General features: G+C 45.3%; 1 protein-coding gene across 1 annotated transcript; it reads right to left on the bottom strand.

Annotated features, from left to right (window-relative positions):
- Positions 1-25859: 25859 nt before the first annotated feature.
- On the bottom strand, positions 25860-60075 carry LOC139562520 (axoneme-associated protein mst101(2)-like). The gene is made up of 6 exons (XM_071380271.1): positions 59827-60075; positions 29862-30141; positions 28385-28824; positions 27474-28061; positions 26897-27361; positions 25860-26255 (listed from the first exon to the last, which is right to left on the bottom strand). The coding sequence occupies exons 1-6, from the start codon at positions 60073-60075 to the stop codon at positions 25860-25862; spliced, it is 2418 nt and encodes an 805-aa protein (XP_071236372.1).
- Between the last annotated feature and the right edge of the window lie 12014 nt (positions 60076-72089).

The following is a 72089-nucleotide window of genomic DNA, read 5'->3' as shown; positions in this document are numbered from 1 at the left end:
AGGGATCAGCCCAGAACTACACGGCAGGACCTGGTCAATGACCTGAAGAGAGCTGGGACCACAGTCTCAAAGAAAACCATTAGTAACACACTACGCCGTCATGGATTAAAATCCTGCAGCGCACGCAAGGTCCCCCTGCTTAAGCCAGTGCATGTCCAGGCCCGTCTGAAGTTTGCCAATGACCATCTGGATGATCCAGAGGAGGAATGGGAGAAGGTCATGTGGTCTGATGAGACAAAAATATAGCTTTTTGGTCTAAACTCCACTCGCCGTGTTTGGAGGAAGAAGAAGGATGAGTACAACCCCAAGAATACCATCCCAACCGTGAAGCATGGAGGTGGAAACATCATTCTTTGGGGATGCTTTTCTGCAAAGGGGACAGGACGACTGCACCGTATTGAGGGGAGGATGGATGGGGCCATGTATCGCGAGATCTTGGCCAACAACCTCCTTCCCTCAGTAAGAGCATTGAAGATGGGTCGTGGCTGGGTCTTCCAGCATGACAACGACACGAAGCACACAGCCATGGCAACTAAGGAGTGGCTCCGTAAGAAGCATCTCAAGGTCCTGGAGTGGCCTAGCCAGTCTCCAGACCTGAACCCAATAGAAAATCTTTGGAGGGAGCTGAAAGTCCGTATTGCCCAGCGACAGCCCCGAAACCTGAAGGATCTGGAGAAGATCTGTAGGGAGGAGTGGGCCAAAATCCCTGCTGCAGTGTGTGCAAACCTAGTCAAGAACTACAGGAAACGTATGATCTCTGTAATTGCAAACAAAGGTTTCTGTACCAAATATTAAGTTCTGCTTTTCTGATGTATCAAATACTTATGTCATGCAATAAAATGCAAATTAATTACTTAAAAATCATACAATGTGATTTTCTGGATTTTTGTTTTAGATTCCATCTCTCATAGTTGAAGTGTACCTATGATAAAAATTACAGACCTCTACATGCTTTGTAAGTAGGAAAACCTGCAAAATCGGCAGTGTATCAAATACTTGTTCTCCCCACTGTATATGTGACCAATGTCATTACAACTGAGCATTTTTTGCATTTTGGGAACCTATCTCTTGTAATGTATCCACGCTGTTCCCACATCCTAAAATGTATGTTCTGGGAACCTTTAAAGAACTGGCTGTTCTGTCATCATTCTTGCAACATCAAAGGATTTATTTTTGCACCCTGATACAAACATTATCTGAATGTCAGAACAACTGGACAGTTTTAGTGTTTTAGGAACCTGTCTCTTGTCATATCCCCACAATGTTCCCACAACCTCATGAAACATTCTGTGAACCTTAAGAACAGACTAGATGTGTTCTAGGAACATTCTTGTAACATCAGGTGAATGTTTTTTGCACCCTAAAATAAGCATTGTATAATCATCCGCACAACTGGACAGTTTTTGTGTTTTGGGAACATATCTTTTGTGATGTCCCCAGAGTGTTGTCACCAGACTGTTCCCACAACCACAATGAAACATTCTGGGAACCACTAAAAAAGAGACTACATTTTTCTGGGAATGCTCTTGCAACATCAGGTTAATCTTTTATACAAACAGCACAACTGGAGTGTTCCCACAATCTAATGAAACATTCTGGAAACCTTTAAAGAACAGACAACAGACATTCTTTAAATGTTTTTGGGATGTTATCATCCTGAAATTAGACATAACCCAGCCATCGGTTTGCTGGGAATCCTCTCCTCCAGTGTTAACAATGGAAAAAGTGAATCATTTATTTTCATCTTCCAGATCTGTCCATCATGGATGGGGGTGAGAGGTTAGGGGTCAGGGGTCAGTGGGTGTCAGGCTTAAGGCAAAGGCCTTGGCTCAGGAATGTGGGAGGTAAGGGTGAGGTTTTGTTTTGTTTGTGGAGCCACTGGGAGGTAGATTGAGTGGCAGGGTAGCTCTCAACAATTAATCACGCTCGTAAAATAAGATGGCAATCCAAAACAACTGACCCTCATTGTTTGTAAATGCATTTAATTGACATCCCTTGATAACACCTGCTCCAGCCTGTTGTATGAAGAATTTGACGATAGCAGAATTCTTAGTAAGGGTGTTAGTTATAGCTACCATAAAAGTGCCATGGATGAAATATCAGTCCAAGAACAAGAATATCAACGAACAGATTATCTTACATCAGCATGTATGTGTACTCAGATCCCAGCACCATGTACTGTAAGCAGAGAAGAAAACACAGCTTAACGTCTTCTTTTCCTGATTTTATGCTTTTGCTTATTGGGTTCTATTTGACAGTCTCTCATTCCAGTGTAGGTTAAACACACTGATCCCTTACCTAAAGTATCAGTGAAAATTGCACTTGGTAAGCACCAGTTGATGTGGGACGCTAGGGCTATCCGTATCCCGGGGAGGGTCCGGTTACGGGCTGCATGACTGGGACGGCCATCCTGACAGGCCCACCTGTCCACCCCCTGTGTGTGTGTGTGTGTGTGTGTGTGTGTGTGACAGTCCCCACCTTCCCGGGTCCCAGCCATTGCCCCCACCTGACCCCCCATCGGCCCCCAATGCATCACCAGCTGGTCCTAAGGATGATTAACAACCAACGTAAACTTACTCAGCGGGATCACAGACACATTAGTGCATTCACTCACACGTAGGAGTGTTACATGACGCTAAGAGGTATTACAGAGAGATGAAGGCCGGGGCCCCGCCGGGGGCCCACACAGCTGACACCAAGGTAGTAACGACATGCAACCATAAACGTTAAGAGCCAAGTTGCAGTTATCACTTTTAAAAAATAGCATTTCTACGTGTCAGTGGGCAGTGGGTTTCTGGAAATCAATGAAGCAGATTTATTGCAGTGTAGCTGCTACGGACGGTTCTGTATGGAGGAGATTATACCCCCCAAACCTCTCAAACATGTATCCCATATCTTCAATGCTGTGCTCCTCTCTTCTCACCCCCACCCTGTCTCGCTCCCCTCACATAAAAAGAAAATGACATCATAAAGAGGAGACGTGGGACGGGTTGGTATCAGACTCCTCTGCCCTAATCCACTGGAGATTTTTTATACCTTTGATTTTTATTTTTCAAGACCAGAGTCGTATTCATCTTTTGGTATGCGGGTCTAATAAGCAAGCACCGGGAAGGTCTTTAAAAAGCTGCAACCCCTCCACCTTTTTAGAAGTTACAAGGTCTTTGACTTGAACGTTATCAATGTTAAAGAGTGCATACATACCAGGCGTACTCAGTGCACCCCTGGCACTCTGGAAGAGCTTGTTTGCTGTAGTAAAATAACTACAGAGACAGTAATGTTTCACCAATATGAAGTATACATTATCAGTTGACACCAGGCTGTACAGATACTGTATATGTTTATACCGTATGCTATAATGTTTAGCATTGAGGTGATCAGAGTCTATTTATTGTGGTGTTGAAAACACAAACCATGATATTGACGCGCCCGAAGTCAGTATGCTTTCCTACCCACTGTTCCCCGGGCGCCGAAGACGTGGATGTCGATTAAGGCAGCCTCCCGCCCCTGTCTGATTTAGAGGGGTTGGGTTAAATGCAGAAGACACATTTCAGTTGTATACATTCAGTTGGACAACTGACTAGGTATCCCCCTTTCCCTTTCCCTTATTGGTTGTGTAGTGCATTGGCACAGAAACATGTTGGTGGAAAATTCATTGCATATATTTTATAGAGTTATAAATGTGGCATCAAAATGTTGAAATGTTTTCCTAGCTGATCATTGTCTGCAGCCGGCTCTGATCGTAGTGTAATGAAACAGGTAGGGAGAGCTCCTCTGTGGTGGTCAGCGATCCCTCAACCTTCTGGCCCGTAACCCTGCGTAGCATCAACTGTGCCACAAAAGTGTGCTGAAGAGGCAAAGTTGATATCCACGTTTATAAACGCAGGGTCGTGACAGTTATTGTTATTTTTGGTCGTAAACATTATTTTGAGTTCATTCTATGAGGAGGGAGGGTGTTCAATTTATTTGACAGTACAAGGGGAGGGTCATGTGAAGATATTTTTAACTTTGGGGAGGGGGTTGCATTTCTTCAGAGTAACACCTTGAGTTGGACCAGCACCCCCCCCCCCCATTAAATTTCAATCTGTCCCTTAGAATGTTTCTGTCCAAGTTCACCTCTGAAACAAATGTTATTTCATTTAATCTTTATTTTGACAGTGAGTGATGCTGAGACCAAGGTCTCTTTTACAAATGAGATTGAGCTCAACCATAAACAAAACTTCCATTGCCACTAACATCATTTTTATTAAGAACAGCCAGGCCCAACAAATGGCTTTTAAGGAGGCTGGTATCCAACCAGCCTAATGCAGCATAGCATATGGCTCAGAGCCCTTCTGTATTCAGTAGTGGTTCCAGTTAGCACATTATTTCCTGCTAATGACTGGCAGAGAGCATTATGGGTAATGTATGGAGCCATGCCTCCAAATTACCAATAAAATGAAACGGTTCACAAGGATTCAGAATGCGCATTATCACCATGGAATGTCTGTTAATTCTCATACGTAATTCTACATCTAAAGGAGGGAGAGGGTAATGACTAAATATAAATCCATCTTGAATAGAGTCGTTGGTTTGGCGCGAGAAGATTGGCAGTGAACGCTAAGCTAGGCAGGGTTGTTAGTATTCTGGCGACAACTCTAAAAGGTATAGCCTTGGAGATGTTGTATTCTAATCCTTCACTATAAAGCACTGCAGGGTATACGGTAGCTTTGACTCCAATTCATTCTGAAACCCATTCATATTAGTATTTTATGTAAGTGGCTGTGATTTCTAATTGCATTCATCACAGAAACCCCCACTTAAGTTCTCTTAGTAGTTATTATCGCACTAACTGGGGCTACATCATTAAATCTTAATGATGTGGAGCTCAGAAAATATGTTGTCCTTTATTTTCCCCATAGAGAATCAATGTATTACATTAGCAGTATAAATTGAGTCATACTTTAACTAGGCGTGTTTACGCCTTCGATATTCTCCCTCAGTAAGATTTATTCTCCCTCATTGCAGCTCTCTCTCTCTCTCTCTCTCTCTCTCTCTCTCTCTCTCTCTCTCTCTCTCTCTCTCTCTCTCTCTCTCTCTCTCTCTCTCTCTCTCTCTCTCTCTCAGGCCTCTTGAGAGAGGATGCTGTACTTCATTCTAATGAAAGAGCTGGGGCTGGGTTATGGTTTAGATTATACATTTGTGCAAGAGAGAGAGCGAGAGAAACTGGAGATCTGGCGAGAACAGGATCATTTGCTGTACCACGGGGACTCCTTGGATAGACCAGTCGGTTCCCTTGGTTCCCTTTATGACATTATCAATGTAGGATAGTGACAAAATAGCCAAAATATAGTCAAGTCCACCAGACTTAAAGGTTAATTACGCTATGTAAGGTAATCACACCTTTTTATACAATAGCTAAAGCGGTGGTTATGAATCAGGTTATATTAACGTTAGTACAGCTTATAGCCTCATATGGTTATGAGGTATGGAATCAGGGTCTGGAATCCCGCTGGAACTGAGTTCATGTTCAAGATGATTGTAAAACTTTGAAGACTTTTGGAAACCTGGCCTGGTGGAGATGGGGCCTTTTACTTTCTTTGGAATGGTTGGTTGTCCTCACTGCTGAATGCATCGCCTCACTATTTGCTGACAAGATCTCAAAATGTCCTTCAACACTTCACGTCAGCCTCAGGGTGAAGAGAAAGTCTTCTTTGGGATAAACAGAGATGACACCTCATCCTCAAGGTGAAGAGTAAATCCTCTATGGGATAAACAGAGAACACCTCATCCTCAAGGTGAAGAGTAAATCCTCTATGGGATAAACAGAGATAACACCTCATCCTCAAGGTGAAGAGTAAATCCTCTATGGGATAAACAGAGAACACCTCATCCTCAAGGTGAAGAGTAAATCCTCTATGGGATAAACAGAGAATACCTCATCCTCAAGGTGAAGAGTAAATCCTCTATGGGATAAACAGAGATAACACCTCATCCTCAAGGTGAAGAGTAAGTCTATGAGATGAACAGCGATTACACCTCAGCCTCACGGTGAAGAGTAAATCTATGAGATGAACAGAGATTACACCTCAGCCTCAAGGTGAAGAGTAAATCTATGAGATGAACATAGATTACACCTCAGCCTCAAGGTGAAGAGTAAGTCTATGAGATAAGCAGAGATTACTCCTCAGCCTCAAAGTGAAGAGTAAGTCCTCTATGGGATGAACAGAGATTACACCTCAGCCTCAAAGTGAAGAGTAAGTCCTCTATGGGATGAACAGAGATTACACCTCAGCCTCAAAGTGAAGAGTAAGTCCTCTATGGGATGAACAGAGATTACACCTCAGCCTCAAGGTGAAGAGTAAGTCCTCTATGGGATAAACAGAGATAACACCTCAGCCTCAAGGTGAAGAGTAAGTCCTCTATGGGATAAACATAGATGCCATCATTACGATCCACACACGTCATCTATTACACCTCACTTCTCTGTGACTTCAATTACATTAACAAGCTAAACGTCAGTGTGAGGGGACAGTTAGGGATAGAACGATGGGTCCCAGGGAGAGAAAGGATCAACGAAACGTCGGTGTGAGTGGCCATTTAGGGATAAAATGATGGGTCCCAGTGAGAGAAAGGAACGGCGCAGACTGATGACACACTGAGGAAATACAGAAGAAATGTACCCTCATTTCAGTCAGGTAAATATGTGTCAGAGAGAAGAGAGGAGAGGTTAAGATTATTTGTCTTCTAGCTTCTAATGATTCCCAGGTTTCCAGGATAAATCCTGGCTGATACCTAATTGTGTGATTCTTCTTGCCTGCATCAACTTCAGGCCGACAGGTTATTTCAGCTAGTTATCGGGAAAACATTTATCCACTTGGAATTATGAGAGTGCTAGCGCGAGGGCCCCAGGAGAAACACAAACAGCAATGAATCTTGTAGAGTTACGGTAAGGCCTCTCCTCATTAGATGGTCAATTGACTGGGGGAGAGAGAAGGGCCCAATCCCAGGCTCTTATGGAGTGTTAAGGAGACAAACTGACGTTTACATCTCTAGCTTCTCCCTGACTGTATGGCTGGAGAAAAAATTTATCTGTAGAGCTTTGGTTTGAAGAGGAGCGAGAGAAACGTAAAGAAACATTTCCTGCATTGCATTGTCCACACTTTATATCACATTCCCAAATCAGAGGAAGAAAATATGCAGGGAAAATAGGTAATGCAGGTCTGTCAGCTTTAGCATTGGTTGATAAGTAGTTATTTGTTTATGGATGTTAAGGTGACATGTTTGGCCTGTTAAGTCTTCTCCCCGTCACTCAGTGGGTACCAGAGCTCCATAACAACATCCGAACAAACAGGATGTAAACAAGGAGAAGTCACCCAATTTAGTCTGACGATTGTACTTAAGCAGAGACAGGAGCGCACGCACGCACGCACGCACGCACGCACACACACACACACACACACACACACACACACACACACACACACACACACACACACACACACACACACACACACACACACACACACACACACACACACACACACACACACACACACACACACACACACACACACACACACACACACACACACACACACACACACACACATCCTCCCACCGAGGTGCTCTTTTCTCTCAGCAGCTGGTGTCAGGAGAGACGACACTTCGACGCCTTAACAATGTCACAAAGAAACTCCCTCTTCCAAACTACCCGACCCAAATTGGCTGTGTAGCCTCGGCCCAATTAGATCTGAAATATGGTAACTGCATCGGCTATTAAAGCAGTGTGGAAATGGTGCAGGGAGAACTCTTGAAGGTTAGGTGAAGGGGGGTACACTTCAGGAGTGATATGTGGACTCTTGCTTACACAGCAGAAAACAGTGCCATGACGAGGGGACAGTGGTGGGAGGGAAGATGGAAGGGAGGGAGAGATGATAAACAAACTATCTTGCTTAGATATTCCTCTCCTGAGGACGAACAGTATATTACACAGGCAGGCAGGAAGCAACAACAGGGAGCAGTGTTGTAGCCTGACTGTGTGTCACTGCACTGCACTCATTCAAATCAATGTACCTCTTTTCAGTAAGTGGATCAACAATGATAATTTTGATCAACTGGTCGTCTTTGTAACATCTTCATTCATTGCCAGAAGACAGGTGCTAACTCATGGTGTACAGTACAGGAAAGGGCTTGATTGCTGTTTTCCTTTTTTAGACTACCATCTTTAAAATACCAGGAAATCAATTACTAATATGGGTATTTTTCCCCTGCAGTAGCCTCAATGAATGATGGATTTTTTTTCTCAGTTGCTGATCAAAACCTCAGCACATTTCTGTAGTTGTGCAGGCAGAGAATAACCTCCCGGCGCTGCCTTCCTATCACTGTATACCCCGAAATGGCACACTATTCCCTACATAATGCACTACTTTTGATCAGAGCCCTATAGGGCCTGGTCAAAGGTAGTGCACAATATAGGGAATAGGGTGCCATTTGTGTCACACACTGGCTTACACCCTACACAGGGCTCTGAGCCTCTGACACCCTACACAGGGCTCTGAGCCTCTGACACCCTACACAGGGCTCTGAGCCTCTGACACCCTACACAGGGCTCTGAGCCTCTGACACCGAGGTAACTAATGGTCTCTGCGGACCCCAAGGATTCTGATTTGATATAAGCATTCAAACCTGTCCGCCGTGAGATATGGCATCTGTCACCCTCCGCTACGATTGATTCCCCCTCGCCCAGAAAAATGTAGCCCCCCCCCACCCCGAGTAATGACAATCGTCTTTAAGGAGTAATGTCCTCGGTGCTCGCCCGCTTTTTGATTGATAGATTCCCATTGATAGATTCCCATTCTTCCAACGGGAATGCCGTATAGCCACAATATAATTGACAAGAAAGGAATTTAGGAGGTTGGGTGGGGAAGGGAATGGAGGCAGGTGAGGAGAAGGGAGGAGAGGGAGGAGAGGGAGGAAAGAGGAACAGGGACTAAATTCAGTGTGATCAGCAAGGTTTCAAACACTCATTGGCGAAGTGAAGTCCTTATCTATCAGTCATCATGTTTTATAGGCCATTAGGATCTCCAGAGAAGGGCCACGCCGAGACCGCAGCTTTTTGTCGAAATTAAAATGTCAGAGAGGAAGAAATGTAACAAAACAGGGAATCTGCTATTAATTACCTGGCCATACAAATGAATTACCTGGCCATACAAATGAATTACCTGGCCATACCACAGCAGCAGCACAACAGCTCTGTCTCTGACCACTGCAAACTGGAATAGAATACATTCATCTCCCCAAATTAAATTTCCAATCTAAAAAGGGATACAGTCTGTATAGAGAGGATGACTGGACCCATGTTGTTTACTGGATGCTTTGGGGAAACTGTGCTTTTTGCAGGTTTAGCTCACTACAGAACAGTCAAACTACACACACCTCTCAGGACCGGACTGAAAAATCCTGTCATGAACATGTTCTGCTGTGATTTGGTTGAGTTGATAAGAAATGTATCAGTTATGCCTAATTTATTTAAATATAGATTTTTTTCTAGCTACATGTCTGGTCTGGAGTCCCTCCACAACTGAGGCTCTATTTACATGTGTGTTTGGGGTTCAACCATCAACTGTATACGGTTCAACCATCAACTGTATACGGTTCAACCATCAACTGTATATGGTTCAACCATCAACTGTATACGGTTCAACATTGCTAGCTAACTGTTTCTGAACAAAGGAATTTGTTTTCTCGGCTATGGTTTGTTTTGTGGTCTTGGTTGTTCCATGTCGAAGAATTGCAGCATAGCTGCAGTGTTTGTACTGTCTGAAATCTGTCGTCTTACATTAGGTCTATCAGCACGACTATAATGACTACAGTATGGGGACCATTTGTTTTCGAGGTTGAAATGACAGTACAGTAAACACCCAACTCATGTGTGATTACACGCCCACAAAATCATTCTCAATAGCTCTTGTGTTGTTTGCAGAGTTGTATATAATACCACGGATCACAGCTGAGTTGGAGGCCAGCATCTCTCCTCATTCTGGATGGTGAATATGTACCAGACGTCAGGCTGATCTAATCGCTGCTTGTGATTTTCTGAATAATACCTGCCCTTAGGATGTGTCAATAGGAATCCGATTATGTAAATGTCATTAATTTGAGACACGATCCAGTATAATGTGACTTTCATTGAGTCCTCCATCAGAAAGTCTCAGGCAGGCAGAAACCTGCTCTGGTGTGTCTCTCACAGCTGGGTCTGGCCAAGAAACAGATATTTTACCACACAATACAAAACAATCAATTACAAATACGGACAACTTCAAGTAAGGTCAGTTCACGTTACTCCTGTGGCTAGTTATGTGTGGGTAAAACTCACAGCCGTAGTTAATTGCAGTGTGAAAAAGAGGAGGCATTTCTCAATTAAGTGCCAAATCAAAGCTAGCATTATTAACCTGTTTTAATTAGCAGCCATGCTAATTCATCTCTACCACGCTGTAATTACTGATTGTACCATTTACCAGCCAGCTAGACAGCACCGCTACACTTAATAATCAGCCCTGGCTGGGGCTGGCTGAGGCAACCCTATGTTATTTTAACCCACATCTGTAGGTGTAATAATCATTAATATGTGTTAGATTACGTTGCATGAGGAAAATTATCTTTAGAGTTGGTATGTGATAGGTTTTTAAACGTTGTGATATTACAGGGTATTATGGGTAGGATTTTTAGATGTTAATCTCTGATTAACATTTCCCCCCAAAGACATTAGAGATTACACTTAAATTAGCTATTGGATTTTTCTTCTTAAAACATACTGTCTTCAATGCTACATGTCAGTGGCAGGGACATCCTCCAGAAACATAGTGTTGAACACGTTTTAGACTGCTGATATGTACTTCAAAGGGATAAAGGAAAGGTGACAAGGAAAGTGTTGGGATAAAGCAGGGAGGGAAGGAAGATGACGAGAAGAGGATATCATAAAAAGTATTGGGATGTGGAAAGAACATTATTGGAGTCTCGTGATCATCTCTTCACAGTTCACAGAAACATAAAGTCTCTCAGCCCAGCCCAGTCCAGTCCAGGGAGATCTGGAACCTGATGGGAGGAAAACGGTGGAGGGAGGAGGAGGAGCGCGGAGGATGAGGAGTGGTTTTAATTTGACGAATGCAGCGGTGCTATATTTCACCCTCTGCTGTTGTCTCCTATTATCTTGGTAAACATCCCAGGTACTAATGTGATATATTGGGGAGCAGACGGCAGTGTTCTATCCTGCTCTCTGCCGGGTGATTGATGAATGACGGCCAGATGAAACTGGGACAGAGATTTATGTCCCGCCGGCATATAGAATATGTATGATTATCAGCCGCACCACGCTGAAAGAGCTGATCTGTCTGAGTGATAGGTTGCAGGGAGAGAGATATACTAAATGACTCCATTCTCCCGAGAAGGTATGGGGAGGGTCTCTTTCTCTAGAGTCTCCCCCTCTCTCTGTATTTCTCTGTTTTTTGCTTTCCATTTCCCCTTTTCTCTCAATCTATTTTCTAAATAATCTCTCTCTCTTTCTCTCTCTCTCCTGTTCTATCTCAGTCATCATTAGAATGAAACATCTGGTGTAGTTACTTCTTGGAGATGAGTCACAGTTATAGTTGAACTTCCGGTTACTTCTTGGAGATGAGTCACAGTTACAGTTGAACTTCCGGTTACTTCTTGGAGATGAGTCACAGTTATAGTTGAACTTCCGGTTACTTCTTGGAGATGAGTCACAGTTATAGTTGAACTTCCGGTTACTTCTTGGAGATGAGTCACAGTTACAGTTGAACTTCCGGTTACTTCTTGGAGATGAGTCACAGTTATAGTTGAACTTCCGGTTACTTCTTGGAGATGAGTCACAGTTATAGTTGAACTTCCGGTTACTTCTTGGAGATGAGTCACAGTTATAGTTGAACTTCCGGTTACTTCTTGGAGATGAGTCACAGTTATAGTTGAACTTCCAGTTACTTCTTGGAGATGAGTCACAGTTATAGTTGAACTTCCAGTTACTTCTTGGAGATGAGTCACAGTTATAGCTGAACTTCCAGTTACTTCTTGGAGATGAGTCACAGTTACAGTTGAACTTCCGGTTACTTCTTGGAGATGAGTCACAGTTACAGTTGAACTTCCGGTTACTTCTTGGAGATGAGTCACAGTTATAGTTGAACTTCCAGTTACTTCTTGGAGATGAGTCACAGTTATAGTTGAACTTCCGGTTACTTCTTGGAGATGAGTCACAGTTACAGTTGAACTTCCGGTTACTTCTTGGAGATGAGTCACAGTTATAGTTGAACTTCCAGTTACTTCTTGGAGATGAGTCACAGTTACAGTTGAACTTCCAGTTACTTCTTGGAGATGAGTCACAGTTATAGTTGAACTTCCGGTTACTTCTTGGAGATGAGTCACAGTTATAGTTGAACTTCCGGTTACTTCTTGGAGATGAGTCACAGTTATAGTTGAACTTCCAGTTACTTCTTGGAGATGAGTCACAGTTATAGTTGAACTTCCGGTTACTTCTTGGAGATGAGTCACAGTTATAGTTGAACTTCCAGTTACTTCTTGGAGATGAGTCACAGTTACAGTTGAACTTCCAGTTCATTACTTATTCTACAGGGCTCACGTAGGCCTAATGGCTTTCCTTCCACTACTTTTATATGAAAATATATTAATAATAATGTATTTTATGACTCCTGTGTAGCATTTTTCATATAACAGCAAAAAGTCAAAGTGCCTGCCGGCACATAACGTGACCATGACTTCTCCAATAGTGGGTATGTAGACACGTAGTCCATCTCTGTCTACACTCATCAACATGTGAAAAGCTTGTCCAGTGCCTCAACACTCAGGTTTGTCTTTGGTACAGTACACTAATTCTGCCATGTGTCTGATTGAGTTATAATACCCATTGGCATTTCTGAGCACTCTGTGCAGTCAGCTCCTAATTGATCGATGTTGTGTCCTCGTAAATCTCCAACCTGGTGGCATTTTATTGATCATCACGGAGCGCTAGCTAGCTCGCTGCCTCTCTGCATATGTCATTTCCCCTGCCCTTACAGCCTAAGTACCAGGCATATTTTACCCCACAGAGACCCTATAGTATATTGTAATATGCACACTCTGCCATTGTTATCTGCATCTGTAAGTTATTACACTCCGGATGCCGTGACTTGCATGGCACCCTGGAGAGAACTTGATTTTCTGTTTGGCCCCAATTTATGTATTTACATGTGGCACATAAATAACTGTAATGCACCCAGGAAGATTGCTGAGAGTAATTGTTTATCCACTTACTTCTTGCTGGACTTGCAGGACAATATCCTTAATATTGGACCCTGAAGTGCAGTTTTAAGGATTGCGGCCAGGCGGGGTGAGGTTTGGCGTTTCCCCAGGCCGCAGTACTGGTGTTGTGCCACCAAGCCTAGCCGTTACATCAATCTCCATATATAGGAACCATGGTTATGAGAATCAATTGCTAATACTCCTGTAAAACCATGAGGCATAAACCTTTTTATACACTTTAAAAAAAGGTGCTATTTAGAACCTTAAAGGGTTCTTTGGCTGTCCCCATAGGAGAACCCTTCGCAGAAATCGTTTTTGGTTCCAGTTAGAACCCTTTTGAGTTCCATTTAGAACCCTTTCCATAGATGGTTCTGCATCGGACCCAGAAGGGTTCTACCTGGAACCAAAAATGGTTCTACCTTGAACCAAAAAGGATTATCCTGCGGGGACAGCCGAATAACCCCTTTGGAACCCTCTTTTCGAAGAGTGTACTGACAATTAAAAACTCCTTTTTAAAACTCCTCCTATTGTAAGACACTTTTTGAACATGGGCCCTTGTATTGTAGAAGAGAGCGAGCCGGCAGGAGGAGGTACTCACACAGACCAGCCATCAGGCCCCGTGACTCACCCAGCCTTCATGTGACAGTGGCACGTGTCGAAGCCTCTGTGCCGTCCCTCGAGTCCCTCCGGTCCATGGGCAGGTGAGGTGGGACATGGAGAGGACTTGTCGTTTTATAATTGTAATTTAATAAAGATCTCACATGGTATCAGCGGGTTCTCTGACAGCCAAGGCCTTTGGGCGGCTTGTTAATGCAATTGTTCTGGTCAGACGGCCCCGTCACAAATCACACTGGAAGTTAGGTGGCAGGTAGCAGACCTCTTCGATACTTCCTGCTCAGAGGAGGGAGTCAGAGGAGACTTGGAGGCAGGCCAGGAAAGGGCTGTTGTGTTGCCTAGCCAGACGGAAAGACGGCCGATAGAGAGAGAGAGAGAGAGAGAGAGAGAGAGAGAGAGAGAGTGAGAGAGAGTGAGAGAGAGAGAGAGCGGAGCTATGGTGGCTTTGTTAAGGGGGTAGAAGAGAGAGAGAGGAGTAGGGGATTAGGGGGTAGGGGATGAGGGGTTAGGAGATGACTGGTTAGGAGATGAGGTGACAGGAGAAGATGGTCTAGGAGATGAGGGAGTAGGAGATTAGGGGCTAGGAGATTAGGGGGTAGGATATGATGGGGTAGGAGAGACCGGGGTCTGGGTCTCATCTTGCATGGAAAACCTGCATGTTGTAAATTGTAGGAAGATTGACACTCAGTCAGTCTGTAGATACACCCGTGTAGGTCAGGTGTAGGCTACACGAGGAGAACTGAGGGGATGATTTCCAGGCAAGTTGAATACAGAGATGTTATTGTAGATAGGCATAACTCCAGCATATCTTCATGGCCGCCAATGGCACGGACTTGGCATCCATCTAACTGTATTTGAGAGACAGGTAGAAAGAGGACTGGTTTCCATCAAACATCACACTGACAAACACAAATATGTCTGTTAGGTGTTGGCAGTCTGGGAGCCTCTCTCCAAAATGGAGGCCCTTGAGGACAAAACAATGCAGGGTGGGTTGGGGAGGCAGGTTCCTGTGCTACACCCCTCCACTCTGCTAGTGATGTATCGCTGTTGTGTGACAGGAGGTGCTCCAGTAAAACCAATGTACATGCCAAAATACGTTTTACAAGCAGGGCTCTAACCAGCCTCCATCCGGAGCACAATAAATCCCTATCTCTCTCTCTCTCTCTCTCTCTGTCTGGAAAAGGAGATAGGGGGAAGAAAGAGAGAGAGAGAGGGGGCGGACAGAAGAGAGATAGAGATAGAGGGGGAAGAGAGAGAGAGAGAGAGAGAGAGAGAGAGGGGGTGGTCAAAAGAGAGATAGAGATAGAGGGGGGAGAGGGAGAGAGAGAAAGTGGGAGGGTAGAATAGAGATAGAGGGGGAAGAGAGAGAGAGGGGGGCAGAAGAGAGATGGAGATAGAGGGGGAAAGAGAGAGGGGGGCCAGAAGAGAGATGGAGAGAGGGGGGGAAGAGAGATAGAGATAGAGGGGGGAAGAGAGAGAGAGGGGGGGCAGAAGAGAGATAGAGGGGGGAAGAGAGAAAGAGAGAGAGAGAGGGGCAGAAGAGAAATATATATATATATATATATAGAGAGAGGGGGGGGCAGAAGAGAGATAGAGAGAGAGGGTGGAAGAGAGAGAGAGGGGGGGCAGAAGAGAGATAGAGAGAGAGGGTGGAAGAGAGAGAGAGAGGGGGGGGCAGAAGAGAGATAGAGAGAGAGGGTGGAAGAGAGAGAGAGAGGGGGGGGGGGGGGGAGAGAGATAGAGAGAGAGGGTGGAAGAGAGAGAGAGGGGGGGGGGAAGAGAGATAGAGCTGAAGCCTGCGCGCGGTGCGGTCATAGCCAGGATATAGAAGGGAACACTCCCGGGCCGGGCCAACTCTGAGTGGTGCCAGTGATGTCTGTGAGACAAGGACTGTTGAGTTAAACAACGGACTGCCTCTCTGTCAAAAAATGATGAGGTGCCTTAATTTATGCGCCCGTATAATACTGTTGAGTGCATGCAGGCAAATGTTTGCATACTGTTGTCATGGCGCATGTTTTATGTCACAGCGAAGTATGTGTCTACTTGCTCAGATACTCATATTGCCTGGCTAGTGTCAAATTCACAAAGCACTGTCATGACATCAATGTTTATAATCATTGGAGAATACCGGCTAGCTAGGAGTTCAGACATACTCCTGCTATTGTGAATTATCCAAATGATTTGGAATGTTCTGGGCCGGTGGGACGGAATGTGTCACCGGCGTTCCACTCTGGAAGCAGAACAGACGTTGTTTTGTTCTTTTTAATATCAGGCTCCAAACTTTCAGTGGCCTCCAATGCGCCGACAGGAAGTGCAGTTTATCAAGTGGAGGATGACACCAGCCAACAGAGATGATATATACTGTACAGGATAGGACAGTAGAGGACTGTACTTCCCCAGGCAGCCAGATAACTGTAATAGCACTGAGGCCTGTTCCTTCCAGCCCTGTTCTGCTCAGTTCTGTTCCTCCCTTCAAAACCAAAGTGGAAACCCCAGCAGGAGGAGAGGGGGTTGATCAAATCAGATGATACTTTGAAGTGAGTGTTCCTGAATCCCAGGATGACTTAGCCAAGTCCTCAGATGACATCTCAGAATTAGATAAAGGCGCCTAGTCGCTGTAAAAGAAGAAAAACACCTGACTCTGTCTTCTTGTGGTGTGTGTGTGTGTGTGTCAGTGCGTGCCTATGCGTGTGTGTATGCTTGAGTTTATGTATGTATGTTTGTGTGTGTGTGTGTGTCTAAGACTAACCTAACGTGTATTTTGGCCCCAGGCAAGCAGGGCTAGTGTAGCAGCCAGGTCATCTGTGATACAAGTCAGTATTCGACGTCCATCCATGTGTGAGGACGTCGGGAGAGGATGTGGAAACCGGCCACTAGGGGCAACAGTGAGCACTGTTATTTTCTGATGTTAGACTGTGAGAGCTAGTTGTGTGTAGGAGAGATGAGCACATGACAGAAGTACATATGTCCTATCCAGAACAACACACACACACACACACACACACACACACACACACACACACACACACACACACACACACACACACACACACACACACACACACACACACACACACACACTGTCGTGTCCTCCATCTACAGGATATAACACTGAAATCATACGTATTCTTATCACATTCATATTAGCTATCATACATTTTTGGGATGTTTATGTATTGTAGTTATAGAGAAGGCATAATTTACTCAAAAATATTCCTGGTGAACGACAGGGTGTGCAGGCTTTTGTCCCTCCCAGCATTAACACACTTGATTCAGCTAATCCTATACAACTAGAGGCTTGGTTGAATCAGTTAGTGTTGGACTGGAACACCACGTGGCTCTGTGTAACCACGGTTGACCACTGCTGAACACGTGGCTTCTAATACACGCAGACTTTGTCCATTAGGTGGCAGCACTGAGTAATATTGTAACGTCTGGGTGAATATACAGTACCTGTGGAAAATAGGAAAAAAGCTCCCATTATTGTAGAATAAACAAGGAGAACATTAATATAGTTGTATTTGTAAACGTACAACAGCTATACAAATGTAGGTAGTAGTTGCAGTATGCACACACACACACACACACACACACACACACACACACACACACACACACACACACACACACACACACACACACACACACACACACACACACACACACACACACACACACACACACACACACACACACACACACACACACAGTCACACACACAGTCACACACACAGTCACACACACACTCTCTGTGTCTATGAAACCAAGAGATTTGTTAGTTTTTCCTGAAAGGTGACCTCTGGATACACACACACACACACACACACACACACACACACACACACACACACACACACACACACACACACACACACACACACACACACACACACACACACACACACACACACACACACACACACACACACACACACACACACACACACACACACAGTGAGAGCGAGAGAGAGAGCGAGACAATGAGAGAAAGATAAAGAGAGAAAGAAAGCGGGCCAGGAAGGGAGTATAGGGCTGTCCTCTGGCAGTCAGTATGAGGGTGATGGGGATGTCTTTGGCAGCCCTGTGTCTTATGTACAAGATGTTTGTTGCTCTTGACATTTATCATGGCTGCCAGGGCGGTGAACTTCATGCACACGCCACTGAAGCATTCAATACCAAGGGCCCCCAATGGCCCCGGGCCCTCAGCCTCCCTCATCCTGCTGCCTGCTGCCTCAGCATCATCATAAGTCTTTTCACGCTAACATAAATCACTGGACTGGACTAACTGACTGCCACTGGACTTTGAGGAGAGAGAGAGAGAGGGAGGGAGGTAGGGGGAGAGAGAGAGTACTCTGGGGTTAAGGCCAACCAATCCAGACCTCCTTTTTAATTGTTGGGTGCGTTTGATAGAAATATCACTAACCATTATGAAGCCAGCATATTGTCAGGCTAAATGCTCTTTAGATTGCAGTGGGACCTAAATATTGTGACCAGGATATGGCCACAGGGTACGCCAACCCTGCTGATGGATACAACTCAATGACAAGGGGTGACATTTTCCTCTTACTAAGACTCATGATATGTGAGCAAATTGCCGTCCTTAATGTTCAAATCAGTTATGTTTTTAAAATGAGTTTTGGAATAAAGACTCTCCAAACAGCAAATTTCATGTGACCAAATCAGATTTGCGTGTGTTCAGACATAAGTCATTTGCTGACATGGCTATGCTAGTTGTCATAGTAATGACTGCTGTGTGTGCAGTGGAGTAGGCTGATTGGTGCTAGTGCTTCCTGTCACTCTGAAGTTATGTATCAAGGTGACAACAATGCCTGCCATGGACAGTTGCTTTGAATGTTCAAAATCATAGTATAAGAACACTTTTAAAGCCTCAAAACATAAGATGATGAAACTTTCAAAATGAGTCCTTTCTGGCTAGCCACAGCAGTCAACTGGCTAGTTAAGTAGCTGTTTAGCCACAGCAGTCAACTGGCTAGCTAAGTAGCTGTTTCGCTAGCCACAGCAGTCAACTAGCTAGCTAGGTAGCTGTTGAGCTAGCCACAGCAGTCAACTAGCTAGCTAGGTAGCTGTTTAGCTAGCCACAGCAGTCAACTAGCTAGCTAGGTAGCTGTTTAGCTAGCCACAGCAGTCAACTAGCTAGCTAGGTAGCTGTTTAGCTAGCCACAGCAGTCAACTAGCTAGCTAGGTAGCTGTTTAGCTAGCCACAGCAGTCAACTAGCTAGCTAGGTAGCTGTTTAGCTAGCCACAGCAGTCAACTAGCTAGCTAGGTAGCTGTTTAGCTATCTAGCACATTCACTCATTTGTTTGTAAACAATTAACAAGCTAGTTAGCTACCACATGTTCTTGTCAAAACTGTCAACGGAGTAGCCAGCAAGCAACAAGATATGCCAAACAAAAGTCTAAACACCACTTGAGGGCAAATATACCAGATTTGACCATTCAGGCACAAGTCGCATGACCAAGAATGAGATTTGTATCTGATTTCAAACCTACAAAGGTAATTTTAAATGTGGTTTGAAATATCTGAGCTATTTGGAAGATTCAAATCAGATATGTGAATCCATAGGATTTGAGTAACTTCAAACTTCAAACTTTAACTAACCATTGGTCTGGTGCGTTTGGTCATGTGTGTGTGTGTGTGTGTGTGTGTGTGTGTGTGTGTGTGTGTGTGTGTGTGTGTGTGTGTGTGTGTGTGTGCGACTGTTGATAGTTAAACACACACAACACACAGTCCTTCAGCCAATCTCCACTTAAAGTCATTGCTGTATTGGACACTGCTAGAGTAGTGGCCTCTGGATATGTGTTCCGTGTATCAATGGCATTCTGGTGATATGGTTGATTATTCAATGGGGTTTTATTGACAGATGTTTCCAGGTAAAATATTATCCCAACTAAAGTTTGACTATCATGTTGATGAGCTAATGAAACATTATTTTTACTAATCAACACCATATAAAAAATTAAAATGAATAAAAAACTGTGCTTACCGAAAGCCAAGTCTCTATAAGCTGAGAACAGACAATATATTTTCATTGATGGGCACTCAGTTCTATGAAAGGTCTTTTTTTCTCTTATCCAGCACAATCATTAGTCAATGCCTCCCAAAATTGCTCTTAAGATACATCTAGTCTTACAAAGATTTCATGAAAAGGTATGTGAGCCAGGTGCTCTTAATTTTTTTAATTTTTTTATTTTACCGTTATTTTACCAGGTAAGTTGACTGAGAACACATTCTCATTTGCAGCAACGACCTGGGGAATAGTTACAGGGGAGAGGAGGGGGATGAATGAGCCAATTGTAAACTGGGGATTATTAGGTGACCGTGATGGTTGAGGGCCAGATTGGGAATTTAGCCAGGACACCGGGGTTAACACCCCTACTCTTACAATAAGTGCCATGGGATCTTTAATGACCTCAGAGAGTCAGGACACCCGTTTAACGTCCCATCCGAAAGACGGCACCCTACACAGAGCAGTGTCCCCAATCACTGCCCTGGGGCATTGGGATCTTTGTTTAGACCAGAGGAAAGAGTGCCTCCTACTGGCCCTCCAACACCACTTCCAGCAGCACCTGGTCTCCCATCCAGGGACTGACCAGGACCAACCCTGCTTAGCTTCAGAAGCAAGCCAGCAGTGGTATGCAGGGTGGTATGCTGCTGGCAATAAAGGCTACACCTTTATTACACCGAACCCAAACCGGCTGCGCCCGTGCGCCATCGTGCATAAACGTATTATGTCCCCCCACACCAAATGCGATCACGACACACAGGTTAAAATATCAAAACAAACTCTGAACCAATTGGGAACAGGTCGAAAAGCATTAAACATTTATGGCAATTTAGCTTGCTAGCTTGCACTTTCTAGCTAATTTGTCCTATTTAGCTAGCTTGCTGTTGCTAGCTAATTTGTCCTGGGATAATAACATTGAGTTGTTATTTTACCTGAAATGCACAAGGTCCTCTACTCCACCAATTAATCCACACATAAAACGGTCATCCGAATCGTTTCTAGTCGTCTCTCCTCCTTCCAGGTTCTTCTTCTCTTTATTTATTCTTCTCTTTATATTGCGATTGGCAACTTTCATAAATTAGGTGCATTACCGCCACTGACCTCGTTTGTCTTTCAGTCACCCACGTGGGTATAACCAATGAGGAGATGACACGTGGGTACCTGCTTCTATAAACCAATGAGGAGATGGGAGAGGCAGGACTTGCAGCGTGATCTGCGTCAGAAATAGAACTGACTTCTATTTTAGTCCTTGGTAACAATAATTGAATAATATAGATTTCAAAATGTATTTTGCATAGCTCGCGCACACAACACGAGCTGTGTAGTCACCCTGTTAGTGGTTATCAACTGGATTTGTGGTTGGACAAAGATAAAAAAGCCTTGGACTAGAACATAATATAGGGTCAACTGGGGGAAAGCTGTATCTTTCTATGTCTGCATCCCAAATTGCACCCTATTGCACCCTATAAATTGCACCCTATAAATTGCACCCACCTTAATTGCACCGAATGGAGTGCTTTTTGGCACTCAGTAACAGTACATGACATAATAGTCTCAGTATAGCACAGTGTGGGGTGATGAATGTGCATATGGACCTCACAATATCCTCCTGGGCTCTGAAGGCTATATATCCTCCTGCAGTCAGCAGCAGCCCAATTATAAATCAACGCTCTCTCAATTCAATGAGTGATTCATGACTATTTATCGACGATAATTTACAGAAGTGGTTTTGGATGCATTTTACTTCGCTGAGAGGCAGTAATTTACAAACGAAGACGAAAGGAACACAACAATACAGCTGTGTTTTTTAGACTGACAGGCAGCAATGCGGTAGACAATCTGGAGGATAAATTAGATTGATTTAGATGCTTGATGGTCCTGGTAACGCATGAAGAGGAATTTACTCCAGAACGCTTCTTTAGAGACGAACAGAATACCAAAGAGGTGGAAACATTCCAATTAAACATTCCCAATTAAACATGGTCCTGGTTGAGCCACTCTTGGAGGAACATAAAAGTTTAATGTAATGTGTTTGTTTATCATTGTTTCTTTCTTTTTTTTTACATCAGCCTTGGGGTGCTTATAGGCAAAAGACAGGTTTATCGTTTAACAGAGACAGATTTACAGAAGTAAAGTCATTTGGGTAGTGCTGCAGTACCATAGCGTTTTCTAGCCGCTGTAGTTGCTTTGGGCGTGCTGTTAGGGAGGTTGTGGTATTTTCTGCTAAACAATTTGTGACAGTTGACTTTAGTGAGAGTTCTGTACAAAATAAAATCTTACAAGATTTGATTACATTAAATCATAATAGGTGTGTACATACGAGTGTGTGCTCGTGTATGTGTGTTTGTGTGTGTGCATGCATGCATGTTTGTGTGTGTGTGTGCATACGTTCATGTTTGTGTGTGTGTATTGTGTGTGTGCATTCGTGTTTGTCTGTGTGTGTGTGTGTGTGTGTGTGTGTATGTGTTCGTGTTTGTTTGTGTGTGCATGTGTTTGTGTTTGTGTGTGTATGGGCGCTTAGAGCACTTCACATGATATGGTATCATCAGACCAGGGTTATTATTTCACATGTACAGTACACAACCACTACTTCCTGTTCCTCTGAAGCTACAAAGTAGTTTTTTTGTCTAATATTAGTGGTCTTTTTCTCCTCAATTATCCCTTAATGGTTAGTTATATTTGTATCAAATGCACCCAACAATTAACAAGGAGTTCTGGATTGGGTGGCTTTGACCCCAGGGTACTCTCTCTCTCTCTTCCCCTACATCTCTCTCTCTCTCTCTCTCTCTCTCTCTCTCTCTCTCTCTCTCTCTCTCTCTCTCTCTCTCTCTCTCTCTCTCTCTCTCTCTCTCTCTCTCTCTCTCTCCCCCTACATCTCTCTCTCTCTCTCTCTCTCTCTCTCTCTCTCTCTCTCTCTCTCTCTCTCTCTCTCCCCCTACATCTCTCTCTCTCCCCCTACATCTCTCTCTCTCTGTAATCCCAGCACACCCTGGGTGAATTAATTAATTACATAGCTGGCTGGGTAACAAAGTTAAATATCATTTAATTATATTCCCTGCTTTGTTAAGAAGCCAACTGTCAGGCTTTGGTAAGTGGGCTGTGGCTCTCTGCGGCGCTCCAGGCAAGTGTGTGTGTGTGCGTGTGCATTCGCATGACTGCATGACTACATGTGTGTGTGTACTTGCGTTAATGTGCGTGTGTGTGCTTACGTGATTGCATATGTGTATGTGCGTTTACTTGCTTGTGTGTTTGTGCCTGTGTGCCTGTGTGCCTGTGTGCCTGTGTGCGTGTGTGTGTGTGTGTGTGTGTGTGTGTGTGTGTGTGTGTGTGTGTGTGTGTGTGTGTGTGTGTGTGTGTGTGTGTGTGTGTGTGTGTGTGTGTGTGTGTGAACCGTGCTCAGCCAAGTGGAAGAAACAAGAATTAACAGGTACATGGAGATATAGGAATCCCCAGGTCTCCCAGCTGGATGACTGGCATCTCTCTGACAGCCCCACAGTCCCAGTGAACAAGAACATTGTCCCCGGTAACTACTGCTGTTAGCTTTAGTTAACGTCCTGGGGGAAGCAAAGCGAGGCTACAGACACAAACACGTTCACTACAGCAAACTACTATTGTTTTGATCACAAACAGATAGACAGTTCTTTAACCCTTTGTGGAACATAGGCAGTATTCGTAGGTTGCATGTTGCTTCACAATATTGTTATGTGAAATTCTCTTGAGCACTGGTGCCCGACTGAACATTCTACTTGGCATTCTAAATTGGTGCTGTTGAAGATTTAGTCTAAATTGGTGCTGTTGAAGATTTAGTCTAAATTGGCGCTGTTGAAGATTTAGTCTAAATTGGCGCTGTTGAAGATTTAGTCTAAGTTGCGTTATAGTGCACATTAGTAGGAAAGCTTTTTGTCCTCATTGTGATGTCACAAGATTGACTTTAGATGCAGTGTAACATTATCTAGCTAGCTAAGATTGCTAACTAAGATTGCTAGCTATTTTGTGACTAACTTTGCCAGCTAATGGTAACATTGCCATCTCTCTAAAGTACATTTGACGGCTTAATAATGATGGCAAAGTTATTTCCTACTATAATTTGCCTACTTTAACAATGTCATCGTATTTCCAGGCACTATAGTGTAATTTAGATGAAACAGTCGTTAGTCCCCGTTCAGAATGACTGGGTATCACTGTGGCTGAAGCGTCTTTAGAACGACCATAACAATGGCGTGACGCGACCGAGTGACAGAGGTGCAACTCATGCAACTTCGGCTCTTCCGTTAGTTATTCTAACTGATTCTAATCAATGACATCATTCAAAAAGTATGGCCCTACTATTTTCACTGTAGGATTCCAAAGTAGAATCACTATCAACAATGCACTTCCAACAAACACTCTAGAGTCTGTCCCCCCACAGCATGTTGTTGATGAGAGATTGAACACCAGCACCAATAAAACAGGGTCTACCACCAACCAGCCTAAGAACATTTGCATACAGTATATTTATATGTATGAATGTCCCTTGTCCAGGGGAGAAATCACTGAGAACCACAGAGCCTGTAGGCCAGGGTAAGCAGGGTGATCTAGGAAGGTTTGTCACCAACCAACCACCAACCAACAATCAACCAAACAGGCTGTGCATAGCACACAGGCCCCAGATAAACCAAACAAGGTAAGCCCATTAGAAGTAGAAAAACGTCTAACTTTTGTTTTAACCACGTTAGAATGGAAGAGAGCTACGCCTCTCCCCAGCAGTCTATTAAACCTGAATCAAACAGGCAGGGCTCAATAATCACAATGTTCAGGATCCTTCTGAGGGGTGAAAAAATCAATAGACTAAGGAAGAAGAACCTATAACCCATCACTTAATTATCTTTATCACCGTGATTTAGTGGAAGAGGAGGATGCTAAAGAACTGTAAATCATTGTCGATGACATTGAGGGTGCTTCATGGTGAATCTAACAGTTCTAGGAGACAGAACGTACAGACCTTCTGTAAGGCACACAATTTAGAGCTTTATTGGCCTTTGTCTTAAAGAGCAGGGTGACATACCGGGTAGAAAGCAGGAAACAGGGTGAGGGGAAGAGAGAAGGGAAGGCTTGGGGGGGCGGGTAGCGAGGTGAAGAGAGCGAGAGAGAGAGTGAGAGAGAAAGTGAGAGAGAGAGAGAGAGAGAGAGAGAGAGAGAGAGAGAGAGAGAGAGAGAGAGAGAGAGAGAGAGAGAGAGAGAGAGAGAGAGAGAGAGAGAGAGAGAGAGAGGGAGAGAGAGAATGAATGAATGAGATGTCATCATCATCAGATATATCTGTGTGACAGGTTTATAGTCCAGGAGCCAAGCTTCAATTTTGGGGGGTGCATCTTTGCGGCCATTACATTTACCTCAGCATTCACAATCAGCTCTCTCCCCCTCTTCTCCCTTTCCCCCATTTCATAGAAGAAGGGATGGAGGGCTGGAGGGAGGGTTATTTTTTCCACCACAGACCGAGTCATGAGTTCGTCTGAACAGGGCAGATGCTTCCTCAGATTTTCTGGCAGTGCACTGACAAGCCTCTTATTGTTTCTGTTGATAAGCCTACAGTGTTCTAGTGTTCCTGGTAATGGCTATGAGAAGGAGGCATACGTCACCAAGAGTGAATCAATAGATAATGGAAGAGATTTCTGTTGGATGCTTAAGGCCGTGTTATTATCTAGGCCTGTTAAATCGAGATAAGCCCCTTGTTTGTCTGGAGAGAACACTCGTGGCTGCATTGACAGGATGAAGACCAGGAATAATCATTAACATCGGTAGCCGGGATCCCGGGACTGTCGAGACCACACGTCACAATTCCCGGAAAATATCATCTCAATCCCACTGAAACCCAAAATCCTGACTTCTGTCTTGCATGAAAATTCCCAACTTTATTCTGTAATCTGTAGGTTGCATTATCAAAGCAAGTCTAGCCTATGTCAAAATACCGCTATAACATTTCCCCCGCTTCTCTGCGCTGTCTTGTACTGCTTTCTCCGCGATGTCTTGTTCTGCTTTCTCTGCGATGTCTTGTACTGCTTTCTCTGCACTGTCTTGTACTGCTTTCTCTGCGATGTCTTGTTCTGCTTTCTCTGCGATGTCTTGTACTGCTTTCTCTGCACTGTCTTGTACTGCTTTCTCTGCACTGTCTTGTACTACTTTCTCTGCGATGTCTTGTACTGCTTTCTCCGCTATGTCTTGTTCTGCTTTCTCTGCGATGTCTGGTACTGCTTTCTCTGCACTGTCTTGTACTGCTTTCTCTGCACTGTCTTGTACTACTTTCTCTGCGGTGTCTTGTTCTGCTTTCTCTGCGATGTCTTGTACTGCTTTCTCTGCGATGTCTTATACTGCTTTCTCTGCACTGTCTTGTACTGCTTTCTCTGCACTGTCTTGTACTACTTTCTCTGCGATGTCTTGTACTGCTTTCTCTGCCCTGTCTTGTACTGCTTTCTCTGCACTGTCTTGTACTGCTTTCTCTGCACTGGCTTGTACTACTTTCTCTGCGATGTCTTGTACTGCTTTCTCTGCGCTGTCTTGTACTGCTTTCTCTGCGATGTCTTGTACTACTTTCTCTGCGCTGTCTTGTACTGCTTTCTCTGCGCTGTCTTGTACTGCTTCTCTGCGCTGTCTTGTACTGCTTTCTCTGCGATGTCTTGTACTGCTTTCTCTGCGATGTCTTGTACTGCTTTCTCTGCCCTGTCTTGTACTGCTTTCTCTGCCCTGTCTTGTACTGCTTTCTCTGCGATGTCTTGTACTGCTTTCTCTGCGATGTCTTGTACTGCTTTCTCTGCGATGTCTTGTACTGCTTTCTCTGCGATGTCTTGTACTGCTTTCTCTGCGATGTCTTGTACTGCTTTCTCTGCGATGTCTTGTACTGCTTTCTCTGCGATGTCTTGTACTGCTTTCTCTGCCCTGTCTTGTACTGCTTTCTCTGCGATGTCTTGTACTGCTTTCTCTGCCCTGTCTTGTACTGCTTTCTCTGTGCTGTCTTGTACTGCTTTCTCTGCGATGTCTTGTACTGCTTTCTCTGCGATGTCTTGTACTGCATTCTCTGCGATGTCTTGTACTACTTTCTCTGCGATGTCTTGTACTGCTTTCTCTGCTATGTCTTGTACTGCTTTCTCTGCGCTGTCTTGTTCTGCTTTCTCTGCACTGTCTTGTACTGCTTTCTCTGCACTGTCGTGTACTGCTTTCTCTGCGCTGTCTTGTACTGCTTTCTCTGCACTGTCTTGTACTGCTTTCTCTGCGATGTCTTGTACTGCTTTCTCTGCGCTGTCTTGTACTGCTTTCTCTGCACTGTCTTGTACTGCTTTCTCTGCGATGTCTTGTACTGCTTTCTCTGCACTGTCTTCTACTGCTTTCTCTGCACTGTCTTGTACTGCTTTCTCTGCGATGTCTTGTACTGCTTTCTCTGCACTGTCTTGTACTGCTTTTTTCTGCTATGTCTTGTACTGCTTTCTCTGCACTGTCTTGTACTGCTTTCTCTGCACTGTCTTGTACTGCTTTCTCTGCACTGTCTTGTACTGCTTTATTTGCACTGTCTTGTACTGCTTTCTCTGCGATGTCTTGTTCTGCTTTCTCTGCGATGTCTTGTACTGCTTTCTCTGCACTGTCTTGTACTGCTTTCTCTGCACTGTCTTGTACTACTTTCTCTGCGATGTCTTGTACTGCTTTCTCCGCGATGTCTTGTTCTGCTTTCTCTGCGATGTCTGGTACTGCTTTCTCTGCACTGTCTTGTACTGTTTTCTCTGCACTGTCTTGTACTACTTTCTCTGCGGTGTCTTGTTCTGCTTTCTCTGCGATGTCTTGTACTGCTTTCTCTGCGATGTCTTGTACTGCTTTCTCTGCACTGTCTTGTACTGCTTTCTCTGCACTGTCTTGTACTGCTTTCTCTGCACTGTCTTGTACTACTTTCTCTGCGATGTCTTGTACTGCTTTCTCTGCCCTGTCTTGTACTGCTTTCTCTGCACTGTCTTGTACTGCTTTCTCTGCACTGGCTTGTACTACTTTCTCTGCGATGTCTTGTACTGCTTTCTCTGCGCTGTCTTGTACTGCTTTCTCTGCGCTGTCTTGTACTACTTTCTCTGCGCTGTCTTGTACTGCTTTCTCTGCGCTGTCTTGTACTGCTTCTCTGCGCTGTCTTGTACTGCTTTCTCTGCGATGTCTTGTACTGCTTTCTCTGCGATGTCTTGTACTGCTTTCTCTGCCCTGTCTTGTACTGCTTTCTCTGCCCTGTCTTGTACTGCTTTCTCTGCGATGTCTTGTACGGCTTTCTCTGCGATGTCTTGTACTGCTTTCTCTGCGATGTCTTGTACTGCTTTCTCTGCGATGTCTTGTACTGCTTTCTCTGCGATGTCTTGTACTGCTTTCTCTGCGATGTCTTGTACTGCTTTCTCTGCCCTGTCTTGTACTGCTTTCTCTGCGATGTCTTGTACTGCTTTCTCTGCCCTGTCTTGTACTGCTTTCTCTGCGCTGTCTTGTACTGCTTTCTCTGCGATGTCTTGTACTGCTTTCTCTGCGATGTCTTGTACTACTTTCTCTGCGATGTCTTGTACTGCTTTCTCTGCTATGTCTTGTACTGCTTTCTCTGCGCTGTCTTGTTCTGCTTTCTCTGCACTGTCTTGTACTGCTTTCTCTGCACTGTCGTGTACTGCTTTCTCTGCGCTGTCTTGTACTGCTTGCTCTGCACTGTCTTGTACTGCTTTCTCTGCGATGTCTTGTACTGCTTTCTCTGCGCTGTCTTGTACTGCTTTCTCTGCACTGTCTTGTACTGCTTTCTCTGCGATGTCTTGTACTGCTTTCTCTGCACTGTCTTCTACTGCTTTCTCTGCACTGTCTTGTACTGCTTTCTCTGCGATGTCTTGTACTGCTTTCTCTGCACTGTCTTGTACTGCTTTCTCTGCTATGTCTTGTACTGCTTTCTCTGCACTGTCTTGTACTGCTTTCTCTGCACTGTCTTGTACTGCTTTCTCTGCACTGTCTTGTACTGCTTTCTTTGCACTGTCTTGTACTGCTTTCTCTGCGATGTCTTGTACTGCTTTCTCTGCGATGTCTTGTACTGCTTTCTCTGCACTGTCTTGTACTGCTTTCTCTGCTATGTCTTGTACTGCTTTCTCTACACTGTCTTGTACTGCTTTCTCTGCACTGTCTTGTACTGCTTTCTCTGCTCTGTCTTGTACTGCTTTCTCTGCAATGTCTTGTACTGCTTTCTCTGCGATGTCTTGTACTGCTTTCTCTGCGCTGTCTTGTCCTGCTTTCTCTGCACTGTCTTGTACTGCTTTCTCTGCGCTGTCTTGTATTGCTTTTTCTGCGCTGTCTTGTACTGCTTTCTCTGCGATGTCTTGTACTGCTTTCTCTGCACTGTCTTGTACTGCTTTCTCTGCACTGTCTTGTACTGCTTTCTTTGCACTGTCTTGTACTGCTTTCTCTGCGATGTCTTGTACTGCTTTCTCTGCGATGTCTTGTACTGCTTTCTCTGCACTGTCTTGTACTGCTTTCTCTGCTATGTCTTGTACTGCTTTCTCTACACTGTCTTGTACTGCTTTCTCTGCACGGTCTTGTACTGCTTTCTCTGCTCTGTCTTGTACTGCTTTCTCTGCAATGTCTTGTACTGCTTTCTCTGCGATGTCTTGTACTGCTTTCTCTGCGCTGTCTTGTACTGCTTTCTCTGCACTGTCTTGTACTGCTTTCTCTGCGATGTCTTGTACTGCTTTCTCTGCGATGTCTTGTACTGCTTTCTCTGCGATGTCTTGTACTGCTTTCTCTGCGCTGTCTTGTACTGCTTTCTCTGCGCTGTCTTGTACTGCTTTCTCCGCGATGTCTTGTACTGCTTTCTCCGCGATGTCTTGTACTGCTTTCTCTGCGCTGTCTTGTACTGCTTTCTCTGCACTGTCTTGTACTGCTTCTCTGCGATGTCTTGTACTGCTTTCTCTGCACTGTCTTGTACTGCTTTCTCTGCACTGTCTTGTACTGCTTTCTCTGCGATGTCTTGTACTGCTTTCTCTGCGATGTCTTGTACTGATTTCTCTGCGATGTCTTGTACTGCTTTCTCTGCACTGTCTTGTACTGCTTTCTCTGCACTGTCTTGTACTGCTTTCTCTGTGCTGTCTTGTACTGCTTTCTCTGCGATGTCTTGTACTGCTTTCTCTGCGATGTCTTGTACTGCTTTCTCTGCGATGTCTTGTACTGCTTCTCTGCGATGTCTTGTACTGCTTTTCTGTGCACAAAATCGTGTGAAATACTTTTTGTAAATATTTGCATGAATTTAGTGTGAGATTGTGTTGCGCCTACTCTGGGTGTGCTCTGTGAGTCCTGAGCTTGCTCTGTGTCGAGATAGCCTAGGCCTACTGCTGAAATATACTGAATTAATTGAGGAACATGATAACGCTCTGAATTTATGAACGGCCTGTTTTGCAATTCACAACAATGTAATTGGCGATCAAAGTTACTCTATCAATAATTAATTTCAGCTTCACTTGCTGTGAAATCTTTACATAGTGGCATAGCCAAGCCGGCAATGTGGCGCAGGGACATTCTTATTTTGGGAGAACCCTGGCATAGTGACCATATTTTGGTTTTAAACGCTTTAAGTGGGCACTTCTGATTTTTGAGGTATTGCCCAGAACTCTAGTGATAAATATGAATTATTCCCTTTATTGAAACTTTGTATATTTTTGGGACAATATGAATCCCTACAGCGTATACAACACTTTTCACTGATACAGTATCACCTATCCTAGTTGAGAGCCACAGTTGTCATGAAGGTAAGGTGGCTAGTAGGACCAGGAGTTTCTTCAGCCCACATAAGATGAGGAGAATAAACTCTGGGTTTAGCTATGAAGAAGATGGACTATTTTTGGGCTATTGACCCACTGCCCCCCATTTTATGGTCATTTATCCAGGGCTTCGGAAGCACCCAAAGCTACTTCCAGGTAACACAAGCATATAAAGAGGCTTTAGCCTAGCTCAGCCATTGCCATCATTGAACAAAAAAGACAGAGAGAGGAGACGAAGGGGCGTCTCCGCCTGGTTACTCCCCCTGCAGTCTTGGAATACGTTAATGTCTCTGCTCTGAAGTAATTACTCACTAGACTAGGTCCATTTGACACTCGCAATAAATTAAAGTCGCCCCTTAAGTTTTAAAGGCAAATGCATATTGTAGCCATCCCTTAGCGTCTGCCCTCTCCTTGCAGATCATTTGTTGTAACAATGTGTTAGCCACAACTTGGTAACTGGACCCTACAGCAGCTGAGCTGACTACAGGCCAGTGAGCTATGTGCCAATAAAGGAAGAGATAAAAAGAGAAAAACAACTCTGGAGATAGATTAGAGTATTAACAGCAGCGCATGTGTCCTCACAATTAATCAATTCCACTCTATCAAGCGGTAATTTAATTATGAATTATGTATATGTCTGCCATGAATCATCTGCACACTTCATTAGCTAAATTGGACGAGGCTAGAATCCAAGCATATCATGGTGATTTAAATGAATACTTACTTTCTTTTTTATAATTCTGGATAGTATGGCGAGGAAGAGTTAGTGACCTAACTCAAAGGGATTGTGAGTCCCCAGTTGCTAATGGTGATAAAATAAAATGTAATCATGATTTAATAATTGACAAATTAAGCCTTGGGAGCTGTAGTCTTTTTTCTATCTCTATTTTATGACTTTGTGAGCTGTAAAAATTGTTTTTGAAACAGCTGTGTGTCCAAAGGATCTAATTAAAGTGTAGGTAAACATGCATAACATTTAACCAAACACATCAAACACCAGGCACCAGATTAACAAGGAGATGGAGATGTCATTCTGTCTTTACAAAGCCACATCTGGGAGCTAAATCCAGACGGATGCTTTATTTTCTATATCATGACATATTGTATAAACATACAGTATATACAATATACTGACCAAAAATATAAACGCAACATGCAACAATTTCAAAGATTTTACTGAGTTACAGTTCATATAAGGAAATCAGTCAATTTAAATAGATTCATTAGGCCCTAATCTATGGATTTCACATGACTGGGAATACAGATATGAATCTGTTGGTCACAGATACAACAACAAAAAAGGTAGGGGCGTGGATCAGAAAACCAGTCAGTATCTGGTGTGACCACCATTTGCCTCATGCAGCGTGACACATCCTTCGCATAGAGTTGATCAGGCTGTTGATCGTGGCCTGTGGAATGTTGTCCCACTCCTCTTCAATGGCTGTGTAAAGTTGCTGGATATTGGCGGGAACTGGAACATGCTGTCGTACATGTCGGTCCAAAGCATCCCAAACATGCTCAATGGGTGACATGTCTAGTGAGTATGCAGGCCATGGAGAGAACTAGGACATTTTCAGCTTCCAGGAATAGTGTGCAGATCCTTGCGACATGGGGCCATGCATTATCATGTTGAAACATGAGGTGATGGTGGTGGATGAATGGCACGATAATGGGCCTCAGGAACTTCTCACAGTATCTCTGTGCGTTCAAATTGCCATCGACAAAATGCAATTGTGTTCCTTGTCCGTAGCTTATGCCGGCCCATAACATAACCCCACCACCACCATGCGGCACTCTGTTTACAACGTTGACATCAGCAAACCGCATGCCCACACAATACAATACACGTGGTCTGTGCTTGTGAGGCCAGTTGGACGTACTGCCAAATTCTACAAAACAACATTGGAGGTGGTTTATGGTAGAGAAATGAACACTCAATTATCTGGCAACAGCTCTAGTGGACATTCCTGCAGTCAGCATGCCAATTGCACAATTCCTCAACTTGAGACATCTGTGGCATTGTGTTGTGTGACAAAACGGCACATTTTAGAGTGGCCTTTTATTGTCCCAAGCACAAGGTGCTCCTGTGTAATGATCATGCTGTTTAATCAGCTTCTTAATATGCTACACCTGGCAGGTGGTTGGATTATCTTGGCGAAGGAGAAATGATCACGAACAGGGATGTAAACCACAAACAAAAGTACTTTGTGTACATTTTGGGAATGTTTTATTTCAGCTCATAAAACATGGGACCAACAATTTACATCTTGTGTTTATATTTTTGTTCAGTGTATTCATGCATATTTTGGCTTTTTTTCAGTAAAAAATAATAATATATATACAGTTGAAGTCGGAAGTTTACATACACCTTAGCCAAATACATTTAAACTCAGTTTTTCACAATTCCTGACATTTAATCATAGTAAAAATTCCCAGTCTTAGGTCAGTTAGGATCACCACTTTATTTTAATAATGTGACATATCAGAATAATAGTAGAGAGAATGACTTATTTCAGCTTCTATTTCTTTCATCACATTTCCAGTGGGTCAGAAGTTTACATACACTCAATTTGTATTTGGTAGCATTTCCTTTAAAGTGTTTAACTTGGGTCAAACGTTTCGGGTAGCCTTCCACAAGCTTCCCACAATAAGTTGGGTGAATTTTGACCCATTCCGCCTGACAGAGCTGGTGTAACTGAGTCAGGTTTGTAGGCCTCCTTGCTCGCACACGCTTTTTCAGTTCTGCCCACAAATGTTCCATAGGATTGAGGTCAGGGCTTTGTGATGGCCACTTCAATACCTTGACTTTGTTGTCCTTAAGCCATTTTGCCACAACTTTGGAAGTATGCTTGGGGTCATTGTCCATTTGGAAGACCCATTTGTGACCAAGCTTTAACTTTCTGACTGATGTCTTGAGATGTTGCTTCAATATATCCATATAATTTCCCTTCCTCATGATGCTGTCTATTTTGTGAAGTGCACCAGTCCGTCCTGCAGCAAAGCACCCCCACAACATGATGCTGCCACCCCCGTGCTTCACGGTTGGGATGGTGTTCTTCGGCTTGCAAGCCTCCCCTTTTTTCCTCCAAACATAACGATGGTTTTATCAGACCAGAGGACATTTTTCCAAAAAGTACGATCTTTGTCCCCATGTGCAGTTGCAAACCGTAGTCTGGATTTTTTATGGCGGTTTTGGAGCAGTGGCTTCTTCTTTGCTGAGCGGCCTTTCAGGTTATGTCGATATAGGACTCGTTTTACTGTGGATATAAATACTTTTGTACCTGTTTCCTCCAGCATCTGCACAATGTCCTTTGCTGTTGGCGGCTGCGTGGTCCCATGGTGTTTATACTTGCGTACTATTGTTTGTACAGATGAACGTGGTAACTTCAGGCGTTTGGAAATTTCTCCCAAGGATGAACCAGACTTGTGGAGGTCTACAATGTTTTTTCTGAGGTCTTGGCTGATTTCTTTTGATTTTCCAGAGCAAAGAGGCACTGAGTTTGAAGGTAGGCCTTGAAATACATCCACAGGTGCACCTCCAATTGACTCAAATGATGTCAATTAGCCTATCAGAAGCTTCTAAAGCCATGACATCATTTTCTGGAATTTTCCAAGCTGTTTAAAGGCACAGTCAACTTAATGTATGTAAACGTCTGACCCACTGGAATTGTGATACTGTGAATTATAAGTGAAATAATCTGTCTGTAAACAGTTGTTGTGCGATTAGGCCCGGCTCGCAGTCTGCGTTCCAATTCATCCCAAAGGTGTTAGATGTGGTTGAGGTCTGGTCTCTGTTCCGGTCCAGTCAAGTTCTCCCACACAGATCTCGACAAACCATTTCTGTATGGATCTCGCTTGTGCACGGGGGCATTGTCATGCTGAAACAGGAAAGGGCCTTCCCCAAACTGTTGCCACAAAGTTGGATGCACAGAATCATCTAGAATGTCATTATATGTTGTAGCGTTAAGATTTCCCTTCACTGGAACTAAGGGGCCTAGCCCGAACCATGAAAAAAAGCTCCAGACCATTATTCCTCCTCCACCAAACTTTACAGTGGCACTATACTTTGGTGCATGTAGCGTTCTCCTGGCATCCGCCAAACCCAGATTTGCGCGTCGGACTACCAGAAATGTGATTCATCACTCTAGAGAACGCGTTTCACTGCTCCAGAAACCAATAGCGGCAAGCGTTACACCACTCAGCCGACACTTGGCATTACGCATGGTGATCTTAGGCTTCTGAGCAGCTGCTCGGCCATGGAAACCCATTTCATGAAGCTCCCGACGAACAGTTATTGTGCTGATGTTGCTTTCAGAGGCAGTTTGTAACTCGATAGTGAGTGTTGCAACCGAGGAGAGACGATTGAACGGGACAGCACTCTGCAGTCCCTTTCTATGAGCTTGTGTGGCCTACCACTTCGCGGCTGAGCTGTTGTTGCTCCTAAATGTTTCCAATTCACAATAACAGCGTTTAGAGTTTACTGGGGCAACTGAACAAAGCCAAAATATACGTGTTTAAGGCTGAAACCAGTCCATGTGTACTGTATGTGTGATGGGTCTGTGGATATTGTGCCAGACACCCCTGGGGGACTTTTAATAGAGGATTCCCTGTTCTAGTTGAGAGGTTAGTAGATTACTTCACCATGATCGAGTATAACCCCTGAACCCCTAGGGTATAAGTGTGTGGGTGCAGGTGTGTGTGTGTGTGCATGTTTGTGTGTGTGTGTGTGTGTGTGTGTGTGTGTGTGTGTGTGTGTGTGTGTGTGTGTGTGTGTGTGTGTGTGTGTGTGTGTGTGTGTGTGTGTGTGTGTGTGTGTGTGTGTGTGTGTGTGTGTGTGTGTGTGTGTGTGTGTGTGTGTGTATAATAAACCACACACACACACTCTCTCTCTCTCTCTTTATCGCTCTCTCTTTATCGCTCTCTCTCTCTCTCTCTCTCTCTCTCTCTCTCTCTCTCTCTCTCTCTCTCTCTCTCTCTCTCTCTCTCTCTCTCTCTCTCTCTCTCTCTCTCTCTCTCTCTCTCTCTCTCTCTCTCTCTCTTTCTCTCTCTCTCTCTCGCTCTCTCTCTCTCTCAGGGAAAGGTCACAATTACAGCCTTATGAGGATCCATGGAGCCTGGCCTTCTCTCATTAACTATATTAAGAGTTCTGGGCTGGGGCTTGTTCAAGGGAGAAACTTAATATGCCCCCTGTGTCTCTTCTCTTCAACACACCCTAATGGTCCTGTACAGCCTGGGCTTAGGGCTCAGTGCTGGAGCAGAGAAGTAGAGACTAAATGGGGTTATTTGAGTAAGCAACCAGGGCCCTGAAAGGGCAGGAGACACATTAAGACACATTAGGGGATACCTAGTTAGAGAGTGGAGGTATATCTGAGGTCTCGGCTGCTTCCATTCCAACATGGTCTCATTTGTCAAAATGCAATTGTTGGTATTGTCACCCAAGCTGACACATATTTTACTTATATAAAGTATCACTATGACGATGAACTAGGGTAAGGGCTCTCTTATATAAGGCAATGTAGTTGAAAGAAGTGTGGAGAGACTGCTGACAGATGAGACGTGCAAAGCTCTTCTCTTTCAGCTTGTATTAACCTTTTACTGCAGTGGGCTAAATCAGGGTCACACAGAGTGTGGGCTAAATCAGGGTCACACACTTAAACAAATCTACTTTGAAACAAAAGTATCCACCTCACACATGAGGATATGGGCTTAAAAAAAGACGTGTCAGATATAGAGTTGAAATGTATTCGATTTTGAGTTTGCATCCCAATATTACACTTTATATACATCACAGAAGACTGAAATATATCAAAAACATTTGACATAGAATCCCCGGATTTTCATTGGCTTTTTTCAAATAATGATTATTAATTATGAAAAATATGAATAACATTCCACCCATGAGGCCACTGGGTCTTGACTTATTCCACATTGTGTTGTGTTACAGCCTGAATTTAAAATGGATTAAGTAGATTTTTTTTGTCACCCATCTACACACAATACCCCATAATGACAAAGCAAAAACATATTTTTTGAAATTTTAGCAAATATATTGAAAATGAAATACAGAAATATCTCATTTACATAAGTATTCACACCCCTTAGTCAATACTTTGTAGAATCACATTTGGAAGAGATGTGAGTCTTTCTGGGTAAGTCTCTAAGAGCTTTCCACACCTGGATTGTGCAACATTTGCCCATTATTCTTTTCAAACTTCTTGAAGCTCTGTCATTGCTAGACAACCATTGTCAGGTCTTGCCATAGCTTTTCAAATAGATTTAAGTCAAAACTGTAACTCGGCCACTCAGGAACATTCACTGTCTTCTTGGTAAGCAACTCCAGTATATATTTGGCCTTGTGTTTTAGGTTATTGTCCTGCTGAAAGGTGAATTAATCTCCAAGTGTCTGTTGGAAAGTAGACTGAACCAGGTTTTCCTCTAGGATTTTGCCTGTGCTTAGCTCCATTCTGTTGACTTTTTATCCTGAAAACTCCTCAGTCCTTAACAATTACAAGCATACCCTGATGCAGCCACCACTATGCTTGAAAATATGAAGAGTGGTACTCAGTAATGTGTTGTGTTGGATTTGCCCAAAACATAACACTTTGTATTCAGGGCTAAAAGTTCAATGCTTTGACATTTTTTGCAGTATTACTTTATTACCCTGTTGCAAACAAGATGAATGTTTTATAATATTTGTATTCTGTACTGGCTTCCTTCTTTTCTCTCCATCAATTAGGTTAGTATTGTGGAGTTACTGCAATGTTGTGGATCCATTTTCTCCTATCACAGCCATTCAAGTCTGTAACTATTTTAAAGTCACCATTGACCTCATGGTCAAATCCCTGAGCGGTTTTCTTCCGTTCTGGCAACTGAGTTAGGAAGGATGACTGTCTCTTTGTAGTGACTGGGTGTATTGATACACCAGTCAAAGTGTAGTTTATAACTTCGTCATGCTCAAAAGTAATATTCAATGACTGCTTTAAAACATTTTTTACCCATCTACCAATAGGTGTTAAATACTATTATTGCACACAGAGTGAGTCCATGCAATTTATTCTGAGACATGTTATGCACATTTTTACTCCTGAACTTATTTAGGCTTGCCGTAACAAAGGGGTTGAATACTTATTGACTCAAGACATTTCAGCTTTTCATTTTTAATTAATTTGTAAAAACTTCATTCCACTTTGACATAATGGGGTATTGTGTGTAGGCCAGTGACAAAAAAAATCTCAATTTAATCCATTTTAAAATCAGGCTGTAACACAACAAAATGTGGAAAAAGTCATGGTGTGTGAATAGTTCCCGAAGGCAGTCTAAGTGTGTCATCTGACAATGTTAGTTAAGATCGGACAGTCTCACTGAGGCTGACGAAACACAATGACAAACTGAGAAATCCAGAGCACAAGGCGGGCGGGCGGGCGGGTGGGTGTGTGTGTGTGTGTGTGTGTGTGTGTGTGTGTGTGTGTGTGTGTGTGTGTGTGTGTGTGTGTGTGTGTGTGTGTGTGTGTGTGTGTGTGTGTGTGTGTGTGTGTGTGTGTGTGTGTGTGTGCGTGTGCGTGTGTGTGCGTGTGCGTGTGCGTGCGCGTGCGTGCGCGTGTGCGTGTGTGTGTGTGTGTGTGTGAGAGTATGTGCGCATGTGCACACCAGATCTCCCTCTGTGTTTGTGTCTGGCAGATCAAATCAAATACATTTTTATTAGTCAAATGCGCCGAATACAAAAGGTGTAGACCTTACAGTGAAATGCTTACGTACGAGCCCCTAACCAACAATGCAATTTAAAAAATATAATAATAATACGAATAAGAATAAGAAATAAAAGTTATAAATAATTAAAGAGCAGCAGTAAAACAACAATAGCGAGACTAAATACAGGGGGGCACCAGTACAGTCAATGTGTGGGGGCACCGGTTAGTTGAGGTAATTGAGGTAATACGTACATGTAGGTAGAGTTATTAAAGTGACTATGCATAGATGATAACAACAGAGAGTAGCAGCGGTGTAAAAGAGGGGGGGGGGGGGCAATGCAAATAGTCTGGGTAGCCATTTGATTAGGTGTTCAGGAGTCTAATGGCTTGGGGTAGAAGCTGTTTAGATGCCTCTTGGACCTAGACTTGGCGCTCCGGTACCGTTTGCCGTGCAGTAGCAGAGAGAACAGTCTATGACTAGGGTGGCTGGAGTCTATGACAATTTTTAGGGGCTTCCTCTGACACCGCCTGGTATAGAGGTCCTGGATGTCAGGAAGCTTTGCCCCAGTGATGTACTCTGACGTACGCACTGCCCTCTGTAGTGCCTTGCGGTCGGAGACCGAGCAGTTGCCACACCGTTTCACATTGAGACGACAAGCCCTTGCCAACACAGCTAACTAGGCTAGCTGTCTTCACATAGCAAGACAGCACTGAGAGAACAATCAGCTGTATATAATCAGATACATTCTGTTGAAATGCCAGTAATTGGACATGGATGTAGAAAAATAGTTTTAAGTTGGCATAAGTAGATTCTCATAGGATCCATGTTCCCTGTTGCACTAAGCAAAACAATGTCTCACAGTGACAGGTGCTAGTTTAAAACATCCATTGTTTTTATATTTGAGTTTCCTACTTTCACCTGAAGACTTAGAGAGAGGAGGAAAGAGTGGGCGAGAGAGATAAAGAGACAAATAGAGAGAAATAGACAGATAGACAGAGAGAGAGAGACACACGGAAAGCCAGAGAAACACAGAAAGACAGAGAGCTCTGGCTTTGGGGACCAGGAGTGTATTTAGGCAGGAGACGTCTGTCAGACAGCTGCTGTCAGTCTGGTCTTTTTGATATTATCATCTTGGCACAGGATGGAGGCTATCAAAGCCGCTGTAACAGTCAGCGAGTGGAGCGATGGAGGGAGGTATCCATCACAAACACCCACTGTCCCCCTACTACCAGCTCAGTCAGTCAGACAGACAGACAGACAGACAGACAGACAGACAGACAGACAGACAGACAGACAGACAGACAGACAGACAGACAGACAGACAGACAGACAGACAGACAGACAGAGACAGACAGACGAAAGAGAGGGCGACAGGAAATCCACATGTACCCCCCATTTCCAAACATCTAGGTCCCTGTGCATTCTAAATAATGACACCACACTCAGCCTATTCTATAATTGTATGATTCTCTAGGTTTTTACCTTGAGACATTTCAACTACAGCTACAATTAACATTGGCTGTAGCCTTCTGTACACAAGGCATATCTCTCTAATTATTATATTATATTCTACTGTCTACCTTTCATCCTGACCAGAACATCATTCTAGGTTCCCAGTTCCCACACCACACCTCTCTCTATTAGTCACCAAAATGGTGACTCTGACTCTATCCAGAAGACCCTTCTGAGCCCTGGAGAGGAGAGATGTTCCTGCCAACAATGTTTTTCCATTCCCCCTGCCCTAACCTGTCTTTCAGGTAAACACACAACACAGACAGCACAGGTCCTCATACTGTATTTAGGTTCTCATACTGTATTTAGCCATGTATTTAGCCATATGATAGCCTACCTCTTTCTTTCTCTCTCTCTCTCTCTCTCTCTCTCTCTCTTTATCTTTCTCTCTCTGTCTGGGCTGGATGGCTGGATGGGTATTTGACTATAAGAACTGCTGTCAACACTCAGCGTTTGTCCTTGCACCTCCTGCTGAACTAGTGAATTCATCACTCATTAAACATTTAAGATGTACCTGAAATCTATCTGTCTGTTTATTGGCACAACTCTATATGCAGTTTCCATCCTTCTCAGAAGAACAAGATACACACATTTTAATAAGGGATATAAACCATAAAACAAAATAGTAAACATAACTGGGGGGAAAAAATGATATTCATAAGAACCCTAAGGTAGGATTTATGTAAGTTAAGATAGAGTTTTTGCCATAATTGATGGCGTTAGGCTGGTCGAGGCCCCACAGAAACACTGGTCTTAGAAAGGCTCCGCGAGCACGGTGAGAGTAGCTCCATCGCTCCTCTTCACCTAAGTGCCTCAGTCATGTATTGTTTTCATAAGAGCGTGGCAACTTTACAGCACTCTCTTTGGCGGAAATACGTCTCAATCCTTTGGGCAGTGTGATTAAGAATAAAATATGGCTTGTATTACCTTAGAATACATTTAAATAACAGCATAAGCAAAAAATGGTTAGCGGTAGTGGAATGTTACTGTGGAGGAGAGATGAGAGGAAAGCAGAGGAGGTGAGTGGCCGCTGTAAGTCAGCGAGTGGAGCGATGGAGGGAGGTATCCATCACAAACACCCACTGTCCCCCTGCCACCTGGTCTAATATAATCACGTCTGGATTACTGTAATATCTGTCTGATGGATGTGTGCTTGGCCAGGCTGGGCTGAGTGTGTGTATTCCCCAGACTGGAGCCTCTGTGCTGGGTAGCTGTGTGGAGACCTGTACCCCGGACCTGGAGTTTCATGCTGTACCTATGCTAGCTTCCATCTGTTCCCAAAGCTACAATCTTCCTCCCTTCATAATAACTCTGACTTCTCCTTTCTTCCTCCCTTCATAATAACTCTGACTTCTCCTTTCTTCCTCCCTTCATAATAACTCTGACTTCTCCTTTCTTCCTCCCTTCATAACTCTGACCTCTTCTTTCTTCCTCCCTTCATAACTCTGACTTCTCCTTTCTTCCTCCCTTCATAACTCTGACCTCTCCTTTCTTCCTCCCTTCATAATAACTCTGACTTCTCATTTCTTCCTCCCTTCATAACTCTGACTTCTCATTTCTTCCTCCCTTCATAACTCTGACTTCTCATTTCTTCCTCCCTTCATAACTCTGACTTCTCCTTTCTTCCTCCCTTCATAACTGTATATCCTTTCTTACCTTGATACCTTTCTCCTCTCCTTCTGTCCTTCCTCCTTCAATTATCCTCCTTCCCTACCTTCATATCTCCCTCCCTCTCGCCTTCATTCACTCCTCTAATCTCTCCCTCTCTCCCTCCCTCTTTCCCAACCTTCATATCCCCCTCCCGCTCACCTTCCTTCCCTGCTCTACTCTCTCCCTCCCTCCTTCCCTACCTTCCCTACCTTCCATACCTTCATATCCCCTCCCTCTCTCCTTCATTCCCTCCTCTACTCTCTCCCTCCTTCCCAACCTTCATATCCCCCTCCCTCTCTCCTTCATTCCCTCCTCTACTCTCTCCCTCCCTCCTTCCCTACCTTCATATCCCCCTCCCTCTCTCCTTCCTTCCCTCCTCTACTCTCACTCTCCCTCCTTCCTTTCCTACCTTCATATCCCCTCTCTCTCCTTCCTTCCCCCCTCTACTCTCTCCCTCCTTTCCTACCTTCATATCCCCTCTCTCTCCTTCCTTCCCTCCTCTACTCTCTCCCTCCTTTCCTACCTTCATATCCCCCTCTAACTTTCCTTCCTTCCCTCCTCTACTCTCTCCCTCCCTCCTTCCCTACCTTTGTTCCTCCTCATACATTCCTCCCTCCCTTTATCCCTCCCCCTCTCTCTCCAGCTGGTGTACGTGTATGACCTCTGGAGGCTGTGGACAGTGTTGTGATCCTGGGAGCCCCCGGGGGCCTGCAGGGAGAGGTGCTCATAAGGCAGCCAGCCATTCGTCAGCCTAGATGAAGGCAGTAAAGTTGACTGAAGGAGCCCAGCCATGGCCGCAGGTTGGCAGACATGCAGCTAGGCCCTCTGAGGAGACCTGTGCACTGTAAAGGGATTGCAATGAATTTGACAGTATCTTACAGGCAACTCGGTGGTGAGTAAAATTCCATATTTTATATTACAGTATACCTACTGTAGTATAAATACGGTGTCAAAGCAAGTACTGTGTGATAACACATAGTACAATACTGTAAAATGGGCGATATTATACTGTTTAAAAAAAAAGTAAATGCTACCATAATCGCAATGAATGGATGAATGAATGGATGAATGAATGAATGGATGAATGAATGAAATTCATTGAGGGGAGGGGTTTGTATTTCACAGTATTTTACTGTAATTACAAGCGACTGGTGAAAGCAGGCTGGCTGCTTGATAAAGTGTTTACACATTACAGCATATTAATGAATATTTGGTGTTTTATATCACTTTCACTTCTAGAGACCTTAACAAAGGCTTCCAAACTGGCAGTGACTACAGGGCAAAACAGACCTAAAGGACATGGCAACCATTTAAGGTTAAAGTCTAGCTGCCACTCCAATCTGTCCTCTATACATTTTCAATTGATTGGCACTATAACCACATCAGAGTTATATTGGTACAGCATTCTCACTCACGAGTGCAACAAATATAGCATATTACAAGGCACGCCTCAAAATATGTTAATTACAACAACAGTGCCATGCATCCACTTGTGGTCAAAATGTTTTTGGCGTTCCAAAGATAGGGTACTGTATTCTGTGGAATTACAGGACCATTCAAAATACAACACCTTTTCCCACAATGCACCATCATTTACAGTATGCTCCAGTATAAAGTTTTTGACTGTTGATGATACCTAAAATGACTGTATATATTTCCATTACAATATGATTAACACACTCGCTCGCTCGCACGCATGCACGCACACGATCGCCCGTGAAAGCTCGTATAAAATCTCCGGGGCCCTACAGGCACACACACACACACACACAGACACAGACACACACACACACACACACACACACACACACACACACACACACACACACAGACACAGACACAGACACAGACACAGACACAGACACAGACACAGACACAGACACAGACACAGACACAGACAGACAGACAGACAGACAGACAGACACACACACACACACACACACACACACACACACACACACACACACACACACACACACACACACACACAGACACAGACACAGACACAGACACAGACACAGACACAGACACAGACACAGACACACACACACACACACACACACACACACACACACACACACACACACACACACACACACAGACACAGACACAGACACAGACACAGACACAGACACAGACACAGACACAGACACACACACACACACACACACACACACACACACACACACACACACACACACACACACACACACACACACACACACACACACACACACACACACAGACACAGACACAGACAGACACACACACACACACACACACACACACACACACAGACAGACACAGACACAGACAGACACACACACACAGAGACAGACACACACACACACACACACACACACACACACACACACACACACACACACACACACACACACACACACAGACACAGACACACACACACACACACACACACACACACACACACACACACACACACACACACACACACACACACACACACACACACACACACACACACACACACACACACACACACACACACACACACACACACACACACACACACAGAGACAGACAGACACAGACAGACACACACACACAGAGACAGACACACACACACACACACACACACACACACACACACACACACACACACAGACACAGACACAGACACAGACAGACACACACACACACACACACACACACACACACACACACACACACACACACACACACACACACACACACACACACACACACACACACACACACACACACACACACACACACACACACACACACACACACACACACACACAGACACAGACACAGACACAGACAGACACACACAGACAGACACACACACACACAGACAGACACACACACACACACACACACACATCAACATCAACCGGCAAATCCATCATCTTTATTTCTCCCCAATGTGCTTCTATTTTTCCAGATTTTTTTTCTGAGTAAACACAAAAGAAATCACACCTCGCCTCCCTTTCTCATGCCAAAATAATCAATGCTTTCCAGAGAGGGCCTTGTGGCCCTGACGTGTGAGCAGAGAAGGCAGAGCGGAGAGGAGATGCAGGAAGATACAGTTGAAGTAGCTGCAGGCATCTCGTTGCTGCACATAATAAGTGAGGAGTTGTCCTTGGATATGTTTTACAGCTATCAAGACTCATCATATTTGACATGCATTCTGGTGTTTGCACAGTCTCTCTGCCGTGAAATCCTCTCCTGCGATATTCAGGGTGCAGTGAGCAAACACACACATTACAACGCACACTGCACAGCAGGACGGATTGTGTTCTGAAAAGCGTTTTGAAAAGACAAACCTGCAGTGCTCTCTCTCCCTTTCTCTCGCTCTCTCTCTATCTCCCTGTCTATTTCTTTCTCTCTATTCTCTCTTCTCTCCCCCTCTCCCCCTCGCACTCTCTCTCTCCTTGTTCTGTTCTGCGTCTGCGGCGTTAGCACCTGTCAGCTGACTGACTTCTTGTTCCTGGCGGCTTTATGAAAAAGTAATGGCCGCCTGGCCTCAGAGGCTGCTTTCCCATCAATATGAATTCACCATGGTCTTCATGGAACATTAGCCTCAGCCCTGTTTTCATACAAAAAGCCCCGCCGCTCCCCTCCCTCCCTCCCGCCGCTCCCCTCCCTCCCTCCCGCCGCTCCCCTTCCTCCCTCCCTCCCGCCGCTCCCCTTCCTCCCTCCCTCCCGCCACTCCCCTCCCTCCCTCCCGCCGCTCCCCTTCCTCCCTCCCTCCCGCCGCTCCCCTCCCTCCCTCCCGCCGCTCCCCTCCCTCCCTCCCGCCGCTCCCCTTCCTCCCTCCCTCCCGCCGCCGCTCCCCTTCCTCCCTCCCTCCCGCCGCTCCCCTTCCTCCCTCCCTCCCGCCGCTCCCCTTCCTCCCTCCCAATCCCGCCACTCCCCTCCCTCCCTCCCGCCGCTCCCCTTCCTCCCTCCCTCCCGCCGCTCCCCTTCCTCCCTCCCTCCCGCCGCTCCCCTTCCTCCCTCCCGCTCCCGCCGCTCCCCTTCCTCCCTCCCTCCCGCCGCTCCCCTCCCTCCCTCCCGCCGCTCCCCTTCCTCCCTCCCGCTCCCGCCGCTCCCCCCCCCCTCCCTCTTCCTCCGCCTCGGAAATACACCCAGGAAATGAAGAGAGTAAATAGTCCTTTAAAATGTTACACCGGCTCATGTGTGGAGCACTGAAGCTTAGGAGCCTGTGTGAGCATCCATATTTTATTTGATATGTTTCGTGCCTCTCAAAAGGAAAAGCACAACGCTCCGCTAGGCAGCATCTCCAAGTATTATATGACACCTATTAGTTTGGGGCCTTTTTACTGTTAGTGAAACTATATAATATGCAGCACGTCTCAGCCCCCCCCGGATATTATAATACTGTAGCACACAGTTTCTCTTGTTATATTCACCTAGTTTGTTTCTATCTCAGTTGCTTCAGCAGAATACACAGTGGTGCAGTTAGCATAAGATCTACTAAGACAAACTGGGGACAGAGCATGGTATCACCCAGATGTGTCTACAATGGTAGCTAGCTATTCCTTGATCATTAAGATACATTTTTGCATTATGGCAGTACCTCAACTAACACCTGAAACAATGAAAAGTTGTATCAAATATTGAAAGCACAACACACCCATATACAGTGTGTTCAGAAAGAATTTAGACCCCTTGATTTTTTCCCCATTTTGTGATGTTACAGCCTTATTTTAAAATGGATTACATTAGAAAAAGATCCTCATCAATCTACACACAATATACCCAATAATGACAACGTGAAACAAGTTTTTATAAAATGTTGCGAATTTATTCAAAATAAAAAACAGAAATACCTTATTTACATAAGTATTCAGACCCTTTGTTATAAGAAACAAGATTCTCTGGTCTGATGAATCCAAGACTGAACTCTCTGGCCAAGCGTCACATCTGGAGGAACCTGGCACCATCCCTAAGGTGAAACATGATGGTGGCAGCATCATGCTGTGGGGATGCTTTTCAGGACCAGGGACTGGGAGACTAGTCAGGATTGAGGGAAAGATGAATGGAGCAAAGTACAGAGGGATCAATGATTAAAACCTGCTCCAGAGCGCTCAGGACCTCAGACTGGGGAAAAAGGTTCACCTTCCAACAGTATAACCACCCAAAGCACACAGCCAAGACAACACAGGAGGGGCTTCGGGACAAGTCTCTGAAAGTCCTTGAGTGGCCCAGCCAGAGCCCAGACTTGAACCCGATCAAACATCTCTGGAGAGACCTGAAAACAGCTGTGCAGCAACTGCAGAGAAGAATGGGAGAAACTCCCCAAATTCATGTATGCCAAGCTTGTAGTGTCATACCCAAGAAGACTCGAGGCTGTAATCACTGCCAAAGGTTCTTCAACAAAGTACTGAGTAAAGGGTCTGAATACTTATGTAAATGTTATATATATACACTGCTCAAAAAAATAAAGGGAACACTAAAATAACACATCCTAGATCTGAATGAATGAAATATTCTTATTAAATACTTTTTTCTTTACATAGTTGAATGTGCTGACAACAAAATCACACAAAAATTATCAATTGAAATCAAATTTATCAACCCATGGAGGTCTGGATTTGGAGTCACACTCAAAATTAAAGTGGAAAACCACACTACAGGCTGATCCAACTTTGATGTAATGTCCTTAAAACAAGTCAAAATGAGGCTCAGTAGTTTGTGTGGCCTCCACGTGCCTGTATGACCTCCCTACAACGCCTGGGCATGCTCCTGGACAGTCTGTGGTGCAACGTGGCGTTGGTGGATGGAGCGAGACATGATGTCCCAGATGTGCTCAATTGGATTCAGGTCTGGGGAACGGGCGGGCCAGTCCATAGCATCAATGCCTTCCTCTTGCAGGAACTGCTGACACACTCCAGCCACATGAGGTCTAGCATTGTCTTGCATTAGGAGGAACCCAGGGCCAACCGCACCAGCATATGGTCTCACAAGGTGTCTGAGGATCTCATCTCGGTACTGTCAGGTTTTGGCCAGGACTGTTCAGGTTTTGTTCACTAGATGTCCCCCTTGCACCTTTTTTGTACCTTTTGTTTTTTCTTGCCCTAATTATTGTTTGCACCTGTAAGTCATTCCCTTGTTAGTATTTAACCCTGTGTGTTCCTCAGTTCCTTGCTCAGTGTTTGTATGTTAGCACCCAGCCCCAGCCTTTGTGAACATTTTTCTCTTGTTGAATTTTCCAGAGGTTCTCTGGTTTTGTTCTCGTGTATTTTTGGATTGATCTTTTGAGGTTTGTTTTTTCCCTTGCTGTTTTTACCACTTTGTGGATTTTCTTTTGTATTTTGGAAGATATCTATTTTTTATTAAACCACCATCTCTAGTACTGCTGTGTCTGCCTCATCTTCTGGGTTCTGCCAATTATTAGTGACTGTTTCTCGCACCGGGTCCTGACTGAAACACTGAGCCATTAATATGAACCCAGAGGCAGCCAGTACCCAGGACTTTTTTCCCATGCTGTCCCACCACGAGGGGACTGTCCAACGTCACGAAGCTGCTCTGGTTCAGCAAGAGGCCTTACTGGCTGGACATTCTCAACTTCTGTCGGAGATGATGACTTCCATAAAGCAGATTTCTGATCAACTTTCTCCTGCAACCGCTTCTGCTCCAGTTCATCAGATTCAAGTGCCCGTGGCAGTTAACCCCCTGGCTGAACCTCGTCTGCCGCCTCCCCAACGGTTTTCAGGTGATCCGAGGGTTTGTAAGGGGTTTTTCACCCAATGTTCTCTCTCCTTCGAGCTGCAACCCTCGTCGTTTCCCACCGACCGGTCCAAGATAGCATATATCATCACCCTGCTGTCGGAAAAAGCCCTAGCCTGGGCTACTGCTGTGTGGGATGCCCTTTGCTGAAGAATTCAAGCGAGTGTTTCAAGGTCCTACCAGCGGTCCTGACTCAGCCAAACAGCTCCTGACTCTCCGCCAAGGTCGGCGCAGCGTGACGGACTATGCCATCCAGTTCCACACGGTGGCAGCAGCGAGTGGCTGGAACGACGAGGCGCTCACAGTGTGCTTTTTGAAGGGTCTTTCCGACACCATCCAAGATGAACTGGCCACTCGGGAACCACCAGACAACCTCGAGTCCCTGATCAAGTTGGCTTCACGCATAGACCAGCGTCTGAGAGAGAGAGAGCTCAACCGTAGATCTCTCACCCTAGCTCCTATCGGTCCCAGCTCCGAGTCTCCACCTTTATCCTCGCTGACTCCACCGGAACCCATGCAGGTTGGACGCATCTCCCAGGCTGAGAGAGACCGCCGGATGAGGGAGCGATGCTGTCTATATTGCGGCAAACCGGGCCATTTCCTCTCCACGTGTCCCGGGCTCCAGGGAAAACGCACTCTCCCGTGCAGGCCTGGGAGGACTGTAACGGGAAACATAACCTCCTCCCATCCATCCAACTCCCGCCTGCTCATTCCAGTTACCCTTTCCTGGGACAACCACGAGCTTCCCCTTCAAGCCTTGGTAGACTCTGGAGCCGCAGGTAACTTCATGGATGGTGTCTGGGCGAAGGAAAATGGCGTTCCCTCTGAACCTCTAAGTGATCCCATAAGGGTTACTACGTTGGATGGAAGCCCTTTGGGATCTGGACTTGTCACTCGTGTCACTACCCCCTTGCGACTTTCAGTTTCCCAACACCAGGAAGTGATGAACTTTCATCTGACCTCGTGTTCCGAGTTCCCTCTCGTCCTTGGATACCCCTGGCTTCACAGCCATAACCCTCACATCGACTGGTCTGTGGGCACTATCAAGCAGTGGGGTCCTACGTGCCAAGCCACTTGTATCTTCCCAAGTTCCCCGAGTTCCCCTCCCGAGTCTCTAGAATCCATCGACCTGTCCCGAGTTCCCGAGTGTTACCATGACCTCAAACCGGTATTTAGCAAACAGAGGGCCACCAAACTACCACCCCATAGACCTTACGATTGCCCCATCGACCTGTTTCCGGGCACATGCCCCCCCAGGGGTCGGATCTTTTCCCTATCTCCTCCCGAACGAGCTGCTATGGATACCTACATCAAGGACTCTCTGGCAGCAGGCCTCATGCGTCCATCCACCTCGCCGGCGGGAGCAGGGTTTTTCTTTGTGGCCAAAAAAGACGGGGGATTACGTCCTTGCATCGACTACCGGGGACTTAATGCCATAACCGTCCGTAACCGCTACCCGCTACCCCTTATGGCCACAGCCTTTGAGCTGCTCCAGGAAGCAGTGGTCTTCACTAAGCTTGACCTGCGGAACGCATACCATCTTGTGCGGATCAAACCCGGTGACGAGTGGAAGACCGCTTTCAACGCGCCTACTGGTCACTACGAATACTTGGTGATGCCCTTCGGCCTGACCAACGCTCCAGCTGTGTTCCAAGCGCTCATAAACGATGTGCTTAGGGATATGCTTAACATCTTCGTGTTTGTTTACTTGGATGACATCCTCATCTTTTCGAGCTCCCTTCAAGAACACACTAAGCATGTCAGACAAGTACTCAAACGCCTCCTTGACAGCCATTTGTACGTTAAGCCGGGAAAATGTGAATTCCATTCCTCCCGAGTACAATTCCTGGGATTTGTAGTGGAACCCGGTCGAGTCCAGATGGACCCCACGAAGGTAGGGGCGGTAGCGGATTGGCCCACCCCCAAGTCCGTTAAGGAAGTTCAGCGTTTCCTGGGCTTCACTAACTTTTACCGCAAGTTCATCAAGAACTTCAGCTCGGTGGCAGCCCCTCTCTCAGCTGTAACCAAGGGTGGCAACACAAGGTTTCTGTGGGGAAGAGAAGCTGAGACTGCCTTCCAAGGACTCAAGCAGCGCATCCTCTCTGCTCCCATTCTGACACTACCAACGGCGGATGAACCTTTTGTGGTGGAGGTAGACGCATCAGAGGTTGGGGTTGGAGCTGTCCTGTCTCAGAGGGGTGAAGACAAGAAGCTTCATCCTTGCGCCTTCTTCTCTCACCGGCTTACCCCGGCCGAGAGGAATTACGATGTGGGGGATCGTGAACTCCTAGCGGTTAAGATGGCATTGAAGGAATGGAGACACTGGCTCGAGGGGGCTTCTCAACCGTTTCAAGTGCTTACGGACCACAAAAATCTGGAGTATATCCAGCAGGCGAAGCGGTTGAACTCCAGACAAGCTCGATGGTCTCTTTTCTTCAGCCGATTTCAGTTTATCCTCACCTATAGACCCGGGTCGAAGAATCTCAAACCGGACGCCTTGTCACGAATCTACTCTCCTGCCATTCGAGAAGATACTGACATGACTGTCCTTCCGGCCGCTAAGATCGTGGCTCCGATCTCGTGGCAAGTGGAGGATACCGTGAAACAAGCCCAAGCCATCGAACCGGGCCCTGGAGGAGGTCCTGCCAATCGGTTGTTTGTTCCCAAGGCAGCAAGGTCCCAAGTCCTTCTGTGGGGGCACTCCTCTCGCCTCACCTGTCACCCGGGCGTAGGTCGCACCTTGGAGTTCATCCAGCGTAAGTTCTGGTGGCCCACCATAAAAGAAGACGTTGCCACTTTCGTCAAGGCCTGTTCCGTGTGCTGCCAGGGCAAATCTTCTCACCTCCGCCCTCAAGGACTCCTTCACCCTCTATCTATTCCCCACCGACCCTGGTCCCATATCTCATTGGACTTTATTACTGGCCTTCCTCCGTCCCATGGTAATACAACTATCCTAGTCATCATCGACAGGTTTTCTAAGGCGGCCAGGTTCGTTCCCTTGACTAAGTTACCTTCTGCCAAGGAAACGGCTGAGTTGGTGATTAACCATGTGTTCCGAGTCTTCGGCATTCCGCAAGATATGGTTTCCGACAGAGGTCCCCAGTTCGCCTCAAGGTTTTGGAAGGCCTTCTGCCAACTCATAGGGGCCACTGCCAGTCTATCTTCAGGGTACCATCCGGAGTCCAATGGCCAAACCGAGAGGATGAATCAAGAGCTGGAAACCACCCTCAGATGTATGGTCTCCAACAACCCGTCCACATGGTCGTCCTTCATGGTTTGGGCCGAGTACGCGCACAACACCTTGTGCTCCTCCTCCACTGGTATGTCCCCGCACGAGTGTCAGTTTGGCTATGCTCCTCCATTGTTCCCGAACCAGGAGGCAGAAGTCAGTGTGCCTTCAGCCTCGAGGTTCATCAGACGCTGTCGGCTTACGTGGAAGAAGGCCCGTCTTAATCTTCTGCGTTCCTCACAGAGGTACCAACAACAAGCCAACAGACGTCGCCGTCCCGGGCCTACCCTGCGCCTCGGCCAGAGAGTATGGCTCTCAACCAAGAATTTACCGCTACGGGTGGAGTCTCGCAAACTGTCCCAGAAATTCATCGGTCCCTTTAAGGTTGCCAGAAAAGTGAACCCCGTTACTTTTCGCCTGCACTTACCCAGATCCCTTAAAATTAATCCCACGTTTCACATTTCTTTATTAAAACCTGTTGTTTTTTCTCCCCTTATCCCGGCAGGCAGACCTCCCCCTCAGCCCCGTATCATCGGAGGCCAGTCGGCTTATACCGTCCATCGGATACTGGATTCCCGCCGGGTGCAGCGGTCCTGGCAGTATCTGGTGGACTGGGAAGGCTACGGTCCCGAGGAGCGCTCCTGGGTTCCTGCCAAGGACATACTGGACCCTGACCTCATTCGTCAGTTCAGGGTCCTCCACCCTGAGAAGGCTGGTAGGAACGTCAGGAGCCGTTCCTAGGGGGGGGATTCTGTCAGGTTTTGGCCAGGACTGTTCAGGTTTTGTTCACTAGATGTCCCCCTTGCACCTTTTTTGTACCTTTTGTTTTTTCTTGCCCTAATTATTGTTTGCACCTGTAAGTCATTCCCTTGTTAGTATTTAACCCTGTGTGTTCCTCAGTTCCTTGCTCAGTGTTTGTATGTTAGCACCCAGCCCCAGCCTTTGTGAACATTTTTCTCTTGTTGAATTTTCCAGAGGTTCTCTGGTTTTGTTCTCGTGTATTTTTGGATTGATCTTTTGAGGTTTGTTTTTTTCCCTTGCTGTTTTTACCACTTTGTGGATTTTCTTTTGTATTTTGGAAGATATCTATTTTTTATTAAACCACCATCTCTAGTACTGCTGTGTCTGCCTCATCTTCTGGGTTCTGCCAATTATTAGTGACTGTTTCTCGCACCGGGTCCTGACAGGTACCTAATGGCAGTCAGGCTACCTCTGGCGAGCACATGGAGGGCTGTGCGGCCCCCCAAAGAAATGCCACCGCACACCATGACTGACCCACCGCCAAACCGGTCATGCTGGAGGATGTTGCAGGCAGCAGAACGTTCTCCACGGCGTCTCCAGACTGTCACGTATGTCACATGTGCTCAGTGTGAACCTGCTTTCATCTGTGAAGAGCACAGGGCGCCAGTGGCGAATTTGCCAATCTTGGTGTTCTCTGGCAAATGCCAAACGTCCTGCACGGTGTTGGGCTGTAAGCACAACCCCCACCTGTGGACGTCGGGCCCTCATAACACCCTCATGGAGTCTGTTTCTGACCGTTTGAGCAGACACATGCACATTTGTGGCCTGCTGGAGGTCATTTTGCAGGGCTCTGGCAGTGCTCCTCCTTGCACAAAGGCGGAGGTAGCGGTCCTGCTGCTGGGTTGTTGCCCTCCTCCACGTCTCCTGATGTACTGGCCTGTCTCCTGGTAGCGCCTCCATGCTCTGGACACTACGCTGACAGACACAGCAAACCTTCTTGCCACAGCTCGCATTGATGTGCCATCCTGGATGAGCTGCACTACCTGAGCCACTTGTGTGGGTTGTAGACTCCGTCTCATGCTACCACTAGAGTGAAAGCACCGCCAGCATTCAAAAGTGACCAAAACATCAGCCAGGAAGCATAGGAACTGAGAAGTGGTCTGTGGTCACCACCTGCAGAACCACTCCTTTATTGGGGGTGTCTTGCTAATTGCCTATAATTTCCACCTGTTGTCTATTCCATTTGCACAACAGCATGTGAAATTTATTGTCAATCAGTGTTGCTTCCTAAGTGGACAGTTTGATTTCACAGAAGTGTGATTGACTTGGAGTTACATTGTGTTGTTTAAGTGTTCCCTTTATTTTTTTGAGCAGTGTATATATTTGAATACATTTGTAAAAAATTCTAAAAACCTGATTTTGCTTTGTCATTATGGGGTATTGTGTGTAGATTGATGAGGGGAGGAAAACTATTTAATCCACTTTAGAATAAGGCTGTAACGCAACAACATTTTGAAAAAGTCTGAATACTTTCCCAATGCACTGGAGATCTAATCTATCATATAAAACTTTGGTTTGGTATCCAACCAGTTCCATCAGTCTGTGACATAAAAATGAAATAAAAAAACACATATTTTTAGGTGAACATTTCAGGCAGAAATTTTCGCTAAATTTCAACTTTCACTGTTGTCACTGTCGATCTGAAATTGACTAGAGGTATAGCAGATCTTCCATCGTACAAAACTTGTGTCCAACCAGTCTCTCTGAGTTCCATAATCTCTTGGCTTGGAGGAATCAACATGATGTCTATGCTACAAACACATCATGTCAATATGTCTCAGCACTCCCTCCTTACAATGGAAAATAACAGAAGGATTCAGCCTGAGAACTGGTCTTTTCCAGGAGCTAAAGATGCTGTTCAGGATCTTTTTTTTTTATTCTTCCTTTTTTTACCCCTTTTTTCTCCCCAATTTCATGGTATCCAATTGTTAGTAGTTACAATCTTGTTTCATCGCTGCAACTCCCATATGGACTCGGGAGAGGCGAAGGTCGAGAACCATGCATCCTCCGAAACACTGCTTCTTGACACAATGCCCATCCAACCCGGAAGCCAGCCGCACCAATGTGTCGGAGGAAACACCATACACCTGGTGACCGTGCCCAGCCCGCAACAGGAGTTGCTAGTGCACAATGAGACAAGGATATCCCTGCCGGCCAAAACCCTCCCTGAACCTGGACGATGCTGGGCCATGAGTTTCCCGGGCGCGGCCGGCTGCGACAGAGCCTGGACTCGAACCCAGAATCTCTAGTGGCACAGCTAGCACTGCGATACAGTGCCTTAGACCACTGCGCCACTCGGGAGGCCCCTCTGGCCAGGATCTTAAGCACAACAAATTAGTAACATATTGTACGAATTGGATTTGTAACGTATCATACGAATTGTATATATTTATATTTATTTATATATTTTCCAGAAATGGGTGACATAGTACACAATTGGATGACGTAGTACACAAAAAACAGGGACCTGTTTTGGCTCATGAGACCCACTTTCAAAACTTCCGGCTGAATTATACAAAAGTTCAGGAGCATCACTTTAATATAGAAACAAAAGAGTCTGTCTAGCAACATATTTATTTTATAGCTGCTAGGCTGGGCCCCCTTCTCTCTCTCTCTACCTCTCTCTCTACCTCGACCTCGACCTCTCCCTCTCTTTCAATTCAAATTCAATTTCAATTCAATTCAAAGGGCTTTATTGGCATGGGAAACATACAGTTGAAGTCGGAAGGTTACATACACCTTAGCCAAATACATTTAAACTCAGTTTTTCACAATTCCTGACATTTAATCATAGTAAAAAGTCCCTGTTTTAGGTCATTTAGGATCACCGCTTTATTTTAAGAATGTGAAATGTCAGAATAATAGTAGAGAGAATGACTTATTTCAGTTTTTATTTCTTTCATCACATTCCCAGTGGGTCAGAAGTTTACATACACTCAATTAGTATTTGGTAGCATTGCCTTTTAATTGTTTAACTTGGTTTAAACATTTCAGGTAGCCTTCCACAAGCTTCCAACAATAAGTTGGGTGAATTTTGGCCCATTCCTCCTGACAGAGCTGGTGTAACTGAGTCAGGTTTGGAAGCCTCCTTGCTCGCACACGCTTTTTCAGTTCTGCCCACAAATGTTCCATAGGATTGAGGTCAGGGCTTTGTGATGGCCACTTCAATACCTTGACTTTGTTGTCCTTAAGCCATTTTGCCACAACTTTGGAAGTATGCTTGGGGTCATTGTCCATTTGGATGATCCATTTGCGACCAAGTTTTAACTTCCTGACTGACGTCTTGAGATGTTGCTTCAATATATCCACATCATTTCCCTTCCTCATGATGTTATCTATTTTGTGAAGTGCACCAGTCCCTCCTGCAGCAAAGCACCCCTACAACATGATGCTGCCACCCCTGTGCTTCCCGGTTGGGATGGTGTTCTTCGGCTTGCAAACATCCCCCTTTTTCCTCCAAACATAACGATGGTCATTATGGCCAAACAGTTCTATTTTTGTTTCATCAGACCAGAGGACATTTCTCCCAAAATTACGATCTTTGTCCCCATGTGCAGTTGCAAACCGTAGTCTGGCTTTTTTATGGCGGTTTTGGAGCAGTGGCTTCTTCCTTGCTGAGCGGCCTTTCAGGTAATGTCGATATATTGTACTTTTACTGTGGATATAGATACTTTTGTACCTGTTTCCTCCAGCATCTTCACAAGGTCTGTTGCTGTTGTTCTGATTTGATTTGATTTGCACTTTTCGCACACAAAAGTACGTTCATCTCTAGGAGACAGCACTCGTCTCCTTCCTGTGTGGTATGGTGGCTGCGTGGTCCCATGGTGTTTATACTTGCGTATTATTGTTTGTACAGATGAACGTGGTACCTTCAGGCATTTGGAAATTGCTCCCAAGGATGAACCAGACTTGTGTAGGTCTACAATTTGTTTTCTGAGGTCTTGGCTTATTTCCTTTGATTTTCCCATGATTTTTTTCCAAACTGTTTAAAGGCACAGTCAACTTAGTATATGTAAACTTCTGACCCACTGGAATTGTGATACAGTGAATTAGAAGTGAAATAATTTGTCTGTAAACAATTGTTGGAAAAATTACTTGTGTCATGCACAAAGTAGATGTCCTAACCGACTTGCCAAAACTATAGTTTGTTAACAAGAAATTTGTGGAGTGGTTGAAAAACGAGATTTAATGACTCCAACCTAAGTGTATGTAAACTTCTGACTTCAACTGTATGTTTACATTGCCAAAGCAAGTGAAATAGATAATAAACAAAAGTGAAATAAACAAAAAATTAACAGTAAACATTCCAAAATAATAAAGACATCTCTCTCACTCTCTCGCTTATTTTCTCTCTGTTTATCCCTCTTCCCCTTCTCTCACTTTCTCTCCTCTCTCTCTCACTCACTCTCCTTTTAAAACATGTTGAAAGTCAATTATCTCCACCTCTTGTCCCTGACATCATGGTGCTAATACAACCTGCTCTTGAACTTCTGGCTGTGTGTCTGCGTGTCTTGGTTCAGATGAAAGCATGATGTTGTACCATGATTGGATTCATTTCAGATGTGCTGTGTGTCTGGCTCTATTACACTGGACACTGTGATATCCACACACACACACACACACACACACACACACACACACACACACACACACACACACACACACACACACACACACACACACACACACACACACACACACACACACACACACACACACACACACACATCCTCCATCAACCACCTAAAGTCCCACAATCTCCACTCCTCTCCAACTTCCCCTGAGGCTCTTCTGTCACACACACACACAGACACACACACGCAACACCATCCCACATGCTCCGAGCTCGTAGCAGTCCTATCCAGTGTCCCTCTTCCTTCATGATGAGCAGCCTGGAGAAACGCTCTCCTTCCATCTCTCTCTCTGTTCCCTCCATCTCTCTCCCCCCCCCCTCTCTCTCTCTCCCCCCCCCCCTCTCTCTCTCTCTCTCTCTCTCTCTCTCTCTCTCTCTCTCTCTCTCTCTCTCTCTCTGTTCCCTCCATCTCTCTCCCCCTCTTTCTCTCTCTCTCGCTCTCTCTCTCTCTCTCTCTCTCTCTCTCACTCTCTGTTCCCTCCATCTCTCTTCCCCTCTTTCTCTCTCTCGCTCTCGCTCTTTCAATTCAATTCAATTTAAGGGCTTTATTGGCATGGGAAACATATGTTTACATTGCCAAAGCAAGTGAAATAGATCTCTCTCTCTGTTCCTTCCATCTAACACTCTCTCTCTGTTTGTTTCATCCATCTCTCACTCGCTCTCTCTCTCAATTAAATTAAATTCAAAGGGCTTTATTGGCATGGGAAACATATGTTTACATTGCCAAAGTAAATGGAATAGACAATAGACAAAAGGGAAATAAACAAGGGAAACATTAGCAAACATTACACTCACAAAAGTTTTAAAAGAATATAGACATTTCAAATGTTATACTACTGGCTATGTACAGTGTTGCAGCAATGTGCAAGTAATGTGCAGGTATGAAAGGGAAAATAAATAAACAGATAAATATAGGTTGTATTTACAATGTTGTTTGTGCTCCACTGGTTGCCTGTTTCTCATGGTAACAGGTCACAAATCTTGCTGCTATGACTGCACACTGTGGTATTTCACCTAACAGATACGGGAGTTTATCAATGTTTGATTTGTTTTGAAATTCATTGTGTGTCTGTAGATCTGAGGGAAATATGTGTCTCTAATGTGGTCATACATTTGGCAGGAGGTTAGGAAGTGCAGCTTTCTCTCTCTCTGTTCCCTCCTCTGTTCCCTCCATCTCTCTCTCTGTTCCCTCCTCTGTTCCCTCCATCTCTCTCTCTGTTCCCTCCTCTGTTCCCTCCATCTCTCTCTCTGTTCCCTCCTCTGTTCCCTCCATCTCTCTCTCTGTTCCCTCCTCTGTTCCCTCCATCTCTCTCTCTGTTCCCTCCTCTGTTCCCTCCATCTCTCTCTCTGTTCCCTCCTCTGTTCCCTCCATCTCTTTCTCTGTTCCCTCCTCTGTTCCCTCCATCTCTCTCTCTGTTCCCTCCTCTGTTCCCTCCATCTCTCTCTCTGTTCCCTCCTCTGTTCCCTCCTCTCTCTCTCTCTCTGTTCCCTCCATCTCTCTCTCTGTTCCCTCCTCTGTTCCCTCCATCTCTTTCTCTGTTCCCTCCTCTGTTCCCTCCATCTCTCTCTCTGTTCCCTCCTCTGTTCCCTCCTCTCTCTCTCTCTCTGTTCCCTCCTCTCTCTCTCTCTGTTCCCTCCTCTGTTCCCTCCATCTCTCTCTCTGTTCCCTCCTCTGTTCCCTCCATCTCTCTCTCTGTTCCCTCCATCTCTCTCTCTGTACCCTCTCTCTGTTCCCTCCTCTCCTGTTCCCTCTCTCTCTCTCTCTTTCTCTCTCTCTCTCTCTCTCTCTCTCTCTCTCTCTCTCTCTCTCTCTCTCTCTCTCTCTCTCTCTCTGTTCCCTCCTCTCTCGCTCTATTCCCTCCTCTCTCGCTCTCTCTCTATTTCCTCTCTCTCACGCTCTCTATTCCCTCCTCTCTCTCTCTATTCCCTCCTCTCTCTCTCTCTCTCTCTCTCTATTTCCTCTCTCTCACTCTCTCTCTCTCTCTCTCTCTCGCTCAATTCAATTGACTTTATTGACATGGCAAGTTAAATTACTTACATTGTCAACGTATACATATAACAAAAATGGTGGGACCAACAGCAATAATAATAGTAGTAGTGGAAATGTGATTACCACTAACAGCAACTACAACACCAATATTGATGATATTAATGAGAATAATAATACTTTAAGCAGTAGTAGTAGACCAGTCTCAACATGACTGAGAAGACACATGACATGGTATGAAAGACAAAACAAAACTAAATGGGAAACATTTTTGACATTACATTGCACTTTTCACTGGCTGTCCCTCAGGTTGTGGCAGAACCCAATAAATAGGTGAAAATATGTGTCCTTCTGCCACAATCTGAGGGACAGCCAGTGAAAAGTGCAATGTAATGTCAAAAATGTTTTATCTTAATATTTTATAGTTTCAAATTCTTTGTATTGAATTATAATTTTGGGAAAGAAATATTATCTTAGGTCTGAGTATTTGTCACAGTGTAATAGGAAATGCAGCTCTGTCTCTACCTCTCCCCTGGAGCAGAGTGAGCTCAGCCTGTCCTCTCTGTGCAGTCATGTTTGCCTGTGACGACCGGTCTCTATAGCCAGACTGTGCTCACTGAGTCTGTACCTAGTCAGTGTTTTCCTTAGTTTTCTGTCAGTCACAGTGGTCAGATAGTCTGTCACCATCTACTGTCTGTTTAGAACCAAATAGCATTGAAGTTTACTTCGATGTTTTGTGGTGTCTTTCCAATAGATGCTCTGCTGTTCCTGGGTTGAGAGGTCGGCCTGCGGTTTAAAGCAAATAACTTGAGAGTCTTGGCAAGGATGGGGTGAACATGGTCATAGAGACAGTCCAGATGGAGGGTGGGACGGTGGGCCAGGTGTACATTGGGTCGCAGGGCACAGTCCCGGGAGAGGCTGGCGTTTATTCCTTGGATTGTGACAGGGTGGAAGTTCCTCCTCTGTAGAAGGGTTGACACCATGATTCTTGAGTTGGGGAAGATTGCGGAGGCCTTCTCAATCACTCCCCGTAGTGAAGTGGCCACCCTCTCCTGCTGAGCACGCAGGTCGTTGCTTCCGGTGTGTAGGATTATGTGGTTTGGCGACCCGAGCTGGGCTTTATCAAGCAGCTCCATGGCACTCTGCGTTGTTGGGCACCACACCTTAATCGTTTTGTGTCTAGGGAATAGTTTATTCTCTTAAACAAACTTCCCATTTGAGTCCATCAACAGGACAATGTCAGCTAGTGTGAGGGTCCCGTGTGGCTCAGTTGGTAGAGCATGGCGCTTGCAACGCCAGGGTTGTGGGTTCATTTCCCACGGGGGGACCAGGATGAATATGTATGAACTTTCCAATTTGTAAGTCGCTCTGGATAAGAGCGTCTGCTAAATGACTTAAATGTAAATGTAAAATGTAGTGTGACATCTGGACTGGGGGCTGGTGGGTGTTGGAGCTGGGGTGTGGCTGGTCTGTTTCTTCTGGACTGGAGGAGGTAGAGAGGGGGCTGGTGGATGTTGGAGCTGGGATCTGGCTGGTCTGTTTCTTCTGGACTGGGGGGGGGGCAGAGGGGGGGCTGGTTGGAGCTGGGGTGTGGCTGGTCTGTGCCGGTGCCGCTGTCAGTGGGAGGCTGCTCTGTGGGCTGGGGGGAGGTGTGCAGCAGGAAGGGCTGGGGAGGCCTGGCTGGTTGAGGTGGGTTCTTCTGCTGTGTGAGGGCAGGTCATAGGGTGGTGATCTAGCTGCTCCTGCAGCCTGTCCTCTGTTCTCTTTCTCTCCTGCAGCTCCTCTCTTATTGTGGTCAGCTCGTTATTACTGCTCTGCTTGTCTTTTTGGAGCTCTCTCACCTCCTTTGTTAGATCAGCCAGCTCTCACTTGAGTCCGTCTCTTGGTTGCTGAACCTCTTTCAGCTGTGCTGCAAGGCTGCTGTCCTGCTCTGTCCGCTCCTTGGTTAAGAGCTCCTCTAAGGTGTGGTTGTCTGGTTGCTGTTAACACCTTGGTTAGGAGATCCTCTAAGGTATCTGGTCGCTGTTAACACCTTGGTTAGGAGCTCCTCTAAGGTGAGGATGTCTGGTTGCTGTTTACACCTTGGTTAGGAGCTCCTCTAAGATGTCTGGTTGCTGTTTACACCTTGGTTAGGAGATCCTCTAAGGTGAGGATGTCTGGTTGCTGTTAACACCTTGGTTAGGAGATCCTCTAAGGTGAGGATGTCTGGTTTCTGTTTACACCTTGGTTAGGAGCTCCTCTAAGGTGAGGATGTCTGGTTGCTGTTAACACCTTGGTTAGGAGATCCTCTAAGGTATCTGGTCGCTGTTTACACCTTGGTTAGGAGCTCCTCTAAGGTGTGGATGTCTGGTTTCTGTTAACACCTTGGTTAGGAGATCCTCTAAGGTATCTGGTCGCTGTTTACACCTTGGTTAGGAGATCCTCTAAGGTGTCTGGTTTCTGTTAACACCTTGGTTAGGAGCTCCTCTAAGGTGAGGATGTCTGGTTGCTGTTAACACCTTGGTTAGGAGCTCCTCTAAGGTGTGGATGTCTGGTTTCTGTTAACACCTTGGTTAGGAGCTCCTCTAAGGTATCTGGTCGCTGTTAACACCTTGGTTAGGAGCTCCTCTAAGGTGAGGATGTCTGGTTGCTGTTAACACCTTGGTTAGGAGCTCCTCTAAGGTGAGGATGTCTGGTTGCTGTTTACACCTTGGTTAGGAGCTCCTCTAAGGTGAGGATGTCTGGTTGCTGTTTACACCTTGGTTAGGAGCTCCTCTAAGGTGAGGATGTCTGGTTTCTGTTTACACCTTGGTTAGGAGCTCCTCTAAGATGTCTGGTTGCTGTTTACACCTTGGTTAGGAGCTCCTCTAAGATGTCTGGTTGCTGTTTACACCTTGGTTAGGAGCTCCTCTAAGATGTATGGTTGCTGTTTACACCTTGGTTAGGAGCTCCTCTAAGATGTCTGGTTGCTGTTTACACCTTGGTTAGGAGCTCCTCTAAGGTGAGGATGTCTGGTTGCTGTTTACACCTTGGTTAGGAGCTCCTCTAAGATGTCTGGTTGCTGTTTACACCTTGGTTAGGAGCTCCTCTAAGGTGAGGATGTCTGGTTGCTTTTAACACCTTGGTTAGGAGCTCCTCTAAGGTGAGGATGTCTGGTTGGTGTTTACACCTTGGTTAGGAGATCCTCTAAGGTGTCTGGTTGCTGTCCTCACCTTGGTTAGGAGCTCCTCTAAGGTGTCTGGTTGCTGTCCTCACCTTGGTTAGGAGCTCCTCTAAGGTGAGGATGTCTGGTTGCTGTTTACACCTTGGTTAGGAGCTCCTCTAAGATGTCTGGTTGCTGTTTACACCTTGGTTAGGAGCTCCTCTAAGGTGAGGATGTCTGGTTGCTTTTAACACCTTGGTTAGGAGCTCCTCTAAGGTGTGGATGTCTGGTTGCTGTTTACACCTTGGTTAGGAGCTCCTCTAAGGTGTCTGGTTGCTGTCCTCACCTTGGTTAGGAGCTCCTCTAAGGTGTCTGGTTGCTGTCCTCACCTTGGTTAGGAGCTCCTCTAAGGTGTCTGGTTGCTGTCCTCACCTTGGTTAGGAGCTCCTCTAAGGTGTCTGGTTGCTGTCCTCACCTTGGTTAGGAGCTCCTCTAAGGTGTGGATGTCTGGTTGCTGTTTGCTCACTCTCTCCCTCAGCAGGACCACCTCCCCCTCCAATTTGGTGAACTCATCCCTCATGGCAGCCATGGTGGTGAGGAGGGCCTGGCGTGTCCTCCACTTGGGTGGGAAGAGAGGTGCTGGATGTGCCTTTTTGGGTGGGGATAGTAGAGGTGAGGGTGGTGCTGGTGGAGTTTGTCTTGTGGGAGGGCAACCTACTGGTGGTGTCCTTCTCTCTCTGCTCTCTCCTCAAACAGCCTAAGATTACCTTGCACCATGACAGTCCCAGTCTTGTAGAGGTTGATTGTTGTCATGGTGCTGTCAGGGTCGTCTGTCTCTTTGACTTTCAGCTTCCATCCATTACAGATAATCTCTTTCTTTATGGATGGGTAGTGAGAGCAGACTGCTGAGCGCCAAGCATTTGGCTGGTCAGTGAGAAAGATGAGATTACTCACATCACTGTTTTTGTACAGGTCTGCAAAAAGGGTTTCTGGCCTCCCCTTTAGTAGTTTCTATTTAAAAGCTTTCCTCGGTGTGTCATCTTTGGCCTCTGGAGGGTAGAGAATGGATTCAGCGCTGAGGGGGAGTGGGGACATGGTGTCTGTGGGCTCTGCTACTACTGCTGCTGCGGCTCTGTGCTGCTGCGGCTTTGTTCTGCTGCCTCGTTGCCATGGCAACCGGGTTGTTTGCCTGCTGCTATTGCTAGCTAGCTCTAATTTAGCTCAAAAACCAGCAAAAAGAGTGAAACATCTTCACACAAAAAACCCAGAAGACATGTTTCAAGTTAGAGTTCGTGCTCCTTTTTGGTTTAATCACTCAAGTTTTTCTGTCTTGCTTGTTAGTCTGCTGGCTAGGTTTTTGTTGTGTAGCTAGCTAGCTAGAGTCAACACTTCTTAATTTGAGAAGAAAAGTAACTTTTTTTCTATTTTGATTGAATAGAGTTGTTGTTCATTACTTCTTGTCTTGAATTCTTTTTAGATTCGAGTGTTTATCTCATTCTAAAAACAAAAAAACTGAAATATATCAGGAGTTCACTCTCTCTGTTCCCTCCATCTCTCTCTCTCTCTCTGTTCCCTCCATCTCTCTCTCTCTCTCTCTTTCTCTCTCTCTCTCTCTCTCTCTCTCTCTCTCTCTCTCTCTCTCTCTCTCTCTCTCTCTCTCTCTCTCTCTCTCTCTCTCTCTCTTTCTCTCTCTCTCTCTGTTCCCTCCATCTCTCTCTCTTTCTCTCTCTCTCTCTGTTCCCTCCATCTCTCTCTCTCTCTCTCTCTCTCTCTCTGTTCCCTCCATATCTCTCTCTCTCTCTGTTCCCTCCATATCTCTCTCTCTCTCTCTGTTCCCTCCATATCTCTCTCTCTCTCTCTCTCTCTCTCTCTCTCTCTCTCTCTCTCTCTCTCTCTCTCTCTCTCTCTCTCTCTCTCTCTCTCTCTCTCTCTCGCTCTCTCTCTCTGTTCACTCCATCTTTCTCTCTCTCTCTGTTCCCTCCATCTCTCTCTCTCTCTCTCTCTCTCTGTTCACTCCAGCTTTCTCTCTCTCTCTCTCTCTCTATGTTCCCTCCATCTCTCTCTCTCTGTTCCTTCCATCTCTCTCTCTCTCTCTCTCGCAGTGCATGCTGGGAGTTTTTGGGAGTTTGAGTGTTTGGTGTTTGGTGTGGAGGGCTCTGTCCTAACTAATTTTCTTGATTCTGTCCTTGGTCTTTTCTTTACATTTTTATTTTCTATGGTGGAGGGTTAATGCACTATTTGTTTTAGCGTTATCTACAAGTTTTTTCAAAGTTAGGGTGGAAGAGGACAGAGTTATTTTCCTGGGGTTTGGAAGGTGAGGTGTGCACGATGGCTTCTCAGCCTAGCGTGGAGGAGACGCTGTCGATACGGCATGGATTCAGGTGTGTTCCTGAGAATGGAGTTAAAGTGGAGGAGGTTCTGCTCCGCAGTCGGTGAACAGGTAGGAGCTGCATTTATACATTCTGCTTCCAGAATGAACAAAGCTGTAGTTGTGTTCATGAAAAGAGAACATTTGGTTGGTAGGCTAATTGCTAGTGGAATATTTGTAAGGGGTGTGTTGGTGCCAATTTGGCCTCTTTCTACCTATTCGACAAGGGTGGTAGTTGCAAATTTGCCTCCTTTTATTACGGATGATCAAATCAAGAAAGAGCTGAGTGGTTTTGGTAAGTTTGCTAGCGGTTTTCGTGTACTGTCGGCAGGTTTTCAGGCAGATGCCGTTAGGCAAGTGTTTATGTTTATGAATAACAATGAGCAACAGCCTAATGTGCATTTTAAAGTTTGAGGGGGTGGGAGGTAAAGCCCTCTACAACCTCTGCATTAAGGTGAGGAACATTAGGAGCCTAACAGGAGTGAAGGCACATCAGTGGCAGGGGGTATGTGGGGTGGAGAGTATGGTGGGTTTTAGATGGAGGGGGCTCTACACACTCTCAGTACCAAAGAGGTCAGGGGACCTCCAGTGGAGGGTTCTACAAGGAGCCCTGGCCACTAACAGCTGGTTGGCTCGGGTTGAACCGGGAGTCAGGCAGGGGTGTCCTTTCTGTGTTATGAGACTGTGATTCATGTGTTTTCTGTATGCGCCAGGTTAATGCCATTAATGTCCCTGTTGGAATGTCTGTGTGAGAGGTTGGGGGTGGTTTTCACTGTTGGGATGTTAAAATTGGGTACAGGTATTCAAATAAGGAAAAGGCCAAATGTGTTTTGTTGAATTTTCAGTTTGCTCAGGCAAAGTTGGCTATTTGGCTAACAAGGAGGAACAGGGTCAAAGGTGGGGGGATAACAGACCCTTTACTATTGTTTAATGGGATGGTCTCTGCGTGCCTTAGGGTGGAATTTGAGTTGTATAAAATGAAGTGTGGAGATGTTTCAGGAGATATGGTGTGTTGGGGGGCTGTCTGTACAGCTGAGGAAGATGTTTCAGGAGATATGGTGTGAGATATGGTGTGTTGGGGGGCTGTCTGTATAGCTGGGGAAGATGTTTCAGGAGATATGGTGTGTTGGGGGGCTGTCTGTACAGCTGAGGAAGATGTTTCAGGAGATATGGTGTGTTGGGGGGCTGTCTGTATAGCTGAGGAAGATGTTTCAGGAGATATGGTGTGTTGGGGGGCTGTCTGTATAGCTGAGGAAGATGTTTCAGGAGATATGGTGTGTTGGGGGGCTGTCTGTATAGCTGAGGAAGATGTTTCAGGAGATATGGTGTGTTGGGGGGCTGTCTGTATAGCTGGGGAAGATGTTTCAGGAGATATGGTGTGTTGGGGGGCTGTCTGTATAGCTGAGGAAGATGTTTCAGGAGATATGGTGTGTTGGGGGGCTGTCTGTATAGCTGAGGAAGATGTTTCAGGAGATATGGTGTGTTGGGGGGCTGTCTGTATAGCTGAGGAAGATGTTTCAGGAGATATGGTGTGTTGGGGGGGCTGTCTGTATAGCTGGGGAAGATGTTTCAGGAGATATGGTGTGTTGGGGGACTGTCTGTATAGCTGGGGAAGTTGTTTTGGATATACGGTTGTAGAAGTGGTGAGTTTTTTTGATGTGTGGTGTGTTTTGTATCGTTTGGTAGAGGGAAAGGTGAGTATGGTACATGTATGCAGTACAGGATATATTTTGGTGTTTTATTTTAAGGGGGGTGGTGGTTAGGTTAATGAAAAGAGACTGTTTCATTAAGGAAAGACAAGAAGTCCAAGTCTCTCTCTCTCTCTCTGTTCCCTACATATCTCTCTCTGTGTTCTCTACATCTCTCTCTCTGTTTCCTCTCTCTTTCTATCTGTTCCCTACATCTCTCTCTCTCTGTTCCCTCTCTCTGTTCCCTACATCTCTCTCTCTCTGTTTCCTCTCTCTTTCTATCTGTTCCCTACATCTCTCTCTCTCTGTTCACTCAATCTCTCTCTCTGTTCACTCAATCTCTCTCTCTGTTCACTCATCTCTCTCTCTCTGTTCCCTCCATCTCTCTCTCTCTGTTCCCTCCATCTCTCTCTCTCTGTTCCCTCCATCTCTCTCTCTCTGTTCCCTCCATCTCTCTCTCTCTGTTCCCTCCATCTCTCTCTCTCTGTTCCCTCCTCTCTCTCTCTGTTCCCTCCATCTCTCTCTCTCTGTTCCCTCCATCTCGCTCTCTATCTCTCTCTCTCTGTCCCCGCCATCTTTCTCTCTGTTCCCTCCATCCTTCTCTCGGTTCCCTCCATCCCTCTGTCTCTCTCTCTCTCTCTGTTCCCTCCATCTCTCTCTGTACCCTCCATCTCTCACTCTCTTTATCAATATCTGTCTATTTTTCAAATAAATTCAAAGGGCTTTATATTCATGGGAAACATATGTTAACATTGCCAAAGCAAATGAAGTAGATAATAAACAAAAGTGAAATAAACAATAAAAATGAAAAGTAAACATTACACTCACAAAAGTTCCGAAAGAATAAAGACATTTCAAATGTCATATTATGTGCAAATTGTTAAAGTACAAAAGGGAAAATAAATAAACATAAATATGGTTCCTATTTACAATGGTGTTTGTTCTTCATTGGCTGCCCTTTTCTTGTGGCAACAGGTCACACATCTTGCTGCTGTGATTCACACTGGTATTTCACCCAGTAGATATGGGAGTTTATCAAAATTGGATTAGTTTGGGAATTCTTTGTGGGTTTGTGTAATCTGAGGGAAATATGTGTCTCTAATATGGCCATAGATTTGTCAGAAGCTTAGGAAGTACAGCTCAGTTTCCACCTCATTTTGTGGGCAGTGTGCACACAGCCTGTCTTCTCTTGAGAGCCAGGTCTGCCTACGGCAGCATCTTTCAATTGGAAGGCTATGCTCACTGAGTCTGTACATAGTCAAAGATTTCCATAATTTCGGGTCTATCACTGCCACTGTGTACTCTCTGTTTAGGGCCAAATTGCATTCTAGTTTGCTCAGTTTTTTTGTAAATTCTTTCCAATGTGTCAAGTAATTATCTTTTAGTTTTCTCATAATTTGGTTGGGTCTCTCTCTCTCTCCCTCACTCGCTCTCTGTTTTCCCTCCATCCCTCTCTCTCTCTCTGTTACTTCCCATATCTCTTTCTTTTTGTCTCTCTCTCTGTTACTTCCCATATCTCTTTCTTTTTGTCTCTCTCTGTTACTTCCCATATCTCTTTCTCTTTGTCTCTCTCTGTTACTTCCCATATCTCTTTCTCTTTGTCTCTCTCTGTTACTTCCCATCTCTTTGTCTCTCTCTTTCTCGTTGTCTCTCTCTTTCTCTTTCTCGTTGTCTCTCTCTTTCTCTTTCTCGTTGTCTTTGTCTCTCTCTTTCTCGTTGTCTTTGTCTCTCTCTTTGACTTTGTCTCTCTCTTTGTCTTTGTCTTTCTCTTTGTCTCTTTGTCTTTCTCTTTGTCTCTTTGTCTTTCTCTTTGTCTTTCTCTTTGTCTCTTTGTCTTTCTCTTTGTCTCTTTGTCTCTTTGTCTTTCTCTTTGTCTCTTTGTCTTTCTCTTTGTCTCTTTGTCTCTTTGTCTGTCTTTCTCTTTGTCTCTCTTTGTCTCTCTTTGTCTCTCTCTCTCTCTCTCTCTCTCTCTCTCTCTCTCTCTCTCTCTCTCTCTCTCTCTCTCTCTCTCTCTCTCTCTCTCTCTCTCTCTCTCTCTCTCTCATTCAATTCAATTCAGTAAACTGTATTGAAATGCCAAATTAAATTACATACGTTGTCAAAGTATACATATAACAACAATTTTGGGACCACATCAATAATAATAGTAGTGGTTGTAGTAATAGTGGCAGTAGCAGTAGTAGTGGTAGTGGTAGAGTGGTGGTAGTGGTAGAGTAGTAGTGGTAGTAGTGGTAGTAGTAGTGATAGTGGTGGTAGTAGTGGTGGTAGAGTGGTAGTGGTAGTAGAGGTAATAGTAGTAGTGATAGTAGTGGTAGTAGTAGTGGTAGTAGAGGTAGAGTGGTGGTGGTAGTGGTAGTAGTAGTGGTAGTAGAGGTAATAGTAGTAGTGATAGTAGTGGTAGTAGTAGTGGTAGTAGAGGTAGAGTGGTGGTGGTGGTGGTAGTAGAGGTAGAGTGGTGGTGGTAGTAGAGGTAGAGTGGTGGTGGTAGTAGATGTAGAGTGGTGGTGGTAGTAGTAGTAGTGGTAGTAGTGGTGGTGCTAGTAGTGGTGGTAGTGGTAGTAGTAGTAGTGCTAGTAGTGGTGGTAGTAGTAGTAGTAGTAGTGGTAGAGTGGTGGTAGTAGTAGTAGTGGTAGAGTGGTAGTAGTAGTAGTGGTAGTAGTAGTGCTAGTGGTGGTAGTAGTAGTAGTAGTAGTGGTAGAGTGGTGGTAGTAGTAGTGGTAGAGTGGTGGTAGTAGTAGTGGTAGTAGTAGTGGCGGTAGTAGAGGTAATAGTAGTAGGGATAGTAGTAGTAGTGATAGTAGTAGTAGTGATAGTAGTAGTAGTGGCGGTAGTAGAGGTAGTAGTAGTAGGGATAGTAGTAGTAGTGATAGTAGTAGTAGTGATAGTAGTAGTAGTGGTAGAGTGGTGGTAGTAGTGGTAGTAGTAGTAGTGGTGGTAGTAGTAGTGGTGGTAGTAGTGGTAGTAGTGGTAGAGTGGTGGTAGTAGTGGTAGTAGTGGTGGTAGTAGTGTGGTGGTAGTAGTGGTGGTGGTAGAGTGGTGGTAGTAGTGGTAGTGGTAGTAGTGGTAGTAGTGGTGGTAGTAGTAGTGGTAGTAGTGGTGGTGGTAGTAGTGGTAGTGGTGGTAGTAGTAGTAGTGGTAGTAGTGGTAGTAGTAGTAGGTGTAGTGGTGGTAGTGGTAATAGTAGCAGTAGTGGTAGTGGTAGTAGTGGTAGTAGCGGTAGTAGTAGTGGTAGTTGAGGTAATAGTAGCAGTAGTGGTAGTGGTAGAGTGGTAGTAGCAGTAGTGGCAGGAGTGGTACTGGTAGTGGTGGTAGTGGTAGATGTAATAGTAGAAGTAGTAGTAGTAGTAGAGGTGGTAGTAGTCGTGGTAGTAGTAGTGGTAGTAGTAGTGCTGTACACCGGGTAAGACATGAGAAATACTCCAGATATAACAGACTGACCCTAGCCCCCAGACACATAAACTATTGCAGCATAAATACTGGAGGCTGAGACAGGAGGGGTTGGGAGGGATAGAGGTAGTAGTAGAGGTAGTGGTAGTAGTAGTAGTAGTGGTAGTAGAGGTACTAGTAGTAGTAGTAGTAGTAGTAGAGGTAGTGGTAATAGTGGAGGTAGCAGTTGCAGTAATAGTGGTAGCACTGGCGGTAGTAGTAGTGGTATTATTATTAGTAGTAGTAGTACTGGAGGTAGTAGTAGCAGTAGTAGTGGAGGTAGTAGTAGTGGAAATGGAATTGCTATTAACAGCAACTACAACAACAATATTAATGAGAATAACAATACATTAAAGCAATAGTAGTAGACCAGTCTCAAATGACTGAAAAGCCACATGGCATGGTATGAAATCCAAAACAAAATGGGAAATGTTTTAGGCATTACATTGTACTTTTCACTGGCTGTCCTTCAGGTTGTGGCAGGAGGACACATATTTGGCTGCACATTTTGGCTATTCACCCAATAAATATTAGATTTATTCTTCATATTTTATAGTTTCAAATTCTTTTTACTGATTGATCATTTTGGTAAAGAAAGATTCTCTTACACTACCACTCAAAAGTTTGGGGTCACTGAGAAATGTCCTTTTTCTCAACGTCAACAGTGAAGAGGCGACTCCGGGATGCTGGTCTTCTGGGCAGAGTTGCAAAGAAAAGCCATATCTCAGACTGGCCAATAAAAATAAAAGATTAAGATGGGCAAAAGAACACAGACACTGGACAGAGAAACTCTGCCTAGAAGGCCAATATCCCAGAGTCGCCTCTTCACTATTGACATGAGACTGGTGTGTTGCGGGTACTATTCAATGAAGCTGCCAGTTTAGGACTTGTGAGGCGTCTGTTTCTCAAACTAGACACTCTAATGTATTTGTCCTCTTGCTCAGTTGTGCACCGGGGCCTCCCACTCCTTCTATTCTGGTTAGAGACAGTTTGCGCTGTTCTGTGAAGGGAGTAGTACACAGCGTTGTACGAGATCTTCAGTTTCTTGGCAATTTCTCACATGGAATAGCCTTCATTTCTCAGAACAAGAATAGACTGACGAGTTTCAGATGAAAGGTCTTTGTTTCTGGCCATTTTGAGCCTGTAATCGAACCCACAATTGCTGAGGCTCCAGATACTGGATTAGCTAACACAAGTTGGATTAGCTAACACAACGTGCCATTGGAACACAGGAGGGATGGTTGCTGATAATGGGCCTCTGTACGCCTATGTAGATATTCCATAAAACATCTGCCGTTTCCAGCTACAATGGTCATTTACAACATTAACAATGTCTACACTGTATTTCTGATCAATTTTATATTATTTAATTGACAAAAAAATTGCTTTTATTTAAAAAACAAGGACATTTCTAAGTGACCCCAAACTTTTGAAGGGTAGTTTAGATCTGAGTATATGTCACAAAGTAATTGGAAAGGCCGCTCTGTCTCTATCTCTCTGGGCAGCCATGTTTGCTTGTGATGACCGGTCTCTATAGCCAGGCTGTGCTTACATTTACATTTACATTTAAGTCATTTAGCAGACGCTCTTATCCAGAGCGACTTACAAGTTGGTGCATTCACCTTATGATGTCCAGTGGAACAGCCACTTTACAATAGTGCATCTAACTCTAAGGGGGGGGGGGGGTTAGAAGGATTACTTTATCCTATCCTAGGTATTCCTTAAAGAGGTGGGGTTTCAGGTGTCTCCGGAAGGTGGTGATTGATTCCGCTGACCTGGCGTCGTGGGGGAGTTTGTTCCACCATTGGGGTGCCAGAGCAGCGAACAGTTTTGACTGGGCTGAGCGGGAGCTGTACTTCCTCAGAGGTAGGGAGGCGAGCAGGCCAGAGGTGGATGAACGCAGTGCCCTTGTTTGGGTGTAGGGCCTGATCAGAGCCTGAAGGTACGGAGGTGCCGTTCCCCTCACAGCTCCGTAGGCAAGCACCATGGTCTTGTAGCGGATGCGAGCTTCAACTGGAAGCCAGTGGAGAGAGCGGAGGAGCGGGGTGACGTGAGAGAACTTGGGAAGGTTGAACACCAGACGGGCTGCGGCGTTCTGGATGAGTTGTAGGGGTTTAATCGCACAGGCAGGGAGCCCAGCCAACAGCGAGTTGCAGTAATCCAGACGGGAGATGACAAGTGCCTGGATTAGGACCTGCGCCGCTTCCTGTGTGAGGCAGGGTCGTACTCTGCGAATGTTGTAGAGCATGAACCTACAGGAACGGGTCACCGCCTTGATGTTGGTTGAGAACGACAGGGTGTTGTCCAGGATCACGCCAAGGTTCCTAGCGCTCTGGGAGGAGGACACAATGGAGTTGTCAAGCGTGATGGCAAGATCATGGAACGGGCAGTCCTTCCCCGGGAGGAAGAGCAGCTCCGTCTTGCCGAGGTTCAGCTTGAGGTGGTGATCCGTCATCCACACTGATATGTCTGCCAGACATGCAGAGATGCGATTCGCCACCTGGTTATCAGAAGGGGGAAAGGAGAAGATTAATTGTGTGTCGTCTG

The sequence above is a fragment of the Salvelinus alpinus genome, chromosome 32 (genome assembly GCF_045679555.1).
Source record: "Salvelinus alpinus chromosome 32, SLU_Salpinus.1, whole genome shotgun sequence".
NCBI classification, from domain to species: Eukaryota; Metazoa; Chordata; class Actinopteri; order Salmoniformes; family Salmonidae; genus Salvelinus; species Salvelinus alpinus.
Note: the sequence above shows the minus strand (reverse complement) of the source record. Positions and strands in the feature narration are given on the sequence as shown.

Excerpts from the sequence above, each read along its gene's own strand:
- LOC139562520 (XM_071380271.1), bottom strand. The coding sequence starts at position 60,075 with ATGGAGCTGCTTGATAAAGCCCAGCTCGGGTCGCCAAACCACATAATC. Across the intron at positions 28,062-28,384 it reads AAGACAGCGCAGAGAAAGCA|CGCAGAGAAGCAGTACAAGA; the intron begins GTACAAGACAGG and ends AGTACAAGACAG. Across the intron at positions 26,256-26,896 it reads AAGACAGCACAGAGAAAGCA|AAAGCAGTACAAGACATCGC; the intron begins GTACAAGACAGG and ends GACATCGCAGAG.